The sequence below is a fragment of the Artemia franciscana genome, chromosome 2 (genome assembly GCF_032884065.1).
Source record: "Artemia franciscana chromosome 2, ASM3288406v1, whole genome shotgun sequence".
In the NCBI taxonomy this organism is placed as follows: domain Eukaryota; kingdom Metazoa; phylum Arthropoda; class Branchiopoda; order Anostraca; family Artemiidae; genus Artemia; species Artemia franciscana.
Window position 1 is genome coordinate 14854727 of NC_088864.1, and position 72089 is coordinate 14926815.

A 72089-nucleotide genomic window follows, 5' to 3' on the forward strand; every position below is an offset into this window, starting at 1 on the left:
AACGTTTAGCAATTTTTTTTCTTAACAAAAACTGGACTGATCGTCGAATATCGATCTGGATATCTGGACTGATATCGTATATCTGGTATCGTATATCGTAATATATCGTATATCTGATATCGTATATCGTAATATCGAATATCTGGACTGATATCGTCGAAGTGTCAGGTGCACTTTTCTGCTGCGCTGCCTCTTCACATAGAAATGATTTTAAAACAACACTGGAATTTCGCAGCCGGTTATAAATTGTCAGATGTCTCCCAAGAATGTCAGCTGAGAGTTTCGTATCCCCTCTCTCTTGCAATACTTTTGGCTCATCACTCATCAGGTACCTTTTGTTCAGGGCTTCGACTTTCCCCAAATTTTCGGGGATTTCCCCATAAATCTCTGTGTCAAAGATTTAAACCCGTTCCTGTATATAAGCATAAACAAATCATACCTTGGGCTGTATGTTCCTTTTTTGCATGGTAGTTAAGCAAAAATGTTTACAGCAGCCGAAAAACTGCGTAAAACAGATTTCTGTGTTAAATCAAATAATTTTGAAATAATATTAAACCAGAAGTTTGTTTCAGCGCAGACTTATGGAGGAGGTCAGATTTCCTCATATCTTGTGTGACTTCTTTTTGCTTCTATTTTTCTTGAGAAAGCTAATCCGAAAGGTAAAAGAGCTTAAAGTTAGACTACTCTTAAGCCTTTTTTTTTAAATACTGAAGTACAGTTTGTGCATACAAAGTAGTTCAGCATTCTTTTTGGGGGAAAGGGGGTCATAAATGCTTGAAAACTATTTTTAAGGTCATGATCTGAAGCTTTTTAATGGCGAGGGTTACCGGACAAATGTGTTCTCCGGGGAGAGGGCGTGCCCCACCCTTCCAAAGTATTGCTGGTAAGCATATGAATATCGTAGGACACGCTAAAGATACTTCCGAAGTTCTAACAAGGGGATATCCCTCCACCATCATGCACGTCTTACGCTTATTCTAAATACATTCTTTTAAACAAAGAGGAGCTAGGCGATATTCTCCCCTCCAAATTTATCTTCAGGGGCTCCTTCAAAGAATTAGAACATTTAGCCTAAGAATTCCCTCTTTTAGTTTTTAGGCCTCTCCTTTTCATGTCTAGTAGCTTTCCAGTCTTTCCGGTTCTACGACGCAATTCTAAACTTCCTTTAACAGCTTCAGAAATATATTTTCCCATAAACTCTTGTCCCGCCAAAAATTAAAATCAAAAATGGCGGCAAAAGAAGCCGGTTTCTCCAGTCACGGCGCAACTACGCAGTAAATCCAGCGTGGCTTTTTTTACTATTCTATTCTAAAGAGGCGCTGGCGAATTAGCTCCTCCCCCTTGAATGATTTCTCCCGACTTTCGGGAAAAAAGATCAGTTTAAAGCAAGACTTTGAAATATATCGATCTGGGTATAACGTGATGGTAGAAGAGTTTAATCAGATACGATTAAAATCGGATTTTTGTGAAATCTGCTACACATCTATGTTTTCATTATCACGGGTAGTGAAAGATAAGAGATAACTATTAACTAGCTTAGTTATTTTTTAGTATGGTGAATCGTAAGAACGAGAATATAGTTATGCCTCATTTAGTAAGACATTTGGAAGAGGACTTGATTACCAGATGTTGTGTACCTAGTGGATGCCTTCATAATATTGTACAGGGGGGCGATACCATTTCTTTAGACGATTTAGAAAACACTGTGAAAGTTATTTGCAATAATGAACAATGTGACTTTGGGCAGTATATGCATAATGACTGTTTTATGTCATGGGAAGCCAGCGTTTTAACGTTTTTGAAATCGTGCGGTAGAGCGCGTTCTTGGTCAGAAAAGCAGCGGTTGCAAAATCTTTGGACCAAAAAAGGATACGACCTGGCCTATAAAGCCTGTGGTTGCCAATGTAGTAGAGGTCATATTCGCAAAGATTTAAATTGGAATCCTCCTAAATCCGATGATGCTGCGAAAAAGAAGAAGAAGCAACAGAAAGCTGCAGTCGCACCACCGTCAATGGCGAAAAAGAACGAAATTTTGGCAGCAGTAAGAAATAGAGCAAATAGTTTATCATCGACGGGTTCAACTGGGTCGAGTGCTTCCTCAGGGTCTGGAGACTCCCCTAATCTGGATTCGACATCTCCAAACAATTCCTTTACCACTTCCTTCAGACGACCATCAAAAGGGAAATCAGATTTTGGTGGAATCGAGAAAAGCCGGTAAAACTGATCTCTTGTTTTTTATACGGGCCTAATTAAGCGTAGGTAAATAGTAATTCTGTATTATTGATTACTCCAGAGAAGGGAAAGCTGTAATAATAAAGAATGATGAGATGCAATACGATTCCACATTTAATACTTTGCAAATTTAATGGCACCTCGACAATTGCCCCACCCCCTAATGGGCCCAGATAAAACCATAGCCCACATATACAGCTTCAAAAGAAAACATTATAATAACAATATTCATGCTATATAGGCTAATGCACCCTGCAGAAAAATTATTCATCGTAATTCCAGGGTTTTTTTCAACATTAGGGGGGGGGGGACGACTATCACGATAGTGACCATTGTATTTGGAAATAGTGTTGAATGGGATAGCTTAGGGGACAGGAAGGTAAAATTCTGTTTAGTGACTTTTGGCTATCTCGGAAAGGGGTTAGGTTAGGAAAACGAAACTTTCAGGGATGGGTCTAAAGGCTAAAGTATGTCACGGGAAGGTATTTTGAAGTACCTACCTCCATAAAAATACGTGTTTTATAAAAGTGAAACCTTGCAAAATAGATCTTCTGCTTGAATGAAGTACAACAAATTGTTTTCAGCTTATCAACTTTGCTCAATCCCAATTTATAAGGTTTTAAAGATGTGCAAATACATTTCGTAAATTTTGAAAAAAAAACATTGATATAGCTCAGAATTCTACTCAAATAACAGGAATTGTATTTTCAGAACTAAAGACAGAAAAAGCAACTGGTAACTGAAAATTAAGGTAAAATATTGTTTTGTCAAAATTTCAATAGGTTATAGACCTGTCATGTAGGTTAATTTCAGGGCCCTCTAGAGGGAGAAGGAGTGGAGGTGGGTACTTTAAAATACCTTCCCGGGATATACTTTAGTCTGTAGACCCATCCCCGAAAGTTTCATTTTCTAAACCTAACCCCTTTCCGGGATAGCCAAAAGTCACTAAACTAGAATTTCACAACTTTGTTCAATCCCAGTTTATAAGGTTTTAAAGATGTGCAAATTAAAATTTAGTGAATCAGGCCCTCCCCCCACCCCAATTGATGCCTTAAAGCAGAATTTCCCCTATATGCATAATAAAGCAAGAGTAGGCCAGTAGGATGCCATTAGATTTTTCGGTAAAATTCTAGTTAATTGTTCAACGATTGTTGTCAACCGAAAAAATTGTTTTTTATTTTGTCAAATATGAACCATGCCAAAAAAACAGGCTCATATATTAAAGATGCATGCTACCCTTAAAAATTTGATAAACCTATATTAGCTATTACTTCTAGACTTTGCGTTTCATTCTTTGCCAAATCATAAATTATGCTGATACTGTAAAATGCCCATCCTGAGAAATATTCAGGATCTCTTTGTGAACTATGTAACATTTGCATTGTAACAGATTTTGCAATAAGCATTTATATTTGTCAATAGCTGTAAAACCATGAATTTACACTGACTATGTGATAGCAGTCACGTACACACTGATAGAAGGAGTTATTGTTGCTCATCCACCTCCCTAGACCTTTCAGCTGTGCTGCCATTCAAAAGAAAAGCCATAACTTTAAGAGAGAGCTTGTCTGCTTCCAATATGCTGCCTATAGTAGAATTGCCATCTGGTGAGAAAAAATCACTTCTTTTTTTGCTATTTGATTTTTGCTAATTTAGCGATTTTCACGAATTGTGCTGATTTAGTGTCGTTTTTTTTAGCTTAGTCAACATAAAAAATCACTTGAAATAGTGATAAATCACACTAGGAGCGGCAGTCCTGTGCCTAGGTAATCTCAACTCCCAATATAACTCGAAAGTTTGTAGTTTTTTTAATATGCATAATTTTAAAAGCTATCTAATAGCACCCTGCTACACAGTTGTGGGGTAATTAGGGCTCAGCTCAGTCCAACTGAGCAGAGGCTTATGTGTCAAGACTGACTCCTCCCCCTTCTAAAAAATTACTACGGTTTATAGTATGACCACTGAGATTCAATTGTAATAATTTTTAAAACTGATTATACCCTAAGCTGTGACCCACATCCCTGAAAAATCGGAAACTTGGCACCCATGTCAAGTTATGGCGTATATACGTTCGTTTGGGAAATATTTTTTGCTCCTGTCTCCTTCAAATCTCCAGTTTATAACGATTTTGCTATTATCGTTTACGTCTTCAATAAAATTCACCCAATTTGGCTATTCTTGAAGTTAGCCTTACATCCCTAAAGAAAGGTTGGCTGTGCAAAAAAAATACTGCTTTTAGGCCTGCACGTGTGTACACGAGAAAAAGAAATACATAACCGGAAATCTCGACACCGTCAAAAAAACGGCAGCGGTCATAGCCAGGGGCACCAAAATATGATAAATTAGGGGGAGACAAGAATTTCTCATCAATGCCTGTGATGAAGTTACAAGAAAATGTATTTTTGAAGTCTAGGGGAAACCAATTTTTTTTTCTGCGAAAATTCAAAATGGTATGTCTAAAATTTTTGGGGGCGAATACCGTCTCCTGTGATTGGTGCCACTGGTAATAGCATTTATATTGTAAGCCCTTCAAGGTTCCCACGAAATTGTAATCCCCGTTTATCACCAAAGGGTCCTGTTTCTGTATTCCATTTTACAATAAAAAGGAGTATTGAAGATTTCCAAGTGTTCAAAATACTAATAGTGATACACTGGCCAAGTTCCAAAACAAAATAATATTAATCGATATCGCCTGGATAGCAGACTGACGTCAAAGTTTCAATAATCGGCCAAATTTTGCAAACTTGCTTTACAGTCTTACAAGCGGGAAAGTCCCGGAAAATCCCTTAAAGGATTCGTTTGATGATTCATTTGACTTAAAACATTTTAAAAGGCTGAATTGGTATATGGGTTAATTAGTTTGTATTTCAATGTTAGACATAAGGGTGGTATATGGGGGTTTTGAGGTTTGGTCTCTTGAGAAAATAATTATTATGCAGGATTTCCGGAATATTTCTATTCTGAATTTTAGATGATTTGAATTGGGACAGGTTGTCATGGTTGAACTATAATTTCAATATTTTGAAGGGTGAAATAGCAAGTAGGCAACATATACTCCTTGCTAATGTAAACACAGTAAATTCACAAATTATATATCCACTTAATTGAATTGAAACTACCTAATTTCAATTATGCATATGGATTTTTGTGTTATAGCTGAATAAATAAACTGTAAACTAATAGCCTGTCACTTGGTAAGTGGGAAGCCACGTTTAGGAGTGTTTATGGCGCGGATGTACGTAATTAACATTCATTAGGGGAAGGATAAAAATATGTTTTTAAAGGATGGGATATGCTGTTTATTTCACAACGATGGAGGGGACCTTTTCGAGTCGATCCCGAGTTAACTCCTCCCCGCTTCTTTTCAATATGCCATTTGATATCAGGTAACTTCAACTGGAAAGACTTCACGATAATACCCTCAATTTTGACTCAGTGGGTATTCGGTGTCAAATGTTGAAAATGTCTTATGTACCCTTTAGCCGTAAAATACTCGAAAGTGCATACTGTCTGCCATTTTCCATGGACCAGGGAGGGAAACCCAACCTTGCTAGCTATGTGTGCGACAGTGCCAAAAATTAGCACCATTACTTGTAATTATACTTCTATCTGTATTATCTTTTTAATCAAAACGACGAGTGCATCGTTGAATGTTTAATTCATTTTCAAATATATTATTCCCAGTGACAGCATTCCGTTGGCAGGTTTTGAGCGAATTCTGGCGTTCATAGAACGTTTTTAACTTTCTAAAAGGCCAAAAACACACTCCTACCTATCAACCAGCTATTTCTACCAAGTATTTATAGCCCTAAGTCAAATAGACAAGCACCTACGATGGGTCTACATTGGCGGGGAGCGGGGATATATTTGCTATAACAACAAAAAGTGAACTGTGTAAAAAGTACAGAAGCATAGTGAATAACTGTAAGTTTGGTCTTGAAACCCAACGTACGCCTGCCTTGTCCTGAAATAAACTCATTATCTTGTCTGTACTTGCTCAAAAGGCCAAAACTATCGGGTCCATCGTATTCAGCCGTTCCCCCAAATTTTTGTAATGCATTTACGTCTATCATCTGTGCAAATCTAGCATTTAACTGAAGGTTGCCGACTTACAGAAACCGTATCCATCAAATGGTGCATGTCAAGCGTGGTGAAAGTGTGCTGTGCGGGCGGAACTATGCGGCATATGTTGTACTCCGAAATGTATACCAGGTGGTAGAAAGTGGGTGACCCCTCGTATTTGCCAACGATATTACTACTAAGATACCTTAGCGGAGGTGTTTTTGTTACAGTCGAATCACGAACTTTTTCTGTCTGCAACGTTGTACCTGCGAGGGTTTTATACCTTTAAACGTGGACCCTCGTCGAACTTTTCAGTTCGACTCCCCCCCCCCTTGTCCGCAAAATCAGTGATTTTTGAACGCAAAATATTTTCCTTTATACTAAACTCAAAAAGAACTTTTACGTAGTTTTTATTCCCCTTAAAACTGGCAGAACTGGGTCCAGTTGCAAATCCTATGTATTCGATACGAACATAGTTCGAGCATACGTTGTACTTAATGGTTGCATTGTCGTATGGTATTCTGATCCCCTTCAGATAGTTTATTGTGTAACTTGAAATTTTTCCGAAAACTCCTTCCCTCAAATTGTTTCTTCAATACATCAATATTTTCAAAAAGATAGTTTTCCTGCTTTCTTAACTCAGTACATAAGTTAATGATACAAAAGCTAGTGAAGGAAAGAGACTCCCCCACTCGATCAATTCAGGTCCATCAGTAGGAGTTGCACACACCAGAGTTAGCACTAGTGGAACTTTTTGAGGCCAGGTTCATACTCTTGAGGCAACGGAGACAGAACCGGATGTGATAAATTGCCGACATATACGATAAACACCCTTTGAACCCTTGTTTCGTGGCTGTGTCGACAATTTGTCTGTGATAATGTCTCACTGACTGTCTTCCGTCGGAGACCCCTCTACTTCAAATCAATTAAAAAAAAAACGAAGTTTTTCCGAGGGAAGTAAAGCAATATCTTCAATATGAGCTATCACAAAATTTTCTAATATACCTGCGAAACCAAAATGCCCAATAACAATTCGCTCATGCCGATACGCGTGATATTGATACGTCCGATACCGATACAGCGTTCAGCCCTTTCCCCAGGGACTAAGGATGGTCATATCATCACCAAAACCATAGATAGTTGACCTTTGAACTATTTTGAACAAAATAATGTCTCAAAATTTTGATTAGATAGCTTGAGGGGAAGGGCCTTTAGTGAGGGGGGCTAGTTGCCCTCCAATCTTTTTGGTCACTTAAAAAAGGCACCAGGAAATTGATTTTCGTTCAAATGAGTCATTAAACATCTCTGATGTTCTGGTCATTCGCTAGGCACAGTGAAAAAAAAAAAAAAAAAAAAAAAAAAAAAAAAAAAAAAAAAAAAAAAAAAAAAAAAAAAAAAAAAAAACACCGGTGTATAAGTACCCATGCAAAAAAGTGATTTTCCTTAGTGTTCAAGGTGGATGACTGTAATTGTCCTACGATAGGGTGTCGAACACGCTAATTCCAATGGTTCACTTTTAATTCGGTATCTTTTGAAATCACTGTAAGTTTCTTTTCGCAATAAACTTTTACTTTTAAGATTAACCGAAACAATAGTTACCATTCCGAAGATGGCAATTTTTTTCACTGGGCAGTTTTTAAAAAACGTGTGTTCCAAGTTTTGGTTACTATTGGCTGTGGTTCGCTCTTTACTAGATTGCAGCTACTGCTGCAACCTAGTAGCTACTGCTGCAACCATCATGTACGCATATTCGGCTTCAAGGCCGAATAAAAGGTAGTCTTGTAATGTGCCTGCATGTAAAGAATCTTATAATCAGTAATTTGAATGAATGGCTTTGAGCCAGAATTATCTCATTACAGCTGATCACCTCTTATTATTCTATCTGTATTTGCACCCTTCAGGAACTCTTTTATTTTCATAGTAGGTTTTCCGAGCAAATTTACTCTGTCTTTTTTTTTTTTTTTTTTGTGGGACCATGAATCATCTCGAGGTATTCTTGCACTCAAATATGCTTTTAGATTTGTTCTTTAGAGGGGAGGTGGTGGGCTAAGACGACAGATAGTTCAATTTAACCCATATTCCTTTCCCTTTTTTTGAAGAATCGTTGAAATATTGATGCACACCTGTACAAGGGTGAAGGGTATAGGGAAATATAAGAGCGGCCTCATATATTTTTACATTGATGTTAAAAAAAGTGGGCTAAAATGCTCTTTTGACACCAAAGACCTTTCCATGAAAAAAATCTAGTTATAACTTCCTCTACAGGTAAACCTGGTGGAATTGATTTAGGAGGTTGGTGTTTCGTCAAAACATAGAGAAACTATAAAATCACGGCCATATCCAGGATTTTTTCGGGGGTGGGGTGGGGTAGGCCTACGAACAGCCTTTTCTTCTTTGGGGAGGGGTTTACAAAAAAGATGTATCAGCAGTTTGTTTTATTCATTTTTGTAACGTTTTTACAAGTTGGACAAACACCCTAGGGTGGGGAGTTCAAATCCCTATTCCTGGATACGGCCTTGTATAAAATGCTATTTTGGATCCCAAATTGAGTTGGGTCTAAAGGTGTCCCTGCACACATGTCCAGGGGGGCAATTCATGAAAACCTAGGGGGGTGTACAAGGTTTTTTTTCCAATTTTTTTCTTTAAATAAGAACACCCAAAAATGTTATTTTCAAAATTTAAGGGTATCCAAAATGTAAAGGTAGTAATTACCCCTTTCCTTCCTCCTAATCGATTCACCAGTACATGTCAGATGTAACCTTTCCATACATTTTCTGTCACAATTTATTTCTTAATTCGCAAACATTTGGTTTTCGGTATTTTTAGGGAATTTGTATTAATTTTTCTTTCTTTCTCTTTCAGGAATCTATCCGGTGGCTTGTTTGTACGTCGGCCTGATTTTAGTTCATTCAACGTCCTACCTAAACACAAAATTAATAGTTACCATATTAAGGTATGTTAAAAAGAAAAATAAACGGGCATCGTTTAATTTTCGTTCGGTTTTTTTTTTCTCTTCTAAAGGTGAATGAACGAAGTGAAAACCGGCGGCGGAGAAAGTTGGCATTTACTTTTATTTGTTTTTTTTTCGTCGGTATTATTAGGCGTGTCTTAAAGTTCATGTACTTCCAACAATAGTCCATAAAGCATGCAAGGCTGTTATATCCTTTGTACCTTGCCAGCAGCCTGGTTACAAAAGATAATTTAGGAGGCAATCCCCCTTAAGCAGTTGCTATCTTCTCATTGAAGTTTCTAGAAAAGGGATTTTCCACCGTGGGACTCGTGCCTACGCAGGGGTAATAATTTAAATGTCCTTTAGATGAATTTGGGCCTAAATATGCACATTTTGTCATTTTAGACCCTCCTCCGTTGACATAGCCTATAAGTAGGATATGTGTTAATTATTTTCATTTATCAACAGTGCCCTTTAAGTAAGTAAGAATGACTGCAATATACCCTCAAGGTCCAAACCAGCAGTGCTGATCTCCGTTTCGTGGTCCTTCAGCCAGGAAGTGCAATGAAGGGCTGGGGGCCAGCCATTCTATGCTTTCGCAAACACTTCCTGTTTACCTTCCCCAGATTTCTCCAGGTACCCATTTAGAGCTGGTTCAACTCTGGTTGAGTTTACAGAGTCACGCCACTGATCCCGTCCCAAATTAAATAACTGACTACGATAGGGATCGAATCCGTGCCCCTTGGACAAAGAATTCTCAAACCAGTGCGCCAACCACTAGTCAGTACGGCTTTAACAGTAGCCTTTACTTATCTTGATTAAAATACAATTTCGAAAATTACAAAACGATTATAACGATTAAATTATTTATTTGAAATTTTGTGCCCCTAAATTTCTACGCCTGGGGTATGTGCCCCCTCTGTCCCTACCCTAAAACCGCCTCTGCTTGAGGGACAAGAGAAGTCTAAGTCATAGCTTTCAAAGGTCACTGCTTATGGCTAGACTGCTATTCTCAGATACGCGCTTGATCAACAGTCTGTTTTTGGCACCTCCTGAACTTGTTTAAAATTCGCTGCATGGCTTGAAGAAACTACATCCAAGTACCCAGTTCTGGAATCTAGAATTCTGTGTCTGGGATTACGAATCCTGCCAACTATGAAGCTTCTTTCGTCACGTTTTTTTACTATTTGTGCTTCAAAGTGTGATTTACATACATTATGTGACTAGGCTTCCATGCCTAAAAAGCGCCAGACCAGACATCTGTGTTTAGTTGTGGAAGCTAACTATACCTACATTTAACTCTGCTCTCGGTTTCTGGCACTTTCACAATAATTTTTGTGCTTTTAGGGTGGGGGGGGGGGGTGAGTAGAGTGCCAAAAGTGGGTAGATTTTGTATGAGTAAAATGTAGGAAAAACTGCGTGTACCTGAAAAGCTATGGTGGGCACTGGCCAAAAGGTCCCTTCTTGCAATCTTGAATACAATGATCAGTTGATTTGAGGAAAGAGACACATATTTCGTTTTATTCATATTAGTTGAGGTTTTCTGGCTGTATTGATATTAATGGAGAGTATAAGTATAGTTAAAAGAAAAAGCTCCTCAAAAATCCGATGTTTAATTTTGTGTTATGAATTGTGCCCAAAGGTGCCTTTTCGATAATTGCTTTCAAAGTTTTATTTGTTTTGTTTTACTCGAAACTCATTGAGTGTACTTTTCTCACAAATGTCAATAATGTTGATAAAATATGTTTGCACAATTTTTTTCGGTAGAATGTATTTAAAGAATGCTCACAAAAGAACGTTGTTACTAATAGCTTTTGGCGTTTAGTTGATTTTGGTCACTAACCCGCGCTCAAGTGAAATAGAAACTTGGAAATGTTCCATTCTCGAGGCACTTCACTTTCGCAAGGGTTGAACGTCCTAATCCATATATTCTGCTAATGAAAGAGAAACGATTTTTATTTCTTTTTGAGGTTATTAGCTGTTTTTTTTTCAAATAACTTTTAATTTAGAATATTTTCTGGATATTGCGACGTTTGGGAACTTGTCTCAAAGGAGAGAAGTGCGTGAGCACTGGCACGTACACATTAATTTCTTTTCTGTGGGGAGGAGGAATTCGTCAAACAGTAAAGAAACAGGCGAATAAATAAATATTAAAACAATTGATGGCAAACCCGTAAAATCATGAGATCTTGGGTGCTTGTGCCTGCCTGCACGGATAGGAGTATTGTAAACTTCCATAGGAACTGTTGAGGATTCGTAAAAACAATAAGCTTGAGTTTTTTTGCCCCCACCCACCAAGATTTGGTTATTTTCTTATAAAGTTCTGGGTTATGTGGCTTCATAATCAGAAGCAGGGTTATGGTAACGGGTTAGGTAAAAAAAAAGGTAGGTAAAGGATACGGCATTAGACTTTACAGTCCGTACCGGCGGTGCTGATCTCCGTTTCTTGGCCCTTCAGCCAGGAAGTGCAATGGGGGGTTGGGGGCCAGCCATCCTGTGCTTTCGCACACCCTTCCTGTTTACCTTCCCCAGATTTCTCCAGGTACCCATTTAGAGCTGGGTCGACTCTGGCCAAGCTTACAGAGTCATGCCACTGACCCCCGTCTCAAACTGAAGAATTGGGTACAATGGGATTCGAACCCGTGTCCTCTTAGACAAGGGATCCCGAATCCAGCGCACCGACCCACTCGGCCAGGACGGGTTTGGTTATAATTTACTGGTAAAGGGACGAGAGTTGTTAAAAATCAGTCTGGAGTTGGGTGCATAAGTTTGTATACTTTTGATTAGGTGTTGGCGAAAACAAAAATCTGGCTCTGAGTGTCGATTTACCCCCCTCCCTGACCGAAAAATATTGTAGAAAATATTTAGATACAGAGGGATAAAAAGTAACACTAAGAAAATTGGACATTTCGACTGGCGTCTAAAATTCAGTAGTTGAAGCCCGTAACAAACCTCCAAAATTTGATGAATCGAAGTGAAACGTCAAGAAAACTTAAAGATTCCATGGATAGGAGCTGAATTCGAAAATTCTAAGAATTTACGTCCTTGGGTGCCGAAGTTAATTTACTTTGGATTGGCAGTTCTCGAAAGCAAAAATCTGGCTGCCCTGACGATCTACCCCCACCCCTGACCGAATAGAAAATATTTTGCTGGCTAAAAAGTAACGCTAGAAAATACGATATTTATATTGGCGTATAAAATTCAAGAGTTGAAGTCCATGGCAAACCTTCAAAACTTGAAGAGTCAGAGTGAAACTTGAAGAAGACTCGGACTCTATGGATTGGATCTGAATTTAAAAATTCTTTGAAATTATGTCTTTGGGATCGTATTAATGGTTGTCCATCTTCCAAACTCCGATGAGAAGTGTAATTGACTTGTTTCTTCTCGAGCTCTGATTAGAAGTGTTAATGACCCATTTCTTCCTAAGATCGTTCCTGTTTAAAAGGAATTGTGTTATATGATAGTCAGCTGATTCGGTAGTTCTGCTATTAGATGAGTTGACATTTAAGCAATTTCGCTGCTACCACACTTGAGGCCGCATCTTACATTTTCGAACTTCTGAGATAATTGGCAAAAGCCGTTCTTAATAGGACGATGTGCAGGATAATGTTGAGAGGATTAAAGTGTGATTAAAAATAAATTGCCCGTATGATCATCCCTTTAAGAACAGCTCAGAAATTATTTTCGGCAGTTATGTCAAGAGTATGAAAATGTCTAATTCATGTGATAATTCAGGCATGATAGCCATAATATATGTAATAGTTTGAAACCAATTTGACCAAGCCGGTAAAAGCATCAGTGAAAAAAAAAAAAAAAAAATGCTGGCACTGATTTTAACGCATTTGTGATTTGCTATAAAACGATTTCTAGAATTTTTTCATCTGGACTTTTAGAACTGACTTGTCAAATTGGTTTCTTAGAACGCACATTTAGAGTTGGATAGCAACTAAAAGGTAAACAGGAAGGGAGAGTGTGAATTTAGAGGATGGCTCGCCCCTAATCCCCATTGAACTCCCTGGCTGAGGGGTTATGAAACGGAAGGGTCAGCACCGCCGGTAGAGACTGTAAAGACCAATGCCATGTTATTTATTATTATTGTCTAAGATTGTAAAACCTTCTGACCAACTGAAGCATAAATAGTCAGAACTGAGTCAAATGCTTTGGTGCTGTTTTAGCCTAAAATTACGTTGCTAATAAGGGCTGGGGCTCTTGTCGGAAAAAATGTCAGACCAACAGAATATAAAAAGTTGGACATCTTCCAAGAGCCATTCCGAGGGGGAGGGCAACTGTGGTGATTGCCGAGGGTACCGTGGCTTCTGGGCACGGCGGCTTGCGGGCACCGTCGCTGGTGAATCGCCAACTTTGATCAATTTATAACTGTGAATCGGGCTTTTTGTTTATATTTGAGACGGGAAGGGGGGAGGGCTATTATTCATTTTTTCCCAGATGCCACCAATCCTAGGAACGGCTTTGTGTCTTCCTGAAGTCTAAAGTTGTTTTGATATTCAGCATTGTCATGCTGAAAATTGTATCGTAATATTGGGGCATTTTAGCCGATTAATTTGTTGGTCTCAGTTTTGAATGACCCATGCATGAGCTATATTATAGTACAGTTCATATCAATGACAATATGAACGTTGCTACCACAGCATATATGAGGTCGCGCGGAGTTGTATCTTATCCATAGAAGGATTTCAATACACATCATTAGACTATGCGTTAACCTCCGGTGCTCCCACAGCAATCAGCGCGGAAAGATCTTGGCTTTATTCCGGGATTGAAAACAGAAATTTCTGAAACATCATTTTTATACAATCCTAATAAGAAGGGTTAATGCCAGAATTGCCTCTTACTCCATTGGACTATCTGTCTTGGCTTTTTCTACAATTAGTCATGACTTAATGCCTACAACTATTCGATTTTAATTCAAAAATTAAAATCGAGTGTCTGGTTTGGCGCAGCGCCAATTAATGTCGCGACGATAGCTATTTTTTGCTTCTGAAAATGTTTTCGCAACTGGTGTCTATATATGCTGCGTTTGCGACGCTCTGTATGAATTTTAAAATGAATAGTTTTCAAATTAGGTTTCAAATCGTGAAGGTTGTTATTAAAAATACCATTTCTGAGCGAAAGAAGTCAATTAAGTTAGGAATCTAATACTTTAAACATTTCACCGCTAGCAGGTGCATACTGGCCTAATACTTAGGGGGAAAGGGGTAATTTCCATAAGATGCTCATTTAGGAGTGACTAATTAGAAGCGATTTTAGGAGCGTCTTAGGTTGAAAAACCAGGTTTCAGTCTTGGGAAACATTTGGACGGATCTCAAAGATTCTGCCCTGCCCGACTCCGTTTGTGCAGGTATGTTTTTTTAGTGATAATTATATTTCCGTTTTGAGTTTAGCCTCCCCTAGGTAATGGAATAGGTTGTGATATTTAATATAGTAAGTAAGTAAGTAAGTAGGACAGCACTAGACCCTTAAGGTCCAAACCAGCGGTGCTGGTCTCCGTTTCATGGCCCTTCATCAAGGAAGTGCAATGGGGGGGGAATCATCCTGTGCTTTCACACACCCTTCCTGCTTACCTTCCCTAGATTTCTTCTGTTACCCATTGAGAGTTACTGGTAACAACTGGGATTGAACCCGTGCCCCTTGGACAAAGAATTCTCACACTAGCGCGCCAACCAAATCTGTCATATTTAGTATAGACCTTGTCAAATTACTTTAAAATTTTTTTGTGTTTATACAGCAAAAAGAATTAGCTTTTCAAATAGTTCGTGGTAACGAACTGTAGTAAGGAGCGATCCGGCTCAATAGTAAACCAAATTTTAAAAAAAAATGGGATTTTGGTACTAATAGATACTTCAAAAGAATCGAATTTTTATGCTGATTTAAAATATATAAGTTTCATCATATTTAGTCTTACTTATCAAAAGTTGCGAGCCTGAGAATGTTTGCCTCATTTTGGAAAATAGGGGGAAACACCCCCTAAAAGTCATGTAATGTTAACACCATCACATTCAGCGTACCAGAGAACCCTACTGTAGAATTTTCAAACTCCTATCTACAAAAATGTGGAATTTCGTATTTTTTGCCAGAAGACCGATCACGGGTGCGTGTTTATTTGCTTTTTTTTCTTTCTTTTCCCCAGGGGTGATTGTATCGACCCAGTGGTCCTAGAATGTTGCGAGGGGGCTCATTCTAACGGAAATTAAAAGTTCTAGTGCCCTTTTTAAGTGACCAAAAAACTGGAGGGCAGCTAGACCCCCTCCCACGCTCATTTTTTCCCAAAGTCAACGGGTCAAAATTCTGAGATATTCATTTTGTTCAGCATAGTCGAAAAATGTAATAACTATATCTTTGGGTACGACTGACTACCTCACAGTCCCCAGGGGAGGGGCTACAAGTTACAAACTTTAACCAGTGTTTACATATAGTAATGATTATTGGGAAGTGTACAGAAGTTTTCAGGGTTATTTTTTCTTGGATAGAGAGGGGATTGAGGGGAGGGGGTTACGTGGGAGGATCTTTCCATGGTGGAATTTGTCATGGGAGGAGAAAATATCCATAAAGGGGGTGCAGGATTTTATAATATGATTTAAATCAAAAACAATGAAAAGATAAATATGAAAAAGTTTTTCAACTGAAAGTAAGGAGCAGCATTAAAACAAAACGAACGGAAATTATTTCCGTTCCTAAATACCTGCTCTTTACGCTAAAGCATTTTTATTAATTTAAACTATTTATTCTACGGCCTTTCTGATTCAGGGGTCGTTCTTAAAGAATCGGGACAAAATTTAAGCTTTAGTGTAAAGAGCAAGGTATTAAAGAGGGGGCGAACCTCCTCATATACCTAATAAAAATATACGAATATAGAAGTTCGTTACGAAAGTTAGTTCGGAAGTTATGTATATTTTTAATTAATAAAAACGTTCGTAAAAAATTAAAAGTTCCAGTTGCCTTTTTAAGTAACCAAAAGATTGAAGGGCAACTGAACCTCCTCCCCCATTCCTTTTTTCTCAAAATCGTCTGATCCAAACTAAGAAAAGCCATTTAGCCAAAAAAAAAAGAAAAAAAGAGGCAAATTTCGTTCTAAGTATTCATGTGCGGAGAGCCAAAATAAAAAAAAGGTAAAGGGAAAGGGTCCGGCATTAGACTTTACAGTCCGTACCGGCGGTGCTGATCTCCGTTTCTTGGCCCTTCAGCCAGGAAGTGCAATGGGGGGTTGGGGGCCAGCCATCCTGTGCTTTCGCACACCCTTCCTGTTTACCTTCCCCAGATATCTCCGGGTACCCATTTAGAGCTGGGTCGACTCTGGCTAAGCTTACAGAGTCACGCCACTGACCCCCGTCCCAAACTGAAGAATTGGGTACAACGGGATTCGAACCCGCGTCCTCTCAGACGAAGGATCCCGAATCCTGCGCACCAACCCACTCGGCCAGGACGGCCGAGTGGCCATGTTTTGATCCAAAATCAAAACATGCATTAATTCAAAAACGTTCAGAAATTAAATAAAAAAAACCAAGTTTTTTAACTGAAAGTAAGGAGCGACATTAGGCTTAAAACAAACAGAAATTAATCCGTATATGAAAGGGGCTGTTCCCTCCTCAACCTCCCGCTCTTTACGCCTAAGTTTTTCACTGTTTTAAAAAGTAGTTTTGAGAGAGAGTCAAACTTTAGCGCTACGTAACGGGACGTTGAGGAGGGAACAGCCCCTTTCATATATGGAGTAATTTCTGTTCGTTTTAAGTTTTAATGTCGTTCCTTACTTTCAGTTAAAACAAACTTGTTTTTTTTTCATAACAATTTTGCTACTTTTGTATAATCCAGAACATGCTCGAGAAGTTTGCTTTGTTTGGTTTGAGTAAAACCGGCTTTTCTCTCGCGTTCTGTTATAATTAGCTATATCTTTCGTGAAATAAACTACGATGGAGGTATTTTTAATTACCTATTTAATATATAGAGCTGTTTAGGTTAGGTATTAAATATAATGCGTTCTGGGCGGCCCGGTTTCCATAATTCTTTGTTGTAGTTTCCATAATTTTGTTACTAAAGTATTATATTTCATCATATTTTAGTATATTTTATTATGATTAGCCTAACTTCGCTTCTTGATTGTGTTCTGGATAACACAGAAGTACCATAATTTTTTTTTGTGAAAATGTTTATTTTTTTTCCAATCTTAATAATTTTTATGTTATACGATTAGCATTCTGAAGAAGGTAACAATTAATCTCTTACCGTAATTCTTGCCACGGCTATAACTTCTTTAAAAATTTAAAATATTTGTGCTTTATTTCAAAGTTATTTAGTAAGTAATGATTGTTGGATGAGTCAATGACAGAGATGATTCGAAATATGGTCAATTTAGATAGGATCCCCTTTGACGTAAATCATTCAAAATATTTCAGTGCAACATAAATGGTGGAATGTTGCCAAAATTTTCAGAATCAAAATAGGTTTTTTTATACGAATGTCTTTTTTATAACGGACATAAAATAAAAAACAAGCTTTTCATCTTAGGGGAAATATCCTGAGTAGAGGTATCACTTGTTAATATCCCTGTTAAGGGATCAATACAAAGGGAAACCCCATGGCTGGATTTCAATAAACTACGGATTCTATCCTGAATGTTAATCCGGCTATCAACGTCATTTGCAATTTTCTAAAGGATCTTTGGCAAGAGATCTCCCCCATTCAGTTTTATTTGCTAAAAGCTATTAAGGCACCCCTGATGTATGTATAAAGTAGAGCTGTAAATAAAAGTTGGAAATGCTTAGAAATTGTTCTCGGAAAATAGTTATAACAAGACGAAATGGTGCTTAGCTCTTAAGAGATTTTCAACTTCTAAGCCTAGAATACCTTTAATGACTATGGTAGACCATAGTGTAGTATGAAACTGCTACTGCTACTATAACTTATCACAGCATAAGCTTAATGAGGCCAACACAGCTTTGAACGCTTTCTTCCGCCGAAAATCTGAGAACCCCAAAATCAAAACAAGGCCTCGTAAGATTATCTGAATAAAGGTTGCAAATATGCTAAAATTCCGGCTCAAAATAAACTTTAAAGTATAACACCATCTAGAGATAGTCCTCTGGACCCCTTCCCCCACTGATCCTGGAAGTTTTGAATATTTTTTATATGTAATAAGGTTAAACCTTACAGTTGTGTATGTGGGGAGGCAATTAAGGCATGATCTGTCTCCCAGTATCTGGGCTACTCTTCCTCCTCAATGGAAAAATACTTTCCATTAAGATTTACGCAATAAGAACTTGACCCTCTGACATACGTACCAGACGTAAGGAAAAATATTACATTAGTAGTCTGGACGGTACTTCCGTGTTATATGGTACACACTCGAGAATGTGTATTTGCAAATAAGATAATAACCGGTGTTTGCCCTTCCAAAGAAAATTAGCTTAGGCCCAGTTGAAATATACGTTGTAGGTATATTTTTTAAAAATTAAATATTTAATATATAGAGATGGCATTTTGATTAGTTTATGTAATTAATATAATGCGTTCTGGGTGGCCATCCCCCCACCATAATTCTTTATTGTAGTTTTCATAATTTTGTAACTAAAATATTGTATTTCCATCATATTTCGGTAGCCTACATTGTATGACTAACCAAACTTCATTCTCGAATGTGTATCATATATACTAAAAGCGTCAAAAAAGGAGGATAAGGGAGTATTTCCCTCCTTTAAACACCAAAACATGTTCTATAAAGTGTGAAACTTTTATAATTGTATTTTTCAGATCCCCCCTCGCAAATATGCTGCCGGTGCTTTTGTTTGGCAAGCTTCCTTTTTATTTCATTTTTAACGTGCTCTTTGTTCGTCTAATGATTTTATTGAACGTGTCATTCTTTCGTTTTTACTTCAGTTTAAAATATATTCAGTTTTTTTTTTGTCAATCTACACATCCTGATATTGTCCCTAATAAACGAGTCAGTTCTTCCTGCATAGGTTCCTGTTTTCCTAGAAACGCCGATTATACATTATGTATCGCCACATCTGGTTTCATGGTATAGTCAACAAACAATGAAGTACAGCCTGTTTCTCATGCCAATAGCGAACAAGGTCACTAGATTTTCTCCCTTGGCAACGGACTGATCGTTTCAATTTGTTTTCCAATCGCAATAAATGAAGAATGTGTATTTATGGGTCTGTTGATTGTGGCAAATACCGAATCTTAGTTTTTTTTTAATTCCGACATAATGTTTGACAAAAGAAAAACCAAACAAAATACAAGCAAGGTGTGTTAATGATTCTAAAATTAATGTCACAGCTTATTTTAACGAACACGTTCTAATATGGTTGAAGAAATCAAATTTGAAAAAAAATGTATTTTCAACAAAAGGGGCTATATTGAAACTTAAAGCGAACACTGAATGACTCACATTGGAAGTAAAAACTTAAAAGAAAGATAAAATACTATAAATTTAATTAATATAAATTGAGAAATTCGGCCTAAAACTCTTCTAGAGTGAATACTCAAGTCAGACTTAAAACAAACGTAAGTTACCCATAATATGAGTATATTACTGAGTAATAATTATGAGTAAAATTACTGATTATTATATACTATTATAAGTATTACATATTATTCCTATATATATATATATATATATATATATATATATATATATATATATATATATATATATATATATATATATATATATATATATATATGCAAGTGAAGTGTCGTGAGTGAGGTCAGTTGCACATCCAGAAGGGAGTGGGGGTATAATTTACTTCTGGAAATTTCGCTGTTAAATTTGCATGAATATGCACAGGGAGAAAATTCCCGGAAATTCTAGTTGACGAATCTATCGGAGAAAAGAAGTTTTGAAAAATTTCTAGTAGCCTTTCCCTAAAATCCTGGATCCGACAATGACTAACCTCTCTCCCGGAGCGGCTTTTGTACTTGGTTTTAAATTATTAATATTTGATAATTTAGCGCTATTATGTGGATGATCACGGGCTGAAAGAAATGCAACCTGGTATATGCATATACTATGACTTGCGCTTATAAATTATTGGTTGAAAAGATTCACTGTTTCGACTTGTCTGGGAATTTTTATACGGTCTTGGGATTGTTGCCTGAGTAGGATTCTTGCTATAGCCAGGGCGGATCGGCTAGGTGCGAGTCCCATTAGTTTTTTTGGCGGGGCCACCTCTGTATATCAAGTTTTTAGCAAAATTCAAATCCAGCATATAAATAAGTAAATAAACACACATTCCTGATTCCCTTCTAACTGCATATTTCTTTGGTCTCACGGTCGTATATCTTCTAACCAAACATTTCTCTGTACTTCATTTTCATTTTGATTCGTTCTGACCGTCATTGTCGCATGTCTTGTAATCGCATTTTTTTTTATTCTTCACTTTTGTTTCTTAGTCATTGTTATTCTCGCTGCCACTTATCTTTTAAGCGCATATTTCTATGTTCTTCAATTTCACTTTTGACTTGTTCTAATTTTGGTTTCGCTAACATTTTAGCCACATATCTCTTTGATCTTTATTTTCGTTTCTCATTGCTTCAGACATTTTTTCAGTGCCTTTTACCTTAGTTATTTAAATTGGTCTTGTCACTTTTTATGGTCTATCTTGTCCATTGTCACCCGTCGCACATTTACATTTCTCAGATCGTTCTCTTGATCTTGTCGCTTTTGATGGTCTGTATTGTCCATTGTCGCCCATCGTACATTTACATTTCTCAGGTCGTTCTTTTGATTTTGACTTATTTGATGGTCCAGTTTGTTCATTTTGAGCTTTAGGTTTTGTTCTCTTTTGTTCTTTTTTGTACTCATTTTGTGCTAACGTTAATTTAAGTTTGTGTCCCCTAGATATTATGAAACTACTGAAAATGCCTATCGAAATTTACATAACTGAATATGGGCAAATGAATTTATATAGTTCTAAATTTTTGTTCTGCAAATGCTTCTAAAACGGTTTTAAAATCTATTTTCCTTGGGTGTTCACTTTCAGTCAACATGATTGCTAAACTATTTAGTCTATCCTGATTGATTGTTGATCTCACATAGTTTTTTTTTTTATTGGTTTTACCCTTGAAGATGATCTCTCTCGAGAAGCAACGCTTACTGGCATTGCCAAGAACATTTCACAATTTCGAAAACGATTTTTCCATTTTGATGGCGGTGCGGGGCCCGATTGGGCCCAATCACTCCAATTGCCCCTTTTCCAGCCCTGGCCATAGCACTCTTGTTTCCTCACCGTCTTTATTAATTGTTTAATACTTAGAATAATATTACACAATTTTCAGTAAATACCGAGAAGAAAAATTTGTCATCGGCCACTTAATTAATTTTGTTGGCCACTTAATTAAAATTAATTTTGCCATGAAAAATTGGTCATTGACCAATTAATTTTAATACTTTGCCCAACCAGTGATGGTGGACATGATACTCCCTTTGCTGGAACTTTGGGCATTCTTAGAGTTTCTGGAGCGAAGGGCAGGATAGACGCTGTGTTTCGATCCAGAGAGCTGATTTAGATTACGCCTCTTTCAGTGACCATACCTTATATCAGAGGTTAAGACAAGTCGTGCCACAAGCCAAGAACCTATTACAAGTAGCTTGAGTTAGAATGCCCTTGGTTGGTTTACAGCATCATGGCTCGAGACCTTCCACCTCATTTGGGAACGACTTGTATTTCGTTTGTCCGTATATGGTTGTTTTTTTTCGGAGAAAGGGAGGGGGGGGGTACAAAAAATCTAAAAATACGTAAAAATTTATTTATGTGCACCTTTGTTTCGTTTTACGAGTCAGACAACAATTTTGGGGGGTTGAAAACCCGTAACCCCTCCCCCGGAATTTTTTTCAGACTCGTAAATAAGTATCCGGTATTTATGCATGATCGGAGAAACACTCGATAATTTGGATCGCGAAGATCAAAGGACAATAACAGGTTAGTTTGGAATGCATAGTGATAGAATATAGTGTCTCACCACGGATGTTCAAATTAAGACTTGGGATTTGCCAAGGACTGACAAACAGGCAACTATATTTTTCCAGGATAAGGGGTTGTTGCCCAAAACAAAATGCGTTAATGGACACCATGACTTTATGCTCTCACGAGAAGCAACATCTTTGGAAGTGTAACCCAACCTAACCTTCATTAGCATTGACCAAACTTTACTTCTCGAATGTTTCTCGTATAATACATAAGTACCAAGTATCCTAACAAAATGCATATACATAAATTTTGATGTGTTTTGTAGTTATTTTTGTACTTATGTATTACAGCGACCACACAGTTGTTCTTGATCTGTTGTAAAACCGGTTTCTTTGTGTGCGCTCGCTGATAATTAGCTTAGCCTGAGTGAGATAAACTTCTATACAGGTATCTTTTAATTAAATATTTAACAGAGTTGTTTAGGTTAGGCATTTAATTTAGCGCGTTCTGGGCGGCCTGCTTTCCATAATTCTCTGTTTTAGTTTTCATAATTTTGTTACTAATATATTGTATTTTCATCATATTTTGGCATATTTCATAATGATTAACCTAACTCCACCTTTCAGTGTGGTCTCTGTAATATATAAGTACCTTTTTTGCAACCCCCCCTTCCGAACAAAATCTTTGCCCTTAGCGACGATATATGTATGCTCTTCGAACGCCGCAAAACATAGCGACGTCTAGCTAGCATTTTATCTGAGCTTGCGCTCAGATAAGCTTTTTCAATCGGATAATAGAATTCGGATTATTATCGGCGATGTGATTTTAAAACCTATTGGCAATAATTCTGATATTAATTCAAAACCTCGGATCGACAGTCTTACTACTTAGCGAGATTAAGCTATTCTTCTTCGATTTGAGCAGTATGTTGCTTTAACACAGAGTTCCTGGAAATTCTTCAGAAATTCTTTTCTCAAGATGTCTTGAGAAAACCATACGTTCATTTTGTCTTTCGTCACTGTCAACGCAATCATGCAAGTAAGACTTAGTTTATTTTTGTTAACACTGCTGCCGACCGGATACTGCTAAATTGAACGAGGCTTAAATTGAATTGCCAGGATGCGCTCAGAATTTTCGTTTTTTGGGAACGGGAACTTTAATTTAAAAAGTATGATCATACAACCAAAATAATTGAAAATAAAGAAAACTGCAACTCTAACCGTTGAAAGAAGTAGCCTATTGTGAGCTATTCAATGCAAAGTAAATTTTCTATGTTTATGGGCATTTTGATGCTACGTTGTTTTCAATTCACCTGTTGTTTTGTTTCAATTACAGTTCAATCATTAAGGAGTACTTTCAATTTTCAGAATTTTAGCGAATAAGTTATTTTCGTTGGCCAAGTTTTAAACGCTAGTTTTCAGGGTTGTAAGAATTCTAATTTTGATCGAATATTCGAAGATTCAAAGGTACTTATGTATTAGCCAGTACACACTCAAGAATTTAGATCTACAGGTACTGGGTTGAAGAAAATGAGATGCTTGAGTGTTAGATGAGATATACATATATAATTTGGGCTGTATATATGCACATTAGGGGGGGGGGGGTAAGTGTAGCGGCGCTGGATGCAAAATGTAACCTAACCAAAATGCTAACTAAATATTTATTCAACCATAGCTACAGTGTAGTTTTCCACTGAGTCGAAGCTAACTGTCTCCCTATACAAATAACAATTTACCGGTTACTATCTGATTTTATAGATCCGAACACTCGAGTGCGCACTGGATAACAGATAAGTACCGATCCAAATATCAAGCAAAAAGCCCCCGTATTCAAGACTTATCCCCTGGATTTCATCAGCAATGTCGTCTAAATGAGCCAGTATCATCATTGATCCTAATCAAATTTAAAAAAAAAAGTTTTTTCGACTGAAAGTAAGGAGCAACATTAAAAATTAAAACGAACAGAAATTATTTCGTATATGGGGGGTTCGCCCCTCGTCAATACTCTGCTCTTCACGCTTAAGTTTGAATTTTGTTTGAATTCTTTAAGAATGACCCCTGAATCAAATGGTTTAATTAGAATAAGTAGCTCTTTTGAAAGTATTAAAAAAACTTTAGCGCAAGGAGCGATGTATTGGCGAGGGGCCGAACCCCTTCATATACGTAATAATTTCTGTCCGTGTTAAGTTCTAATGTTGCTCCTTACTTTCATTTGAAAAAAACTTAATTTCTTATCTTTTTTAAATAATTCTTGAAAACCCGGTGCCCCCTTCATGGAAAATTCCCTTCCTCATGAAAAATTCCTGCATGGAAAGATCCTCACCGTAAATGAAATCCCCCCTGAAAACGTCTTTATACTTGCCAATAACCAATACTATATGTAAACAATGGGCAAAGTTCACAACTTGCAGCCCTTCCCCCGGGGACTCTGGGGGATTAAGTCATCCTCAAAGACATTGTTATTAGATTTTTTGACTTTGCTGAACAAAGAAAATTATCTCAAAATGTGATCGGGTGGCTTCGGAAAAAATTAGCGTGGGAGGGGGCATAGTTTCCCTCCAATTTTTTGGTCACTTAAAAAGGTGACTAGAACTTTTACTTTCCGTTTGAGTGAACCCTCTCGCAATATTTTAGGACCGCTGGGTCAATACGATCACCCCTGGGAAAAAAAAACAACAAATAAACACGCATCCGTGATCTTTCTTCGGCAAAAGATACAAAATTCTGCATTTTTGCAGATAGGAGCTTGAAACCTCTACAGTAGGGTTCCCTTATACGCTGAATCTGATGATATGATTTTCATCGAGATTATATGACTTTTAGGGGGTGTTGGTTTCTCCCTATGCTCCTCACTTACAGTTTGTTACCACGAACCGTTTAATATGACATCATACCTAGAGAAGCAATTAAATAATAATAATAATAATGCGTGTGATACATCATCTCTTGTCAAAAGATACACGATCGTGTCACATCATCTTGTATATGAGAGAGAGAGAGAGAAGTTTATCATTAGATAGGCTACAAGACAATACAAAATACAATTTAAAATTGAATCACAATGCACTTGTTCCCCCTCGAAAGGCTCCATGGCCAGGGATACAAGGGGGAAGTTTGTTAATTACCGAAGGCACTAGATTTCAAACTAGCGATTTCAAATTACCCCTTAAAGAGTTCTCTACGATAATCCATCGCGTCTCTAGCTGTGGAGAAAATTTACAAAAAGAAATATTTCAAATACAACACAATTTTTGACAAAAACAAAAAAAACTGCATCTTCATATACAAGATGATAGAACACGATCACATATCTTTTGAAAAGAAACGATGCATCACACGTATTTTTTTGAAAATTGCTTCTCTGGGTAGGATGCAGGTTTAACCCTACCCCCACCCGCTAAAAAATTGGCCGACACTGGATACGGGTCGAATCCAGAATTTCTTTTGGGAGAAGTTTTTTCCGAGAGGTTGGAAGGGTACAAAAATAAAGACTGGAAACGGGCTTCATCCAGGATTTCTTTTCGGGGAGCTTATTTTTTTTCAATGGGGGGATACAAAAAAAAATATTAAAACATCAAAAATTTGTTTATTTACATTTCTTTCTTTTCCTTGTTGATCAGGCCAGGGGACCAGGTTTTCTGTTTATGATTTTCTGCAATGGCAATTCCAATGGTATATCTTGTTTCGGTTTGACGCCATATTTGAGGGCTTTCAGCAATGCTGTATCCAGGGGGTTTGACCTCCCCCCCCAAAAAAAATGTTTCTTTGACTTGTAAAAACGAGACAAAGATGCATATACACAAATTGTTGATGCTTTTTTTTTACTTTTTTGTAACCCCCCCCCCCCCGGAAAAACTTTGTTAGGTTTTATCTTCCCGGAAAGAAATCCTGGATGCGGTCCGTATCTAGAGTCGGATCATTTTTTTAGGGGGGGGGGTCAAATCTGTAACCATCCTCATGGATATGGCCTTGCATCTGGGACATCAAATTTATGAACGATTCTCCTGTTACTATGCTAAGGAGGGGGGATAAAATAAAAATTTATTTTCTGAAATAAAATTAAAGGATTGTCTTAATATCATACATTTTTAATGACTCTTTGTACCTCCAATTGAAGCAAAATTTATTTTAGTTAGAGGATGAAACAAATCATAGCAACGATGAGACTAGAAACTTCATATTAACGAGTTTGGCTGCCAATAAAATGTCACATGTTCATTGTCTGCTTTGTGCCACATCCCTGACTGTCTATGATAGATTCCCTTTAGTGGATGGTACATTCTTCTTATCACCTAGGCAACATACAAAATCCTGTATTAAGGTAAGAATTTAGCTAGTATATTTTAAGAGGATTACCTTAAACTTGTGGTTCTCAAGCTTATTTAGACACTGTACCCCTTTTCACCCACAATACATTTTAGGCACCCCTTCTCAGTTACCCGTGCTGAGTAAACTATAGCTGAAATATAAATAAAATTGCCAGTTCTAGAGTTAAATGGTTGTTTTATTTTATTTTGTTTTTGGTCGGCTGCGTACCTCCTAAAAATTGTTGCATATCCTCTAGTGGTGCGCGTACCACAGATTGAGAACCGCTGTTTAAAAGATCATCCTATGTCGTTATTAGAAACTTTTTAAGTTCGTGTGGCCTAACTATCTGAAATTGGGTGGTTTTTTGTCATTATATATAGATCATAAGCAAGGGATCTGAATAAAAGATAGAAAGCTAAAAGCCGACATCTTATTTCCCAGAGATCTTAGAGAAAAAATTTAACATCTCCCGTTTTGTACCGGAGATAGGGATATTCAGTTTTAATAAAATTTACATTATTAGGAATTGTGTTTGTGTTGTTGTGTTGTGAATTGTGTTTTTCGATTAAACGGTGCAGTTTTCTTTTAAAGGAAATCGCCCCTAGAAAGGCAGCCACTAAACATGTTCTCGCGTACCTGTTAGGAAAAAGCTAAGAATCAGTTCAAAGGAAATGTCGTTTGACTAATTTTGTAGCTTTGGGAGTTCCATGTGGTGACACCTGCTTTTATTGAAAATCTTGCCAACACAAGGGACATAACATTTCATTGTCTTTTCTATCTAATTTCATAGTCAAATTATAGTTTCTCGATAGCTCTCTGGTGGTTAGTCCCCTGGAAGGATTCGCGAATGGGCCCTTTGTCTTTGAGACAATCAGCCGACGCTGAGGTTCACAAAATGATTTTAAGGTGTTGAATCGCCTTAAAGGTATGCAGCGTCAAAATCAAATGTCTTTCAGAAGCTGGAGGTTGGCCTGGCTGTCTTTTCAAAATACATTATGTGCATACCCGCACAACTTGAGGGAGGAAGCAGAGAACGATTCTTCTGTCCTTGTGCTATTTCTAAATGTTGTTGTGCCAAGAATGTGTCATATTTTTATATACAGGAGATAAATAAAACAAACACATAAGTTGGCTTGTTTTCTTCAGTATTGTATGTCTCCTCTGATTATGGCGGAAAAGTTCAAGACCGCTTAAATCCTCAGACCATGACCTTAAACCCACAGACCGTGTAGCCTACGAAAATTTGTGTCTAAAATCCTATTGTTAGATATCTGACCTTTTTCCCCAAAAATCTTTTTATCCAAAGGTTGAACACAGAGTAAAGTGTATCTGTGGAGCTTTTACGAATCCTGCTTGTAGCACATTAGTTGCCTGAACTATAATATAGGAAAGATGAAAACGACGCCAGGCATTCTTCAGTTCGTCAATCTTGCTAGAGTAACCCCCTTCTAAACTAGCCATAATAAAAACAAAACATTTTGGACCTAAAAATCAACTTTAAATTGATCTGACCTTTCCCCTGAAAATATTTTTATTCAAAGGGTTTATCGTAGGAACCTAGGATTTTTTCTTTTCATTTTACGTTCTTTTTTTTGTCATATACAAAATAGGGGGCGATCCCTCTCCTTTATTAAAGACATTGACTACTTGAATGAGGAAACGCTTAAGACTGAATTAGCTAATAATAAAAATTAGTTTAAAACTTTTAGATGTTTTCGTTTTGTTAAGAGGAACGGCCTAGGAAAGGCACTTGGAAAACATAGCTTTGTTTGTTGCATACTCGCAAGAAGCCTTACCTTAATCCTATCAAAGCCTTCTCTTAATCCAAGTTGCAGCGGTAGCTAGCAACCTAGTAAGGGACGATCACGCCCCATAGTAAAAAATGAAATAGTCAATTACTGCTAAAACTTGAATCAGATAGAAAATCCTATCAAGTGTCACCAAGAGTTTTGGCTGATATAGCAATCCTAGTGATTGCACTGGATGAAGGACTATCGGGCATTTCTGATGTGCAAAGCGCTAAAAAATGTAGTTCGCAATTATTTCAAGTTTTACCTAGTAAATATCGAGCTATTCAGTATCGGCAAACTTTGATCATATTCCTACTAAATTTCATGTTTTTTACTCGTATATATTTTACGTTTTACTAGTAGGTACTTGTCTATTATATAAAACACACTCGAGAAGTAAAGTTTGGTTAACGCTAATGAAAAAAACAAAACAAAAAAACAACAACAAAATATGATGAAAATAGAATGCTTTATTAGCAAAATTGTGAAAACTACAACTTGAAAATATGCTCCCAGAACGCAGTGTTACATTTCAAAAATATTGCTTCTCGTAAGAGTACAAAGTCATGGTGTGTCCATTGACGCAGTGTTTTGTTTTGGGCACCCACCCCTTATCCTGGAAAAATATAGTTGCCTGTTCTTCGGTCCTTGGCAAACCCCAAATCTTAATTTGAATATCCATGGTGAGACACTATATTCTACCACTAGTCAAAGCAAACTAACCGGTGTCCTGAAGAATCGCGTTAATAATTAACTAAAATGACTTAGGTCAAGAATCACATTAATAATGAACTTGTCTTTGTCTTTGAGACGGTCAGCTGACGCTGAAGCTCCCAATTTAATAATTCACAAATGACTCACAATTTTGCCGATAAAGTATTCTATTTTCATCATATTTTATTGTCACCAAACTTCACTTCTCGAGTGTGTTTTATATATTAGACAAGTACCTACTAATATTTTCATTAAAATTTTTACTTGTTTGTCTGAAAAACTTTTTAAGGTGTGTCAGTGTATGGTTTACGATATTTTTGAAACTGCGTAGTTGACTGGCTAGCTTCTGTTTTTTTTTATTATACGTCTGGGAATTTGCGAAAAGTATCAAAAGCTAGGGTTAATAGCAGTTGTAAAAAGAGCTTAGCTCTGGTGTTTTGTGAGTCGGCATAAACGATGCGTATTTTGTTTTTATTATTTCCAGGAAGTCTGTTTTCAACACTCATGTAATTTGATAAATATGTGTGTTTGTAAGCACATGTCTCGGCTGTTATAATCTAATTATTACATTTTTGTTTTCTGTTGTTCGGCTTGCCGCGTCACGGAAAAGTGTAGAGATATATACAAGGAACTATATAAACATTTAATTATCCGAAAAAATGGCGGCTCATAAGAGCGTTAAACACTATGTAATTAATTTGTTTTCTATAAATGATGGTGTTCTATTTTGTGCTTAGTTTATCTGCTGATGATGGCCACTGTATATGTGACCGAAATATCCAGCAATTGTTTTGCTGTTATTGTTCCACTGTCAAATAAAAGGATTTGCTCCTACTGAACTATTATTTGCACGTAAAAAATATTGAGTTTCTTTTTCATTGGGAGGAGGGGGGAGGGGTACGACTCCAATGTTTATCCTCATAGGTGTGCGCCTGGTCTGACCTGTGTGTATAGGTGCCTACAATTCTTGGACTTGTGGCAGAACTTTGATAATTTTGTTATTTATATATATATATATATATATATATATATATATATATATATATATATATATATATATATATATATATATATATATATATATATATATATATATATATATATATATATATATATATATATATATATATATATATATATATATATATATATATATATATATATATATATATATATATATATATATATATATATATATGGTGTTTAACCCAGGAAAATGCCACCCTCCTGTGGAAAACATCCCCTGGAAAATATGTCCTGGCTGAAATAAAATTATTTAAAAAAAATTATTGCTCGCCGGAAATTCCCCCAGACAATCCCCCCCCCCTGCAGAAAACTCCGATGTGAAAAATGTCTGTATGTTTCCCAATAATAAATATTAACTGTATGCAATTTACAGATTACGAAATTTCAAAAGGCACTTTAAACTTCTACAATTGGGTTCTCTGGTTGTTTTGTAGATAAGGAGGTAGGCAGGTACCTCAAAGGGTGCACCTCAATACCAAAACATCCTAGCTCTCATTGAGCCATCAGATAAATACTTAATTAGTTCTAAGAGAGAGACAAGGGGAGCATGGAGGTAGAAGTTGATGTATGTTCCCAGGGCCGTAACCAGGATTTTTGTTTGGGGGGTGGGACACAAATGAAACTTTAAATTACGCAACAAAAATGTGAAATTGATATCTACTCCCTTATGATTTTTGGGAATAATTTCTGGTTTACGCTGTTAATAAGAAAGTAAAGAGTAACACTAAACTCCAAAATGAGTAGAATCTATTCCGTATAGGAGGGGGATTACCCCTTCCTTATCCGCACCTCCACCTTATGGTCGCAGGAACTTCGGAGGGTGCTCATTAGATCAGAAATTGACATTTCAAGTCCTTTTTTATAAGTCGAAAATGATTGGAGACCGACCAGCCGCGGTGGAGGAGTATTTTTCCGGGGGCATTTTTTGGAAGGGGGGGGGAACGCCGGCCACCATACTACTGATTAGGTCTGTATATTGTTTGAATTATTATTTTACTCATATTCTATTTACGTTTTGAAACATGCTGAAACAAATTAGATTGAGACGAGATATAGCGGAGATGAGTAAGAGCAAGTTAAGGATTGAAAATTCTTTTTTTTTATCCCATTTGAGACATTGTCTTTATTCCTTTGAATTTTAAACTTCCCCTGCCGTAAATAGGTTTAGTTTGTTCAGCTTATTATTCCCCTGTCAAGCCAGGGGGATGATAATTCCCCTATACAAGCGCATACTGATTGCAAGCCATACATCTTTTGGACATTATAATACAACTTTGCCTAGATGCCCTATCAAATGTCAATTTGATAGATGATTTCTTCAATGTTACATTTTTGTGGGAAATTATCGTCATTAATAATTGAACTTGTGGACCCTCCTTGCTACTGATGTGTATTTATAATGATCAATAGTTTGAGGGGATTTAAACTGAAACCTGTGTATCCAAGGGGCAATGGAAACCATTTTTCTCATCTGTAAAAGACCAAAATATGGAGAAATGGCAAGGTTTTTAAGGATTCAGAAAAGTATACTATACAGTCTACTTTGGAAAAAAGTCATTTTTTTATTATGCCCTGCCAAGTGTTCGCAGTGTGCCCCTCCAAATGCTTGCAGCTCCATCTCCATCAGTGTTTTCAGTGTGCCCCCCTTAGAAATGTGTGCTGACGTCTATGGACTGATAGACCTAGACCGTGTCTGTATATAGGGAAAAGACGAGTATTTCTTCCAGGGTTGGCCCTACAGGCCCAATTAGAAAAAGGTAAATACTAATAAATAAAAAGGAAAAGTTTAAACTCTGAAGATTCCTGAAACACAACCTGATACCTCCTCCCCGCGAAGAAAATAAGCCATATGCCTATACTAGTTTAGTTCCACTTTTTGTCTCTTATCGGTCACCTAAATTCTTACATGCGGATGTATTACGCGTGATCAACATATATTTGTGGTGTTTTGACACGCACCTTTATTTTCTTAAGCAAGATAGGTACATCTAAAAAGTATGTGTCGCGGCCAAATAGTTTTCCTCTTTTTGTTTTATAACGTAAGCTATTGAACGTAAGGCTGTTAAGCGGGAGCTGGCGTCCCTCTGGAAAATTTCCCCTCGCGAAAACTGAGCAGCTACAGAGAAAGTGAATTTTCCGTGGTGGAGAATTTTCCGGGTGGGGAATTTTCTGGGGGGACGCTAAGAACCGTGTAAAACAGTTTTTGATTTCTCGTCTAAAAATAATCATAACTCCCCAGATTCAGAAGCCAGACGTTAACTAGTGTGATAAGAAATCTTAGACAGTGTACCCTCAGCAAATATTGTAGGTCTTTCGTTGGGGTTCTGATAAAAATTATGTTCCACAGTCTGGGTATCACGCTTCTACACAACATTTAAATGTTTCGCTGTTTTAGCAATTTCATAAACCATCTTAAGTGTGTCGCTATCGTATGTTTTTATGGCACTTGGTATCTACCAAGTGACATACAGCGATCGCAAATTCTGTCGGTCTGTCTGTCGGTCCCGGTTTTGCTACTTTAGGCACCTCCAAGTAAGCTAGTACGATGAAATTTGGCAGGCATATCAGGAACCAGACCAGATTAAATTAGAAGTTGTTGTTTCCCCCGATTCGACCATCTGGGGGGGGGGACGGTTAAATCGGAAAAATTTGAAAAAATGAGGTAATTTTAACTTGCAAACTGGCGATCAGATCTCAATGAAATTTGATGTTTGGAAGGATATCGTGTCTCAGAGCTCCTATTATAAATCCCGACCGGATCTGGTGGTATTGGGGGGAGTTGGGGGGGAACCTAAAATCTTGGAAAACGCTTAAAGTGGAGGGATCTGGATGAAACTTGGTGGGGAAAATAAGCACAGGTCCTAGATACGTGATTGACATAATCGGAAAGGATCCGCTCTCTTTGGGGTAGTTGGGGAGGGGGAGGGTTAATGCTGAAAAATTAGGAAAGATGAGGTATTTTTAACTTACGAAAGGGTGATCAGATCTCAATGAAATTTGATATTTAGAAGGATATCGTGTCTCAAAGCTTATATTTTAAATCCCGACCGGATCTGGTGACATTGGGGGGGGGGGGGAAACCTAAAATCTTGGAAAAGCTTGGATCGGGATGAAAGTTGGTGAGAAAAATAAGCCGAAGTCCTAGATACGTGATTGACATAATTGGAACGGATCCGCTCTATTTGGGGGAGTTGGGGGAGGGGGATTAATTCTGAAAAAATAGAAAAAATGACGTATTTTTAACTTATGAAGGAGTGATCGGATCTTCATGAAACTTCATATTTAGGAGGACCTCGTAACTCAGATATTTTATTTTAAATCCCAACCGGATCCAGTGTCATTTGGGGGGGCTGGGGGGACCGAAAATCTTAGAAAATACTTAAAGCGGAGGGATCAGGATGAAACTGGGTGGGAAGAATAAAAACAAGTCCAAGATACGTGACTGACATAACCCGACCGGATCCGCTCTCTTTGGTGGATTGGGGGGGGGGCAATAATTCGGAAAAATTAGAAAAAATGAGGTATTTGTAACTTACGAACGGATGATCAGATCTTAATGAAATTTGATATTTAGAAGGATCTTGTGCTTTAGAGCTCTTTTTTAAATTCCGACCAGATCCTGTGACATTGGGGTGAGTTGGAGGGGGAAACCGGAATTCCTGGAAAACGTGAAAATTGGTGTATCTTTATCTTACGAATAGGTGATCGGATCTTAATGAAACTTGATATATAGATGGATCTTATGTCTCAGATGCTCCATTTTCGACTCGAATTGGATCTGGGGACATGGTGGGTTGAGGGGGGGGGGACAGAAATCTTGGAAAACGCTTTTAGTGGAGAGATCGGGATGAAACTTGATGGGAAGAATAAACACAATTTCTAGATACGTAATTGACATAATTGGAACGAATCCGTTCTCTTTGGAGGAGCTGGGGGGGGGGGGTGTATATTGGAAAAATTAGAAAAATTGAGGTATTTTTAACTTAAGAACAGGTGACTGGATCTTAATGAAATTTTATATTTAGAAGGAACTCATGTCTAAGAGCTTTTATTTCAAATCCAGACCAGACCTGTTGACATTGGGGGTGAGTTGGAGGAGGAAATTCGGAAGTCTCGGAAAACGCTTATAGTGGAGGAATCGGGATGAAGCTTGGTGGGTAGAATAAGCAAATGTCGTAGATACGTGATTGACGTAACCATACTGGATTCGCTCTTTTTGGGGGAGTTAGGGAGTGGGGTTCAGTGCTTTGGCGAGTTTGGTGCTTCTGGACGTGCTAGGACGATGAAAATTGGTAGGCGTGTCAGGGAGCTGCACGAATTGACGTTTTCCCTGATTCGACCATCTGGGGGCTTAAGGGAGAGGAAAAATTAAATGAGGTATTTATAACTTACGAGTGGGTGATCCGATCTTAATAATTTTTGATATTTAGAAGGACATCTTGACTCAGAGCTCTTATGTTAAATCCCGACCGGCTTTATGCCTCTGATTTTCCTTTTAAAGCAATCTATTGATTCTTAGAATTTTGTTAGAGCTCATACCATATGAGCTCTTGGCTCTTCTGGCCTCGTCACAAGTGCCATATGAGCTCTTAACTCTTTTTTTTTTCGAAATTTACCCACTTTGACTGAAATAATCCTAGGCGATTTAGCTTTTTAGGTCCTCGATTAAAGCTATTAAATCTATGCTAGAACGTACCATCGTACGCTGGTAAGAGCTAAGTATTGGGGATTTATTAAATATATAGCTTCAACGCCATCTATTTAAAAACAAAGAGCTCACAAGGAAACTCGTCAGTTTAAGGGATCTAATTGACTAAAATGATCCCATCTGATGGGATTTTTTAGATTCAACTTGGATCTTAAGTTAATTTGTCTTTTGAATTCTTAGCAGGGGTCACCGTTCGTAAAAATGTAGGGGAGGGAGATTTTTTTTTTAATTTCTTTCAATGAAAATACCAAAAAGTTTTTTTTTTTTTAATGTAGGGGGGTAGTTGTCAGTGTTTTATCAACGAAAAAGCAAAAAGGCATTTCTGAAATATAAGGGGGCAATAGCCCTCCTGCTCCCTTTTAATTTAAAACCTGATGCATAGTTTTCAGTCTTTGGCTGCCTATGTAAATAAAATATGAAAATTCATGGACAGAAAAAATTTCACTGACATAGTCCTTGAAAAGATTTTGGATATTCTAGTGTCATGACAGCTGGAAATCAGTGCCACTTTCGAAATCTTGGCTGGAGGGGGCCAGGCTGATTTTAGATACAAATACTTTAAAAGGGTTTATTGATTAAATCCAGATTAAATAGTCGAAATTTCTGTTCCAAACTAAGAAAACTTGGCACGAAGAGCAGGTATAAGTTAAAATTTTTTTATAGTTTGCTTAAAAGGAGCCATAGTAACTGGAAATTATGTCACAGTTCAACTAAGAAGTAAGTTTCTGCATTCTTTCGTTTGATTTCTGAATATCCCCCAGCAGTGGTGTAAATTAAGGAAAGGGCTCGGCAAGATCTTTTTTTTTCAAACCAAGAGGGATGGCGGGCATTTTTTATTTTTTATTGTATCAGTGAAAATGTGAAGAAAGATAGTTTTTCGAAGAAAATCCTCCCCTCACCATTGTATTTATTTTTAGATTATGGGGAGGAGGTAATCGTATCTCTGCCCTTTCAGTATTGAGCCCTTGCCCTTCATGATTTTCATGTAACCCCTAAAGGTCAGCGGCGTCGGTTCATGGAAATCTAGGGAAAATGGAGGGGGCAAAATGTATTTTTCAAACTCTAGGGGTGGGGGTAGTTTTGTTGTTTTATCCAAAAAACTAAAATTTTTAAGGAAATATCCCGAAAGGATATTTTAAATGCACCCCCTCCCATTGACCCCACCGCTAAAGCTTTCATTTTACTCATTAGCCTGATGCAGCGTATTATAAAGAATCTTTTCCCAAAGAATTTAAATTGTATTGGCATCTGCCATGAGTTTATTGAACAAAGGCCTAAAAAATCCATTTGGTTAAGCCTTCATGTTCCAAAAAACTCAATTTCAATTAATCGATTTGCATAATCTGTTTTTTTGTCGGCATTGCCTAGATAATTCGGTTTTGAAAATTCTTATCGAATTTTAAAATGCTATTTAAAGGGCAACAAAAAATTGATTAAAGCATAATTGTTTTATGTATCCTTTCTTTGATCTTGCCGAAAACTTATAATTTTTTTTCTCCTATATTTGGCATGACTGATATTATTCTTCTTTACCATATTTTTCAATCATGCATTGATCAAAAATGAAAAAAATATTAGGAACATCGTACCCTACATTTGACAAGACTGTATTCTGGAACTAATGCTTGATTTGCCTATGTACATAGACAGGGAAGGGGGTCTTTGAAACTGTGTCCCTTTCTCCCAAATATCACAATTTCTATTACGGTTTCTAAAATTTAGATTTTCCAAGTAATTTGTAAAATTTTTTTTGTAACTTAAATACAGTTTTCAAACAGCCAGAACGCCTCTTGTCCACCCGAAGAACTTAGTGTGTCTCCCTTGGGAAATGTTCTCATCTTCCTCCTTCGTTTCCCTGGACTGTGTCTGTATGGGCAAAGGGGTAATAATTCCACTAACATAGATTTGGAAGTGCCGTCTACAGCAAAGTTTTGAGCCCATTACATCCTTTTTGGGATATCAAACGCTCTGCCACAGGGAAATTATTCTGCTCCTCCTCTAAAGGTCAGACCAGCGTGGACAAATGGGCTTTGGACTACTCATCATTGTTATTGCTATCAATGAGTATCCATCCCAATCTCTTATTCAGGCATAAAACCATATTTTATGACACACCACATAACCTTATGACATACGACCACACTATTATATATATATGTACACATATTTATGTGTGTATATATATTCCGTCTTTGTTAATGTTGTGTATGTTATTCTTGCCATTTGTTTCAAATAGTAAGGCCGTGATGCTTAAGCATTTTTTATCTAGTATCATGCTTTTTTTCAGGTTAACTACGAGGGGAAAGATGAATTTTTAGGAGCCCTTTGTATGGCTTGTCTAGAAGGATGGACGGCACGTTTAAAGTGCCGCTGGTGTTCAGTCCCTTGGGATGGATCGATGCTATTACTAGGGACTATGTATGCTTATGATGTCTTTGCTGCTGCACCGTGTTGCTATGAAAGACTTAAGGTAGGGGAAAACACGTTTTATTATCTTTATCGATTAGGCTGCATACTAGGTCATTTCGTTTACATTGGAGGCATGGAGGTACGGAGGTAAAGCCGGAATGATCGTCTTAGACCCTAATGAAGGACTGGAGAGAATGAAGAATTGAAGTCGTATACCCCCGTTCTCTATTTTTTCTTTCACTCCTGCCTCCATCCTATCTACCCTTCTCACTCTTTAGCTCTATCTCTCCATTCCCTCTATTTTAATTGTCTTGTAAAGCTAATTTTGTCGTCTTTTTTTTTGTGGCATAATACTAGTGGTATTGTATGTTAGTCATCATCAATGTATATTTTGGTTTTGTTTGTTTCTATTTTGGTCTTGTCTATCGAGTGGGGAAAAAGTTGATTACGGCATTAATTTTTTTTCTTAATGTATATTTCAGATAAGGTTCGGAAAAGCTCGAAAATTCTTGGCAAAAATCCCAAAAAATAAAGCACCGCAATAGAACATAATAACTTGCAGACAGGGGAATTTCTTCTTGTATCCGTCTTCGGATCATATTGTATATTTTTAGATAAAAATTTTAAATACCATAATCATATAAAAACAAATCATTTTGACACTATCAAGCTCTATTTCAAGCACTATCCCCTTTTCCCCACAAAAAAGTTATTTAATCGTCCTGAAGCTCTGGCTGTTCTGTTACTGTATACTTCTTTTTTCAATGTTTCTTGATTAACAATTTCAAGTTGTCTTTACAAAGCCAGGACAATCAGTTGGGGCGTGGGGGCATGGGCACATGAGACCCTTATGTTTTTGATTTCTGATTGAAAAATTCTTTTTTGGTATTTGCGTTGAAGAATTCGAAAAAAAATCAACGAAATCCCCCTCCCCCTGATCTTGAAAATATATTTTGCGTCCCGATCAAGGAGGCACACTCGTGCCTCTTTAAAGAGGCGAACCACGACAATGTTAAGCGATCTTCGGTTTCAGTGGTCGCAGAGGGATGGGGAGGGATGCATTTCGTAGCCCGAGCTCCAACTAAGAAACCTGCCAAATTTCATCCCCCTCCGACTTTTCCTTCGTGGGGAAAATCTGGACGAAAGTTTCGACCCACCAGCCCCAGCCCCCCTTTAACGTTGTCCGATTGGGCTGAAATTCACAAGTTAAGGTCCCCTAGGGCCCAGGAGCTTATCCACGAAATTTCAGCTCGATCCGATAGCTCCTTCCCACGCATAGCCACTTAATGTTCATATTCTTTTTTTTTCTGCCACGCCTACAGGTCACAGCCGACATCAGATCTGGGTGTACGAAGACTCATTCGACGCGGAATTCTCCGAGTAATTTTGCTTGAAAGTTTCGTCGGAAAATCTTAACCCCCCGATTTTCTAGCTTAGAAAAACCCCATTTCCTTATAAGAGCCCATGTTAAGTTTTTTGTTGTTAAAAGTTACGAATTTCAACATCAAGTACATCAAAATGATCAGCTCGACATGGTGAGACTGATTGAAAGCTTCAAAAAATTCTGTCTTAATCCGTAAAATTTTTATTTGAGAAAAATGACAGAAACTCTTTTTTTCTGCCACGCCTACAGGTCACAGCCGACATCGGATCTGGGTCTACGAAGACTCATTCGACGCGGAATTCTCCGAGTAATTTGCCTGGAAAGTTTCGTCGGAAAATCTTAACCCCCCGATTTTCTAGCTTAGAAAAACCCATTTCCCCATTGAAGGTAAAATTTTCTCTTGTAATAACATCACTTGTTTGAAAAATTCTTACACTAACAGCAGCTTGGCGCAGCGGAAGCGTGCTGGGCTCATAACCCAGAGGTCGGTGGATCGAAACCGCTAGCTGCTAACTTTTTAAAATTTGTAAAATTAGGTAATTTTGTCAGTTTGAATTTATTGATACAGAAAGGGAGAAAATAAAAATGGGAACATGTGATCAGAATTACATACTGGAATGTTCACAAGAATTTATACTAAAGCGGGGGTAAGGCTTGATGGAAGCAAGTTAAAAGAACTATTTAAATTTATTTCCTAATTGAAGCCGTTGGTGAAATTTTCTATTGTAATAACTTGTTTGATAACAAGCATAACAGCAGCTTGGCGCAGCGGAAGCGCGCTGGGCCCATAAACCGGAGGCGGGTGGGTAAAAACCACTAGCTGCTAAATTTTTAATTAAGCTGCTAAACTATTAAAATTATCAAAATTAGATAATTTTGTCAGTTTGAATTTATTGATACAGAAAGCGAGAAAATAAACATTATTATTAAATTACATCCACCATGGATTGTAGAAAAACGTACAGAAATAATATGAAAAAAACTTCGTTTTCTTAAAGAGTTAAAGAGGCTGCGTCCCAAAGTCGAACCTTAAAACGTACAGGAATTAGGAGAGGCAGTTGGGGGGCTGCCGCCCCCAAACCCCCCGCTTTTAAAGACTTTTGTACAGGTTTTTTGTTGTGGGGGGCTGCCGCCCCCTGAACCACCGCTCTTGGCTTCGGAAAGGCCCTCTTTTAATTAACAAAAAATTGAAATAAATGAATAATGGAATAATTTCGAAAAATGTTAAACACAAGAGGACAGGAGAACCATTGCGCCGAAACTAGTAATTAGTAACAATGAAGTTGACCACTCCATTTACATTTTAACATAATTATTGAAACTGTTTCCCAGACACAGAGCACACAAGCTAAGAGCTGGGGGTTTGTTGGTGTACAACAAAAAAGCTGTACAAAAGAGTCTTTAAAAGCGGGGGGTTTGCTAATTCCTGTACGTTTTAAGGTTCGACTTTGGGACGCAGCCTCTTTAACTCTTTAAGAAAACGAAGTTTTTTTCATATTATAGTTTTAATAAATTGACGCTTTTGAGAACAAGTACAAAATACCTCTTAAATTGATTTTCTTTTTTTTGTAATAAATAAATATTGAACAAGTTATGCTTTCGGTTTCTTTTGGACCACATCCTAGAAAATCAAGAGGGAGGGATTTTATATATGTCAAAATGTAAAATTAAATATGTAAAATATATATTTATATAAATGTATATTATATTTAAGAAAATTTTGACAATTTGTCTTTAAAATGGATTTTCTTTTTTTTTACCAAACCTTAAAAAGAGCGCTGAAATTCCCCCATAATCTTGTAATTATTCAGTGGATCTTTTGTCGATATTCTTGTATCACATTAACCTAACTTCACTTCTTGACCGGTAGTGAGTATATCATACAAGTACCGTGATTTGTATATATTTATTTACATCTATTTTTCGGTATTTTTCCTCAGTCCTTAAGCCGTTTCATTAATCAGATGTAAACATATACATATTATTTTTATATAGACTTTTATCTAATGTATTTTAATGCTGGTTTTTATCTTTTCAGAACATTGTATATGATTTTTGGGAAACTATTATATTTTTTTTACCTTTATGAAGGTGGGCGAATTTCGACTGGGAATGCTATGCGTGGTTGACTCAGGCTGAGTTTACCGAGTTTCACGCCTGACACCCATCCCAAACTAAATAATCAATGGCACTAGGAACCTTAGGACACCTTAGGACAAAGTGACTTTGGAATAGAAAAAAAAATAATCAAGAATCGATAAATGCAGGCTATAATCCTTGCGACAAGCGGGATTGATTTTGCGAACCCTTAATCAAGAAATGCATCCTACACGTTGTCCCAGGGTATAAACACAAAAAGGCTATATTCCTTGTGACAAGTGGGATCGATCCTGCGAACCTTTAATCAAGAATTGCATCCTACACGTCCATCCTACATGTCCAAAGTTTATATGGTATAATAATTCTTCTATGATTTGACTCATTTATTTCAAACCGTAAAATTTTGATGGGTAGAGTTTTAATAGGCCTAGTAAAATTTTAATATACAACAGCTTTTTAGTGCAGCCTATAGCAAGTATAAGGATTTATTAAAATATAATTTTTGTAAAGTGGCACCTAGAGATCAATGGGCATCTTCAGTCAATATTTTTGGAAAATTTTACTTTTTTCTTAGATATGATCTTGACCAGGTACGTCAAGACAAACATACTTGCTTGTATGTTTGCTTGTCAAAACATAAAAGCAAGTATGTTTTAAGGGAGGGAGAAATCGGTAAAAACAAGAAGCACAAATGAATTATGTAAAGCTTCCACTCAATTTTACTCACTATTTTTTTTTTACAGCTTTGTCATTTTTTAAAGCGTGTCCTTGCGTTCATTTTTTTGTATGTTGCTCAATAACTTTGTATTTGAATTAATTATTTGATATCAATTATTAAAGAAAAATTATATAAACATATCCCCTCCGAATGCCACAGCATGATATGGAGTAGGGAAAATCAAACAAATCCACAGAAAAAAAAGTAAATAAAAATTAACCTCAGAAATTTAATCAAAAACAATATTAAAATGATTACAAATTATTTGATTATAAACATAATGATTCGATTAATATAAATAGTATAAATGATACTAATACTCTTAAGTAGTAATATTGTAATGTAAATAATAATAACACAAATAAAACTAAATAATTTGGTAATAAATAATGGATTATTTCACTACTGCTACTTCTAAGTGTAGCCCAAGTTTTGTCTAGGTACTTCCGTATTATATGGTACACACTCGAGAATTTTAATCGCGAAGATGAGACAATAACCTGTTTTCAAGATCTTTATACCAGACTACCAGCTTCGGCTTGGTGGAAAACTACATTGTAGCTATATTTTACTTAAATATTTAGTTGGTATTTTGGTTTGGTTAGGTATTTAATATAATGCGTTCTCTCCCCCCATCCCTACCATAATTCTTTGTCATATTTTTCATAATTTTGTTATTAAAGTATTGTATTATCATCATATTCTGTTTTATTTTTCATTAGCATTCACCAAACTTCACTTCTCGAGTGTGTACCATGTAATACGGAAGTACCTTCATCTAATATTAATTTAAGATTTTAGACCTTTTTTTTGCCTGTGAAACCCTTAACCCCTCCCCCCTACTACATCAGTTAGTGCTTTATAAGGATATCAGTCTTCAGAGGTCATTACCTTAGCATGATTACAATAAAACCGATCATAAACAAGAGATAAACATGTTATTATTTTTAAGGAAATGTATTGTTTTATTTTTAATTTTATGATTGAAAACCCCCGAAAGCGAAATATTTGTCCTTGTCAAGGAACAAGAAAAGAAATACAGATTGGCTTCTATTCAAACAATTCTAAACGAGACAGGAATTATCTGGAGCTTAGCCAACTTCGCAATTTTTCAAGAAATCAATTGTATCCAAGGCAGTTAATTTGTTTTAGCAAAGTTTATGCAATATCTTTTTCGGACAACAAAAAGTAGTTTATTTATAATTAACAAATCGATGAGACAACATTCCCATTCTTACGTCAAAAGAGACAGGAATTCTCCCGGGCTATTGGAGGACAAGAACGTATGCGGGAATTTGTTTCCTACTCAGGAATAAATCAAATGGAAGGTTTAGAAAATTATAGGAAAATCGCCGAAATGATAGAAATTCAAGGGCCTCGGGGCTAAAGCCCCCTCTACATATCTGCCAGTTTGATGTCCGCATTGCCTTGTAAATTTCTGTGAAAATATTGCGATAGATGCAGCGCATAGGCATTTTAGCATAAACGCACCTATAAAATATTATTACCCATCACCCTCCATTGAATATTTTTCTCACTTTTGGGTGGTTGAAAAAATATTTGAAGTAGGGTTACAAGGGAAACAGGGGCTTTCGTTTGAGGGGAACAAGATCAGATGTCTCCAAGGCTCCGTTTTTAAGAAATGTCTGGAATTGTCATGAAATGGCTGTCTGAAAAAAAGTAGGGATATGTTTAAATCATCCTTCACACCTGATCATCCTGTATCCAAGATTGGGCCGAGAAATGTCCCAAAGTAAATTATGACAGACCCGTTAAAAAGGAAGAACGTCTGGATATTCCCCCTTAAAAATTTACTTCTATTAAATTATGACATTTATGAAAAACCTGTTAAATGGAAGAACGTCTGGATATTCTCCTTTAAATAGTTATATTAAACTTGTACAGTTATGACAAACTCCTTAAAAGAAAGAACGTTTGGATATTCCCTCTTAAAAATTTACTTCTGTTAGATTATGATAATTATGAAAAACCCGTGAAAAGGAAGAAGGTTGAACGTCTGTATTTTCCCCGTTGAAAATTTACTTTTAGAGCTTTAGACCCTACGCTAGTGCTAGCACTTGTCAGTCTTGAGCGACTGCCCCCTGCAATTTCTAGATTTTCCTAAAAAAAAAATTTATAATGTACCAATTTCTTGTGGTAATTTCTTAGTTCCTCTTCCTGGAACTAAATACCTTTATCGTACCCGAGAATGAGGGTAAAGGTAATACCCTCTTTATAAAATCATTAGATAACAACAAAGGAACATCAGTATTTCGGAAGAAGTACTTGATTTATGGCCCCCTGAGGCTACGCTCTAGTTTTTCTTAGAAATTTGTTTCATCTACGAAGCTTGGCCAGCATGGTGACAAAATTAAAGCAACCAGAACATAGAGCCGAATATTTGGATTTTTACCAAAAAATTAATCTTGTTGAAGGGTTATTTTTGAGTCTCGTCAGGTCTCAACCAAGGACTTGCATTGTCCCTTTTCCGGGAATTGTTTCCTCACTTGACTTCCAGGAAAAGATGAAACCTTAAACATAATTGGCAAGTGCTAGGAAAAACAAAGTCACAATTCTTTGAGACTGGCATTCTTCAATATTTTTGCTTCTCTGACAGGACAAAAGTAGGGAAAAATTACGTTCATTGGATTGACGTCTCAGGTTCGAATAAAGATTAGTGTCCATACAAAAGAGCATGGTGAAACTGACACTAGTGTTGAAAAGAAAAGAAAACGTCATAATCCCCATCTAATGTTTGGTGATCTTGTTTAACCCAAAACTGCTAGGCACTTGTCTTTTCACGTGCTTTAAAATTAGGGAAGGTGAAACAAAGCAAAATTATGTCCCCTTAGGCACACTAGCTTGAATTCAACTAACCTACTTGGCCTGCCAAAATTTTCTCAAGCGAGCCTAGGCCTGCTTTCTGGCTTTTGACATTAAACAATTCTTGACAAAAAAGATGCTATAAATTATCACTTACAGAGAAACTTCTGTTTTAATGCTATTATATTGTAGATTAATCACATCGAATAGTCTATATTCTACTTTTTAATGAAGTTGCCACCCGCTACACTGTCAGTGGCGCTAGCAGATTAATCCTTATTTTCACATGTAAACTCCCTAAGATGTAATTCTTATAATTGTCCTGTTCTCTTTAGAAAAGAGTTAGGAGCCCTTTTGCATAGTTTCTACCCTCCTCCTAACTCCAGTCGTGAGTGGGGTCAATTACGGCCCAGAATCGATTTTATCCACTGTTTTGAAAAAAAAAATCCCTATTGTTTCTACTTTGTATTTGTTTTTTATTACCCTTCTGTTTTTATAGAAAGCGAAAAAGAAAGTTGGGGGTGAGGTGCTATGAATTTGAATACAGATTAGGCAAAATATGTTGCCTAAAATATTTCTTCAGAAAAAAGTACTAAGTTAAATTCCCAGTTCTCAAAATGATTCTAAATCTAAGTTTATATTATTAGCTAGCCTAATACTAATCATGGTTGCAGCGGCAGCTGCAATCTATTAAAGAGCGAACAACAGCCCATAGTACCCAGAAGTTAAAAACGCGTTTAAAAAAACTGCTAGTGGAAAAAATTGCCACCTGACATTGATTCAGGAATGGTAACTATTGTTTTGGTTTGTCTTAAAAGTAAAAGCTTATTGCGGAAAGAAATTTATGGTGATTTTGAAAAAAAGCCTGAAACCCCTTGAAAGTGGCTTCAGATCAAAATGAAAAGTGGAGCACTGAACATCGGTAGCACTGATGTCTCCCGTTTTTTTGTTTTTTTTTTTCTTAGCAGGCATAGCAGATTACCAGAACATCATAGAGAGATGCTTAATAGCTCATTCAAAAGCTATTTCTTATATATACGTGCTTTTTATAAATTCCGCCATATGCAAGTGCCATATGACACTGAAATGACACTTTGTGACATTTCTCAAGGGGTGGTACTAACAGGCTATCAGAACATTGTAGACATATTTTTATAGCTCATATAAAAGATATTGCTCATATCTACGTTCTTCCTAGAAATTCCACCACCTACAAGTTCCAAATGACACTAAAAACGGCACTTTTGGTGCTGCGTCTCAAGCGGAACAGCTGGGGCTATTGGGGTATCAGAACTTATAAGATCACTTTAATGAACTTATAACATGACTTATAAGAGAACTTTAATGGCCCATTTGAAAGTTATTGCTTCTGTATACGTGCTTTTTTTTCAATTTTACCATCTGTAAGTGCGATATAGCACTGAAAACAACCCTTTTGGTGCCATAGCTAGGTTTTTAGAAATTTTACCATGTGTTAGATTTCACAGATTTCAATGTTAACTAGTTTCTGAGAAGAATTTGGAATGAAGTCTTTGTCATGGTTGAAGCATTAACTGCAACCTAGTAAAGAGCGAACCACAACCCATTGTAACTAAAAGTTAAAAAACGTTAAAACGGTCTTTTTTCTTCTTTTTTCCAGGCCTAACGGGTTACTAGAACATCATAGAGAGATGCTTAAGAGCTGATTCATAAGCCATTTCTGATATGTACGTGATTTATATAAATTCCGCCATCTGCAAGTGCCATATGACACGAAAAAGGCACTTTATGCTCTTTCTCAAGAGGTGGGGCTAGCGAGCTACCAGAACATCTTGGATAGATTTTTGATAACTCGTATAAAAAAATATTGCCCCTATCTACGTTACTTGATACCGTTGACTGACACTGAAGCTTGGGATGGTGTACGGAAAACAGATAATAGTGTAAAATGATTAAGTGGTAACCCGTTTATTATATACAATTTATTTGATGGGAAATTAGTGGAAAATATTAAAATATTTTTCATACTTTGAATAGCAACAATTTGGCTAAATTTTGAATTCTGGCGCCCGTACATAAAACTTGGTGGATTGAACTCAATCTGTTTGCCAAAGTATCATCATTGCTATTTTACATGCCAAATTTTTCGGTGAAGCAAGATTTTAAACGTTTGGAAATAATGCCAAGTTCTTAGTTTCAACAGGATTTATTCGATGTCCCAGCTTTTTTCTTTACTGTTAAATGCAGACATTTGGCTAACTGGAGACACTTATTTATATTAGCTTAATAATTATGCGTTCCAATGGTTTTATCTTTCATGGTTGCAGTGGTAGCTGCAACAGAGTAAAGTAGGGACCACGAATCATAGCAACCAAAAATTAAAAACCTGTTTAAAAAAACGGCAGACGAAAAAAAAAACTCAATTTATAGCTAATTCAAGAATGTTAGTTTGAGAACAAATTTAAGAGAATCTCGAAAAATAGCCTGGAACACTAAAAAAATGGACTTAGGGTCGAAACGAATAGTACACCATTGGAATTGCCATGGCCGGAAACCTTATATAGGAAACTTACAGTCCAATGGTTTGAACAGCATTGAAAATCGCAGTTGCAGTACTGTTAAAAAAATTAACAGTTTTGCAATTGGAAATCTTTGGAATGGGGTGAACAACAGGGTAAAAGACCTCTTTTTGGGAAAGACCACTTTTCTGGCATTCCAGAAAAATAGCAATGACTTTTTGGACAACCCCTATTTTACTATAGCATGATGTAATGTGAGGTCAGTAACAAGAACCCTGCCTTCCTTGTAAAATTTTCACCAATAATTTGTCACCATTAATTAAAAATTTGGTCTGTTTCGACAAGCAGTTTAAAAGAAAAAAAAATATATTTTATATATGTTATTTATAGAATAAATATCAAGCAATAAAAGTTACATTTTAGAATCAGAAGAAAGTCAGCTTTCTGCTAATATGTGAATAAAACTGAAACAATAAAATGATATATGCATCAAAATAGAATAATTGGTATTTCCAAAAAGAGGTCTTTGTAGGTAAGTCAATTAACTATTAATTTCAAGTGTTCGACCTTAAACAATTTTAATAATAACCATATTGATGTATAGCTTAGATTTTTATCTTTTCTCTGATATATACGTACAATTCTTCCCAATTCTTCTTTGGTAATAAGATGCGAGGGTTTTGGTTTAACATAATTTTGCTCAATTGGATACTAGTTTTTTACCCTATTCTGGGAATTGCGAACTAGACGGTATTCCAAGTGAACAGTATTCTAAGAACTGCGAACGTGCTTATGGACACAGATTTTGACATCCTCTCCGAAATTAGAGATAATTTTAAGAACTGCGAACGTGCTTCGGAACGTCCACCGAAGTGAGACATATTTTTTTTCTTTCGAATGATCTGTTGTTTTTACGATTTTTATTGTGGCTCTTGTACCATCAGAATAACTATGTGTGAGGGGATGTCATTTGACTAAAAAAAATGTGAAATTAGACTGGATTTATTTAAAAATTTATTGCGCCTCCCCTGTTTTAAAAGTATAATTTCAAACTATTTCACCTTTTTTCTTTGCCTTTAAAGACAAGATGGTTCCAATAATAAAAGCAAAGTATGTTGAAAATATTTTAAAGAAAATAATTTAAATGAAATAGGAACTGCGAAAGGGTGTTAAGATCTGTGAGCCTGAAGCTTACAAACTTTATTTTTACAGACGTTTTTTTCGGGGGGGGGGGTTTATCGTCAGAATGACTATATAAAAGGGGATGCCATCTGATTAAATAAATGCGAAATAGACTTGTTAGTTTAGAAAAAACTCTTATCAAAATAAGAAATACTAAAGCTATAGATAAATTTACTGGTAGATACGGCTGAGCTTTTTTTCTAGCTGCTGGTGTATTTTCTCACAAAAACGCCATCTAGGTTGATTTACTGTTTAAAGAACATGGCTGTCTGATAGTAATTTTCAGCAAAGGATGTTTCTGACCCGATTAGAACTAGGTTTGTTTCTTATGAAATGAATGTATGTTTTTTGTAGCAACCTCTCGTTTTTTCTTTGATTGAGGGGGCTTTTTTAATCGTAGTTGTAAAGGAAACATGATGTCGATAAAAATGGCTGATGGATTATATTGATGTAGACACAAAATGCGTGTGGAGGTGTGGAGAGAGGTGGGGAAGAGTTTTTTTTTACTAATGCTAAGGCAAGTGGTGTCAATTCACAGAAATCAGTGGTGATGGCAAAAAAATATTTTTCAAAATCTGGGGGGGGGGATAGGTTTTTGAGTTTTCCAAAGAAAGTACCTAAAAACAGTAGCATTCAATGAAAATACTGAAAAAGATATTTTATAATCAATGGTGGGAGGCAAAAAAAAAATATTAGGGGTTAATGCTACCCTCTAATTGACTTCACTGGATAAGACTGTGACCCAGTCTCTGTGAGACTTGCACTGCAAACAAAATATATTTCAGGGTTGTCTAGTCCAATCAATTGATTGCCAGATACGAGAAAAGAAACCACAAAATTTTCAAGTTCTAAAAACGGGAACTCTTCTTGTTAAATATCCCTTTGTTTTACTTTATTAATTTTTTTTTGAAAGATTTTAAATACACATTGCAATATAGTAAATAAATCCTTGAAAAATTCTTGGACATGTCCCTTTCGCTGGAGCAAGATAATAAAATGCAGCCCGAATATTTTGAACATCAATTAAGGAAAAGTAATATGCCAGAAGGGGTTTTCTGTGGCTATTAAAATAAGTATTTATTGCCAATTTTAGATCACCTTTACTTCCAAATACGATTGGGCAGACAGTAACGTTTGCCAAAATGTTTTGCAATAGATATTTAGAATGGTGTTTGCATGCCAAATGGTTTTTAAAATTAAGATAAGAGTAAGACAAGTATCTCCAAAATTTTCTGATATTTTCTTTTGGATTATACAAATAAACATAACCAGTTTGCGCCCATGGATTTAAGTACGGAATCGGCACGTACACAAGAATGCATTTCAGAGGGCGTAACTTTTTGGTTCGAGTGGGGACAAACTTAATGTAACAAATGAAAATTTTGCGAAAAACGTCAGAAAATAGGGGAATTTCTTAGTTTAGAATGCCGCATCAAAGGCTCCTTTGTAAACTCGATATTTCTTTTTTCGGAGTAATAGTACAAGTATTCTTTTTTGTAAATTTTAATTTTTTATTTAAAAGTTTTTTAATTTAAAAAATTTAATGTTTTGTATTTTTTTTTTGTAAAATTGTATTCTTGTATAAGTTTTATATTAATAAATTGCTGAACTGTAGATTTTTTTAGCTAATGTTTTTGAACCTTTTTTCCGTAAACTTTTATTCTCTCTGAGCTGAGTTTAGCTCCTCTATCTTTCTATCCCTACTACTCAGAAGGTGCTTGAAATGTTCCCTTGCAGAGGTTCAACTGCGCCATGACCTTTGAAAATTTGATTCCTCGGAAATTGAGTTCTTATTACCTTGATTGATGCTTGCCAAAGCTTAAGGAAGTACTAGGGATTAAATATTTGATATAAATTAAAGATAAATGGGGAATAACGGAGTAGATTCAGATCAGGCAGAGCTCGTATCATGAAAAAAAAAGGTGAAAGATATATATATATATATATATATATATACATATATATATATATATATATATATAAATTTATGAAATATGTACATAAATATGTCATCGAACGGTATATTAATGTGACAAAGGGTTACAATGCCTTCAATGTGCCTTTAAGACAGATCCTAGCCTTGAGGAGGTCTAAGGTCATCCTAATGCCTTTTAGAAATTTTGTTTTTTAATTTCTGTTGACTTTTACTTCTTTAGACTATCTGGTAGGATAGCCTCTAACCGAAACGTGCACACACATTTAATTTAGGGAATGGAGGGGAAGCATATTTGTCAAAATGGTAAAGAAGAGCAAAGTTTTTGGCAGTTTCGGGGAAATTGGGACAACTATTGCGCTTCAAGAGAGGTCAAAGATCCGGCTCCAAGAATATCTGCCTTCATCTGCCCCCTCCCTCCCCTGACTTTTGAACGCAATTTTAGTAAATACTGTAGTTCTAACCATGGCAAAGTTGAAAATTCGTATCAGAGTTGGCAAGTGTTGGAAGGCTGAGCGGAAAAGCGTCTTGTAGCTTATAGTTACATTATAAAAAGGGAACACTTAGAAATAAATACTAATATTGTCGAGGGAATTCCCCGGATTAATTAGAAGATATATTAGAAGGTTTTTTATAGATGGTGATGTATCAAATTTCTTTGCATATTTTTCTTATTTCAACCACGGTTTTTTGTGTTACTATTGAACCGATTTTTTTTTACTAGTCATATTTTGATAAGCCTAAAGTATGTTTCATATCATTTACTATATGACAGTATTGATGCTTTATAATACCAACGACAGTGAAGATCGAATATGACTTCGAATTGATTAAGTGGAAACCTATACAACCATATACATTTCTAAAAAATTATAAAAACGGATTTACTGATTTATTTAGCAGTTCAACGTGGCAACACTGACGAAAATGTAGAATTGCCCTAAAAGCTTCATAACTTCCAAGGATAGTGAAAATCAAATTTGACTCTTCGAATTGGTTAAGTGAAAACCTACACAGCCATATACATCTTTAAAAAAGTAAGAAAAACTGTTTCATTTTTTCATTTAACGGTTCAGCGTGGCAACACTGACAAAAATGTAGAATTATCCTAAAAGCTTCAAAAACATAAAGGACAGTGAAAATCAAATCTGACTGGAAACCTGCAGAACCATATACATCTTTGACCAAATTGGTTTATTTTAAACGAAAAAGGCCTCCATGTGCAAATACGCAGTTTTGGTAGCAAGGGGTGACAGGTTCAGAAAAACAAAATTCGAGGATGAAGAACAAGTTAAAAAGAGATTCCACCAAAGAGCTTGAGAAGATTAGCTTTCCTTTGAAGGTTTTGTTGCCTTTGAAATTCGACAGATTGTAAATGTTTGAATTTTTACGGACGAAAGGCGTTGTAAAATTTAACTAATTCTGGTAATATATTTTGACGGCTTAGCATGGCAGGGTTGATGGAAAGGTTGTAATACCCGAAAACAACTGAAAATAAAAGGAAAGTGCGGTTATCAAGCAAAAGTAAACCCAAGATTGGTACGGGGGTAAAAATGCTCTTACGTTTTTGCCTTTAATGCTTTAGTATAGAAAATAAATATATAAATAAATACTTTTAAGCTGTAATAGCACACAGCTAGGAATGAACAGCACACGACAAGAAAATACAACAGACAAGAAAATACAATTTTCTATATTAAATAGAAAATTATAAAAATGAGCTATTAAAATTTTATGTAGTATTTTCAAGAATTCTCATTAAAGTGTTTCACTAAGTACGGAACAAAGGACGATAGATATGGTTTCAAGGCCTATCGGGGTGGAAAACAAAGGAATTGGCATGACGAACAGGATTGCCAATTCCTAATATAAAGTGCTGAAGTGCTATAGTTCCTAAAATGCTACAATTGCCCCAATTTGTGTGCTATGTAGCGATTTTCGGTGCTGTAGTAAAAAAATTTACTGTAATAATGCTAAAATAGTGCCAAAATAACATTTTGGTGCTATTTTAGCAACTCTGAGCATCTGCTACACATAATTAAATAGTGCTAAAAAAGCACTTTCGTCCTACAGGTGGCAACCCTGATGATGAAGTGCGAACTCTTCTGCGTGTTTTTGGCTGACTGGTTTGCGATTCTTAAAAATCCGGTAAAATTTTGCGATGGGCGTCAGAGTGGGCAAATTTTGCGAAGGGGATCGGATTTTAGGCAAAATTTTGCACTGGGTATCTGAGTTTGGGCAAAATTTCGCGATGGCCATCAGAGTTTGGGCAAAATTTCTTGATGGGCATCAGAGTTTGGGCAAAATTTTGCGATGAGCATCCGAATTTGGTCAAAATCTTGCGATGGGCATTAGAGTATTTGCAAAACGATCTTAGTTTCATTTTCTTTTTCAGTGTAATAACTGCAGCGTTCAAGTCATCACCATGGAACAACAGAGATGTGCATCCTTCAGCGCCTTCAGTCGAAACCTCACCTGCCCCCATTGTCGGACCATCGATCGTCACTTCATTAAGCCCCTCCCGACAATTTACATTGCATCCATTGGAGAGAAATAATGTTGATGATAAAATTAGTTTTAATTTGGTAGCTGAACTTGAAAGGTCCGTTTGGACGTTTAGGAACTTTTCTTTCTAAAAAAAATTTTTTGGTGACCTGAAGCTAATGTGAGAATTTCTTGCCTGGTGATTTTTTTTTATAGAATTTAGTAGCATAGTTGTTCTATAAATATTTGGGAAATGTAGCACTTAAGCGAAAAAGTTCAGGAAAGCATTTAACATTTCTCCGATTTCAGGTTGCGTTTTTGATACTGAGAGATTAGTTGTTCGGATTGCCAGGATAAGTCGTTTGTAATTGTTCCGTAAAGGACTCTCTAAGTGCTCCTAAAACTTATATTCACTGATGCTTCTGTGCGTTTTTAGCTTTTGGGGGGAAAATGCATTTTTCAATTCTTGTGTTAGATGTAAGCTATTAGGTGCATTCTCAGGACATGTTACTCCTTGAACCTTATTTGAAATTTATAATTTTCAAAAAAGTGGTATGTAACGTAGTATAACTTTTACGGGGAAGAGAAATTTTTTTTTGTAGTTCAGAGCTTCTCAAAACACGGATATGCTGATGCTTCAGCTTATTGTTAGTTATTGGGGAAAAAAATTAGGCGGGTTTCGGTAACAAAAGGCGGTATGCTATGCAGTATGAATATGTGGAAGCAAAAACTTAAAATTAGTGTTTTTTACTGTTGTTTGTGCACAGAAAGTTTGTATCTGGCCAGACATGTACGTAAAATTGACTGTATTGGAGGAGGGCATAAAAAAATGTACAGTATACATCATTTCTAATAGTAAAATAAACACAGAATTTACTGACTATCTAAGAAGCGTGAAAAACAATTGGGAAAGTTTGGAATTTTGGAGGTGGGTGGGGGGCACCGGGCTCGCCTTGCGTAATCCTCTATCTCTGGCCTTCAGATAAGACGAGCAGTTTTATGCTATCAAAATCTACAAAAAAACTTCCAATTATCTGAGGCCCAAATAAAAATAGGAAAGTAGATTGGATCAATCGATTGAGTGTATTTAAATTTATATAGGGCTCAAATAAATTAATAGGGTTAACTACTAAATGGACTGAAATTAATTGATAGGGCTACAATCATGGCTTTGATAAAAATGTCACATAAAACCCTTTAAATTACTGCTGCCGCGCTCTCCCATAATGGAATCAAAATCCCCTGCCAAATAATGCTGTTTTAGGCGATCTCCGTGCGTCATTCGTGGATTGCAAACGCGAGGGATAAGATGGGAACGAGACGGAAAAGACGCTTTTGTCAGTAGTATGGTTTCGGCCACCTACGAGACATCTAACTTGGTCGGGTTTTTTAATGTAATGGCCAAGGTTCGGAGCCTGGGTAGTATGGTGCTATGCGATTTCCTGTAAGAAAAAACCTGTTTTCACCTATGGGTGAATCGAAACCGGGTAAAACTTTTGTTCAGAGACTTTACTTGTTATCAGTTTCCGCCGTCTGTATGATAAATGATATCTAAAATATATTTTAATCTGGATATCTTTGTCTTGAATTTCAGTATTTAATATTAATACTCAAATTAAATAAATTTAATTTAAGCTAAGCAAATTTAAAATAAAATTTTTTTTTATTTAAATGTATAAAATAGCAATATTTATTAAATAATCCTATATCTTAAATATCATTGGTATGGGAATTTCAGCCCTGCTATTTTTTTGGCTAATTTGCATAAAGCTTAGTGGTATGTTGAAGGTAGCTTTTTTTTTTTTTTTTAAGCTTAGTTTCCACCTTTTTGGACTTTTCACACCTTAAATTGGGATTTCAGTTTCTCTACATGGGATTTGAATTTTAGAATCAAGTTTTTGAGATAGTTTGCTCTAGCGTAATCGCAACTAAGCGGCTTTTTTAGACTAGAAAAAACAACACTAGAACTACATATACCCATTTAATTATGATTTAATCGATCTATCAATTTATAATTGTTCAATCCCTATTTCGATCTATCTATTCGGTCATAATATAAATGATAGTCATTTCAATTGCATATGAACTGGATGCTTTAAATGGATGTTCCAAAAATTTTTCTCCAGAATTACCGAATTTAATTATAGGGACAATCGATGCTTTAACCTCTAAGATACGTAATCTCGAGACAGGTTCATATCCAGCATTTTTTTTTTTTTTTTCGGGGGGGGGGGTGGGGTACAAAGAAAGCTTAAAAACGCATCAAAAACCTGTTTATATTCATTTTTGCTACGTTTTTACGAGTTAGACAAACATTTCGATGGGGGGGGGGGTCAAACCCCTAATTCCCCCTGGATACGACCTTGTCTCCCGATAACCCCTTAAAGAAATTTTGGGGATATGTAAACCTTTAACATTTGGGATAAGCAATCTTATTAAAAATTATCCTACAGGTTATCCCAATTTATGGGAATACGTGATTCTTTACCTTTTAGGAATCCGTTGATTATTATTTAAATTAAGTTTTAAATAATTAACTTGGTTAAGTGATAGTTAGATAGGGCAGTATTTAATTAGTTAAATTTGATTCGTTGTAGGGCGATGAAAAAAGACCTTGAGGGTTATTAAAAGAAGGAAAGGATGGTACTACAAAAAAAAGAATCTTAAGGTCACTTTTGTTGTATTAAACCAGAGCATCAATATATATTTGCAGTATGGGGTGATGATTATGGAAAAAAGTAAATTTATATCATGGATCGCTTAACAACGTAATTGAAAAAAGATAGAGAAATGCATTTTGGGGTGTCTCAGTTCAAGGCTAACAAATCCTTCCCATTTGAAGTTGCCCAAGCAAAATCGCATTCAAGGCATCAATATGTGTTTGCCCTATGGGGTGATGATTATGGAAAAAACAAGTAGTTTTATGTCTGTGGTCCCTTAACGACATTTAAAAAATATGGAGAAATGTATTTCAAGACAAGGAAAACGCACCTCTTAGTTCATGACTAACCAATCCTCCTCATTTGAAATTACTTAATCTCCCGTAGCCCATCTTAGCCCAAGCAAAGATGCAGTCAAATCATCAATATGTGTTTGCCGTGTGGGGGTGATCTCGGGTCACTTAACAACTTCTTTTAAACTTCATTTGATAAATGGATTTTGGGAGCCTTAGTTCAAGATTAACCAATCCTCCTCATCTGAAATCACCTAATAACCCAATGAAAAAACGCATCTCGTAAACTCCCTTTGGCATGTGAAGCTATTATCTCTTTTACCATTTTTCTAGTAAGATGATGATTGACTTCATAATGAATTGCCGACCTATAACTTGGCAATAAGCCAACTTGATTGGCAATTGACCAAATATATGCCAAAAAAGATATAACACAGACGTGGACGACAAATCCATCCCTAGGTATATTGTAATTTATTACTTGAATTTTTGTCGGGTAACGAGGATGTGATTAAACAAGGTTTGAGGGGGGGGGTCAGGGATGAAGGATTCTCCCTATCGAAACGTTAAAAATCATATGAAAATGCAGTTTTTAAATGTTTAACGGCTGGTAACGCCTAGTTTCATACCCCCCCCCCTTCCGAAAAAAATTGCTGCGTCCCTTTGGACGTGGGGATTTTAACTAGAATGTTAGTGCAATTTCCCCTTTTAGTAGGATCGATGAACTTCAATACAACAGGATTAATAGGGTAAAACTTGCTTAAAACAAGATTAAAATGTGATAGAAGAATTGTCTATCAAAATTATGATAAAAGTTTTAAACGAAGGTCATGTTTGCTCAAAACGAGTGCAATAGAACTGATAAAGAAATTATTTATTGTTGACAAATAAACCCTATTTCTGGAAAAAAGTCTTATATTCAAACCACAACTTTATGAATTTACAATTCGTAGTATTTGTGCAAGTTATTTTTTTTTAAAACAAACAATACAATTATTTGAACATCAGTAGGGATAATCAATAGATATTAATATGTTTCTGAATTTATTGATAACGATCGAAATTCCCGAATTTTGTAGAAGGCTTTAACAATGGGATTTCTAAATGACCTGGGGAGGGTCTTGTCTCGTAAAAACTAGATCAAAATATGCCTCAACAAACTTTCCAGAATGGTGTTTCAGTTTTTACTTCCGCCCCTGCTTGCAAGAGAGCCATTGCTTACTGCCCCCTTTCCTTAGCTACGTACATGGTATACTGTTTAAAATTAATATTCAAGGTTTATTCCGCTCTTTTTAAATTAATCTATAATAATTCTGCCTTCTGGTTGAATGAAAGACGTTCCATTTCGCTCTTCCGTACTATAAGTTGTTTCTGATATTCCCATGCGCAACTCCCTTTTTGTCCTGACGACTGTAGTTTAATTTTTATTCATATTTTTTAATAACGTTCTCGGAATAATGAAAGAACGCTATCCAATTTGTCAGCAAAAAAAACAAACAGTAAGCTATTCACGTGTGCATCATTGCACGTTTTTTGTTTCATTGCCACAAACAAAATCTAAGAAAACATTGATTGCTCATCTTATTGAAATATCTGCACTTTATCTGCCATCTAAAAAGATTAATTACATATCAATAGATGGCTTTGTATTTGAAAAGACAATTTTGTTTGGGCGGCCGTTCAGGGGAGAGGGGACTATACGTCCTTAACACAATTAAAAAAGATGGATAAACATATAGCTCATATTTAAATTCATCAACTCAATAAAGCATACAACGACAGTATGTATCATTATAAATATTAGTGACTAGATAACCTTTACCTATTATAGCCTTTTCTCAGAGAATATTACGGCTTGTAAGAGCTTGTTATAATAAAAATCTGTATATATTTTTGCAAAAGAGTAGGATTAGCAGGAAAAAAGTTAAAAATGCAAGAGAAAAGGCATAATTAATGAAAAAGCCAGTATAATTAATGAAAACCATAATTAATGGTAAAGAAATAAATGTGCTGAAACCCTACCTGAGAATTTTCTATGCCTTATATATTTAAACTTGTTCCCTCTGCCACCATCAAAATTAATTTGTTCCTAATTGTATTCAATAACTCTGTCAATTTATATTTTTTATTAGGTTCAACATGAAAATATAAAATTGTGGTTATAAGTCTCCCTTATAATAAAAACTATACTTAAATCTTCACTCTGGTTGATCAATAACAAAAATCAAGTTTGAAAGTTGTACGTAACCCATACGTAACCCCTCTCACTAATTTACGCAGGGCATTCATCGCGAGCAATGTAGTCGTTTAAAATGTGTTCTCGGACAAGTAAAGGAACGCAGGGTAAAATTTAATAAAGAAGTCGAAACCTAAATTGGCACAAAAGGAAAAAGAGATTTGCAAAATTATCTTGTTTTGTCAAGGATGTCATCTGATTTTACTATACAACATGGGACGAGGCAGGAAAATTGAGTACATAGTGAATAATATTGATAATGACCAGCCTCCCCAAATTAGACCAATTCTGATTAAAGCGTGTGACTCGTGAGACCGGGATGTCAAAATTGAAAAGACGAATTTGGGACAAAAAAAAATACCTTTCCTTCCTAAGAGTACCTGACCCGATCGGTGTCAATTAATTTGACTGGTATCTTTAAACTTCTTCATTTAAGGGATGAATGGGGAGGAGCTATATAACAATTCGAATACTCATAAGCCTTTCATCAAGTAGCTTTTAAGCTGTTTATCGCGTTCTTTTCCCCAGTGGTGGGGGGGACTGCAGTGTATACTCTGTCACTATTATTTTAATCTCTTTTCAAGGAACAATGCTATGTCATATGTTCTTCCATTTTCTCTTTTGTTGTTGTGGAAGAAATGCCTTGCCTTGAAAACATGAGGGTGTTCTATTTTGAGTTTAAATAAGGGAGACATTTTCTGAAAATTTGCTGAATCTTTAGTTCCCTAGGTAAGAGTCTATTACCCTAGTATCATAGCCCAAATAACTTCAACGTCTCCTACCATAGGGTTTCATATCTTACAATTTTTTTTTCGGATTGAAGATAAAAACTTTTTGGGACCCCTAATCCTCTCTTCCAACGCAAAATTTTCATGGTGCCCCTAGATTTTTATCCCTATAGATTAAAAGAAAATATCCTTTTGGGGGTACTCTCCTTGAGAAATGTCTTTTTGGGTATCATCACGCAAAGAATTGAAAAAACAATTAATTTACCCCCCGCCTGGATTTTGAAAAATGAATTTTGTCCCCATCCCAAGTTTTGTGAAATAATATGGTTTTATTTTATTTAATAATTATTTTACGTTTTGGCAGGACTTAACAAAAAATATTCGTCCATTGATTTTCGATAAAGAGTAAATGATCTTCTTCGAAATTGTCTAAGAATTGTTGATAACATCCTTAACGATGCATAAAGATAGAAAATGTCTGCCTAAATAGGGCTATAAAAAGGGCTAACAGCCTAAAAAGGCTATTAAAACAGCTCTTTCAAGAGTAAAAGGTTGTTTTAAAAGATTTTCTCAAATTTTCTGGAACATGTATTTAAATTGTCCCCTTCCTACATTTATGATGTGAGTCCTTCCTACTTTTATGTGCCCCTTCCCACTTATAGGCACACTCATGGAATCATCATTATTTGGAAGTTCTTTGGAAAAAAAGCGAGTGATGAGAGAATTTTGAGCGAGAGTTCTTTCCATTTGAATTGTCAGAAAAGCATATTTTCGTGTCTCTTATTCAAAAAACATATTCATTGGTAAAATCAAAGTTTTCTTGGGCCTCCCCCTCCCTTTATGGGGGAGGAGCGTTATTATTTGCATTTGTAAGTAGGTTTTTTTTTTTTTACCCCATAATGCATTGTATCCCTGTAAGCCATTCGTCGGAATAGTTAAAAAAAACAAGACTTTATGATATGAAAACTATTTTTACCATCTATGGTTTACCATTAGCAAATTTATTTGTATAAAAAGCTATCAATTAGTTATAGTTTTAAAAGGGGAGTCGGGGAGAGAGTGAAAGGGGAAGAGGGTAGAGAAGACCTGGTTTAGGATTAATATTTGCTTTATAAACATAATTAGCTGAGGGTTTAGTTATTTTATTATCCAACTTATTTTCTGTCTTCTATTCAAGAAATGTAATTTTTTACATAACAATTTTTCTAGGGCTTTTTCTCACTTTCTGGGGGAGGAAGGTTATTATTCACATATTTATGTAGTTTTTTTCTTTTTCTTCCAAAATGCATTTATATCTCTGTAGCTTAATAGTTTATAAAATAGATCTTATGATATCACAATTATCATTACCACCTTTGAACAACTTCTTCTTTGTATAATATGCTGTGAATTGCCTAAAGTATAAAAGTGAGGGGTAGTCAGGGAGAATGTAGGGGAGACCTGGATTATAATAGTATTAGCTTTATAAATATAATTAACAGAGAATTTCTGGTACTTTATTACCAGGAATAATAACTGTTAACGTGTATGTAAAAGATTTCTTAAAATTCTAATTTGATTTCAGGTTTAAGAATCCAGAAGGTGCTATGTGACTTTATTGTATCAAATCTCAAAATGACAAAAAATACCAGCACGTTCAGTATATTCATTCAATCCTCTTTCGTGTATCCTATTTGGCTTTTAACACGTTTAGAAGTTTTCTTCTCAAAATGCATTTTATCCCTTTTTTCCACACGGAAATAGTTATACAACTTAGCTCTTAGTATGGAAATTTACTATGGTATCTTATATCCTTATTTGTAACAACACCTTGTAATTAATTACTGTGGAAAAACCTGATTTCATATTTTTTTTTTTCTTACTGTTCTGTAAAAGAAAATCGTAGACCATGCCTTTTGAATTTATGTAGGTGATTTATTTATATTTTAGAACTTTATCATTGGTGGAATATTCAAGTACAACTTAGTATGCCCTAACAAATTTCTATTGTAAAACAGTGTTTTGAAATAATAATTATGTGTGCATTTTGTATGTTTTTGTTCGGTAACTGAAAGCTTGTGACTGTTACATGTCATTTCGACTTTCGGATTACTTTTTAAGTACTATGTTTAAAAGGGCTTTAAACACTGCGCTTGTAACACTAAGCCTATACAGTACAAAGTCAAAATGCTTTGTATATATTTTATTTTTTCCATATGTATTTGATAGTGTGACCTAGTTGCTTTGCGTGTACGTTTCGTTGCTAGCCGAAACTGACAATTAATTCTCCAATTTTTTATCAAAAAATGTATGTGTAAATCGCTGTCTATAAATCAAGTGGCTATGTATACCACCCAGAGCTGAATTATCCCATCCGAATTGAGGAAAAAATTACTGGTGAAAAATGAGCAAAAATTACCAGCAGTGATAAAGAATCGCCAGGCATGTCATTTTTATTTCAAATCCCAAAAAGGTTTTTGCCAAAAACTTGAAGTGGTTAATTTCGCTTTTTGGTTTATTACGTTCACATGGCTGTTTCCAGGGGAATTTTCGGACAAGATTTGCCTCGAAAAAAAAAACGCATTTAAAACTTGAAAAAAAGAGGTAACATTTTAAAACTGATATTTCCAATGAAACAGATTGAATTAAATAATGTGAGCTATAAAGCATGCCTGCTAAAAAATTACCAAGTGTCATTTTGTTTTTCAAATCTCAAACCAGTTTTTCCCAAAAGCTTGGAAAGTGGTATGTTTCGCTTTTTGTTTTATTGTTTTCACATGGCTGTTTCCACTGTAATTTTCGGGCAAGTTTTTGCCTCAAAACAAAAAAGGGCAATTCAAATTTGTAAAAAAGGCACAAATCACAAAACTGAGCCTTCCAATAAAACAGATCGATTGAAGGGCAATATCCAGTTCCCCTTAAATAGAGTGCGCGACGATATGATATAGGTTGGATATTGTGAGCTATTAAGCACGTCTGTTAAAAAATACAAGTGTCTTCTTTTTTCAATTCTCAAACCGGTTTTTCCCAAAAGCTTGAAAAGTGGTATATTTCACTTTTTGTTTTATTCTATTCACATGCCTGTCTCCAGGGGAATTACTGGACGATTTCTGCCTCGAAGCTCTTAAAAAGTAATATATATCACTTTCCAAAATTAATTTCCAATCTATGAAGATGAATACCCCTTCTCCTTCAATGTAGCGTGTGACGATATGATATAGGTTGAATATTTTGAGCTGTTAAGCATTTATAATGATTGAATGTATTCCTGATCCGCCAAAAACTTGTCTATAAGCCAAATTACGAGTTCAAAAATTAAAACTAAAATTTTAAGACAGCATTTCTACACTTTGCCATTGAAGCTTTTGCCTTTTAAAACTATTAAGTTCTAAATGTCGGGCGATTACACTTTTTTCGAAGCTACTGAACAATTTTTGGGCCAAAAAAATTTGTAATTTGGCTGATTTGCATACAAGTTAGCGGTATTAATGAAAGTACCTTTTTAGCTTAGCTTCCACCTTTTGGGACTTTTAAGACCTTGAAAGGGATTTCAGTTCCTCTACGTGGGATTTTGATTTTTAGAATCGAGTGTTAGAGATAGTTTGCTTTACTTCAAATGCCTTTTAGTATATTTTATCTGCTTAGTTTCAAATAGGTTTGGGATTGTACCTGGCTTTAAGTTCTTTTCTGCCATTCAAAAAAATGTATAGGTATATTTTTGGTTTGACTCGTCTGAACGATTCGTGGAATTAGTACAAATTAAAGACGCTAAAAATCAAATAACCTACTGGTTGAAATTTCTAATGTCTCAGTGCTAATCAGTTCTTTCTTTCCTCACATGACCCGAGAAACCTCCCGTATAAACCTCCCGAATACCAAATTTAACTAATACTGTGTAAAGCTTGAACCTCTTTCCGTTACTAGTTATACTTTTCTTCATGAAATCCAAAATAATATCTCACTTATTTGAAATGTTGTCTACCAGTACTGAAGATGTTATCAGAGTTTTACGCCAAATATTTTTGAGTTATAATCCATCAAACTTTCTATTGAAACCATATTATGCCACAAACTTTTGCAAAGCTTTCCTTTTCTTTCTGTAAATTAAGATTTTATCTTTTAAGTCCTCTCTGTTTCGGCAAAATACATCAAACTGCAAGGGAGATGGCTTAATTACCTTTCTTCTATGCCTATAATTCAATCAAGCTTGAATTCAATTAAGAACATACCCCCTCCCCCACCCCACCACTTAGATTAATTGGATATTCCTTTTGTTTTTAACGTTTTAAGAGTTCTTTCTTCAAGTTTGTCTCTTATCTCCTCCAAGAACAGATTTAATCATCATTTGTCTTTTTTACTGTCATAGTGCGTCGATGGTTCGATTTGCATAGGCTTTTTTTTACCCCCCCCCTTCAACCACCATTTGATAAATTTCCTTTTGCCATCTACGGTCCAAGCTTTTTACCATGTAACTATTGTCATGGTTGCCAGTTATTTCAAGTCGTCGGGCAACAGAAAGCAGACCAGCTTGTTTAATCGACCAAGAACACAGACATAGATTATAAGATGATGGTTAAGAATACACCTTTGACTTTCAAAGGGGGGAGGGGCATTTGCTTGTTCTGCAATTTGATTAAGAACAAAACTTGGTACCCTACGCTTAATAAGATATTCCTCTTGTCTGTTATGTTTTAAGAGTTTATGCTTTTTTTCGTATCTTGACAAGGGAAACATCCAAGAGGATACTTAATCATGTAATATCATCATTTTTGTTGCTCTTCATTAATCCGGCAACTTTCAAAAAAAAAAAAAAAAAAAAATACAACCCATGTTTAACTGAAGTCAAAGATGATTTTTGAACATGTGCGCCCAAAATAATTGGTAAAAGGCCAGGTTTTCCATCAACATTGATTATGTGTAGAATATATAATTCTTGTTTTTTCTTCGATATCTACAAGAAAAGGAATATGTATATAGGGCAGAGCTTATTACTCATCCCCCTTTGCATAAGTATAATCACCAACTGTAACCAGTTTTGTATAAACCAGCTGCTATTTGGATTGTATGAGCCAGTTTTTAGGTAAATTATTTAACATACTACCGGTGATCCGTGGAGCGCCACCCCGTCAACAGATGACATTTTATTTATTATTGTCCCTTCTTAAAACCGAACCAGTTGATTTAGGCCTGATTTACATTTTGCTTTGTTTTGAAATAGTGAACGGATTTTTGGGTAATTCTTGTTTTTATGTATTTATGAATAAATTCTGTTTGAGCTTAAATTTCTTCTTTAGTTTTGTCGTAATCCTCCAGGTATTCATTTAATAGAAATGTTTGGATTGGGACATAAATAGGGGAGAACAAAAGCCGTCTCAGCAATTCGAAAAATTGGTTTCAAATTGGTTTCACGAAAAAAAATAGACATGAAGTATTTGTGGGAAGGGGGTCAATTCCTTACTGGAGGGAAACATGTCTGCCATGTTTTTTATATTATAATTCTTGTTTTTTTACCATGCCTAAAGCAGTGTGTAAGGTTAGCGATATAGGTATGTATTTGGAATGTGACATTTGACCTAGATTATGCATATGACCTTGAAACACTAGGGGACAACACAAAAGACAATTAAGGTGATCGTGTTGTACGGGGTAGAAGTTTTAAGCACTAAAAACTAAAGAATATACTTGTCGTTTTGGAGAATATACAAAGCGTTAAAGATTATTTTATGATTCGTGTTCATACTAAGGTTCTAGATGTTGACTTCTGTTGACTTAAGAGCTTTAGTAGATTAAGGATAAGAGGGATCTAAGAATTGCGCTATCGGATTACGAAGATTTGTCGTTCGGACATATTATCATAAGGAGCCACAATTTTCCGGAATGTTTTTTCTTTTTCTTACTAAATAATCAATAACTAAAAACTAATAAAAAAGCTAAAAAACTAAAAAAACTAAAAAAAAGGCAAAAACTACAAAAAAACTAAAAACTAATAAAAAAAATAAAAAAGCTAAAAAACTAAAAAAACTAAAAAAAGGTAAAAAACTAAAAAAACTAAAAACTAAAAAAAAACTAAAAAAGGTAAAAACTAAAAGAACTAAAAAAGAAAAAAATAAATGACGACACTCAAAGAGAAAGCGACCAGGACAAAAGGAATGTTCGATTAGCAATCAACAAAGCACCGGGACACAGGGAGTATAAATGACGACCAGGACACAAGTAAAAAAAAAAATTAACAAAACTAAAAAGAAGGTAAAAACTACAAAAAAACTAAAAAGAAAAAAAAAACTAAAAACTAATAAAAAAACTAAAAAATCTAAAAACCTAAATAAACTAAAAAAGAAAAAAAAAGGAAAAAAATAAAGGAGAAAAACAAAACTAAAAAACGAATGTATATACAGACCGGTACACCGGGATACAAATGACGACCGGGACACAGGGAATATAAATAACGACCGGGACACAGGGACACAACTACAACGGGGACACCGGGGGAAACAGGGGGATATAAATGACGACCGGGACAAAAAAACTAAAAAGAAATAAAAACTAAAAACTAATAAAAAAAACTAAAAAATCTAAAAATCTAAATAAGCTAAAAAAGAAAAAAAAAGGAAAAAAATAAAGGAGAAAAACAAAACTAAAAAACGAATGTATATACAGACCGGGACACCGGGATACAAATGATGACCGGGACCCGGGACACAGGGAATATAAATGACGACCGGGACACAGGGACACAACTACAACGGGGACACCGGGGGAAACAGGGGGATAACCTGACAATCTATTTATATGCAAAGACAATGGGACAGCAAAGAATGTTGTATATTCGCAAGTTTTACGTAGTTAAAACCATATATATATATATATATATCTATATTCACAGGTGGGACATAGGGACACAACTACAATGGCGCGTAACTATTATGGCGCGTAACGACTTACGCGCGCGGGGGGGCTTGGGGGGGGCGCGAAGCGCCCCCACCAACTAGGTGTTGGGGTGGCGCGAAGCGCCACCCCAACAGCTAGTCTATATATATAAAAATAAGTTGTCTGTCTGTGGATGGATGGATGGATGTGTCAGGTGACGTCACCTGAAAAAACTGGATTAGGTGACGTCAAAACTGAAAAAACTAAAAAAAGGCAAAAACTACAAAAAAAAACTAAAAACTAATAAAAAAAATAAAAAAGCTAAAAAACTAAAAAAACTATAAAGGTAAAAACCAATAAAAAACTAAAAAAAAAACTGAAAAAACTAAAAAAAGGCAAAAACTACAAAAAAAAACTAAAAACTAATAAAAAAAGTAAAAAAGCTAAAAAACTAAAAAAACTAAAAAAACTTAAAAAAGGTAAAAAACTAAAAAAAATAAAAAATAAAAAAAAACTAAAAAAAAGGAAAAAACTGAAAAATAAGCTAAAATAAAGGTAAAAACCAATAAAAAACTAAAAAAAAGGAAAAAACTAATAAATGACGACACTCAAAGAGAAAGCGACCAGGACAAAAGGAATGTTCGATTAGCAATCAACAAAGCACCGGGACACAGGGAGTATAAATGACGACCAGGACATAAGTAAAAAAAAAAAAACTATCTATATATATAAAAATAAGTTGTCTGTGGATCTGTGGATCGTGGATCAGGTGACGTCACCTGAAAAAACTGGATCAGGTGACGTCAAAACTGAAAAAACTAAAAAAAGGCAAAAACTACAAAAAAAACTAAAAACTAATAAAAAAAATAAAAAAGCTAAAAAACTAAAAAAACTAAAAAAAGGCAAAAACTACAAAAAAAACTAAAAACTAATAAAAAAGCTAAAAAACTAAAAAAACTAAAAAAAAGGCAAAAACTACAAAAAAACTAAAAACTAATAAAAAAAATAAAAAAGCTAAAAAACTAAAAAAACTAAAAAAAGGTAAAAAACTAAAAAATAAATAACGACCGGGACACAGGGACACAACTACAACGGGGACACCGGGGGAAACAGGGGGATATAAATGACGACCGGGACAAAAAAACTAAAAAGAAATAAAAACTAAAAACTAATAAAAAAAACTAAAAAATCTAAAAATCTAAATAAGCTAAAAAAGAAAAAAAAAGGAAAAAAATAAAGGAGAAAAACAAAACTAAAAAACGAATGTATATACAGACCGGGACACCGGGATACAAATGATGACCGGGACCCGGGACACAGGGAATATAAATGACGACCGGGACACAGGGACACAACTACAACGGGGACACCGGGGGAAACAGGGGGATAACCTGACAATCTATTTATATGCAAAGACAATGGGACAGCAAAGAATGTTGTATATTCGCAAGTTTTACGTAGTTAAAACCATATATATATATATATATCTATATTCACAGGTGGGACATAGGGACACAACTACAATGGCGCGTAACTATTATGGCGCGTAACGACTTACGCGCGCGGGGGGGCTTGGGGGGGGCGCGAAGCGCCCCCACCAACTAGGTGTTGGGGTGGCGCGAAGCGCCACCCCAACAGCTAGTATATATATATAATTAAGTCAGATAATGAGATCAGCCTGGGACAAGATTTTAGAAAATGGCCTAGCGATGAGTTTCGACGAGTACATGCTAGAAAAAGCTTCCAATCCGTCTAATTTTATTTAGAGGGGGGAGGGGGGTCCGACTGACACCAAGGCCGATCAGCCATATATATATATCTATATATATAAAAATAAGTTGTCTGTCTGTGGATCAGGTGACGTCATGTTTCTGTGTCGACTGACGTCATGAAGTTAGTTGTCGTCATTTTTGCTATGACGGTGACGTCATTAAAGATATTTAAGACATATATTCACGTAGAAATCTATTAATGTTTAAGTTCAAAATGACTGATGAACTTACAATGGCAAAAGCCGATGAAGATGCTCAAAGAGTCTATGCCAAAAAACTTGCTGCTGATAGAGAAAGTCGGAAAAGAAACCGTGCCGAGGAACTACCAGAGCAACGCGAAAGCAGACTTGCTGCTAAAAGAGAAAGTGAAAAAAGAAGGCGTGCCGAGGAATCACAAGAACAGCAAGAAATCAGGCTTGCTGCTGATAGAGAAAGTAAGAAAAGAAAGCGTGCCGAGGAATCACAAGAACAGCAAGAAATCAGGCTTGCTGCTGATAGAGAAAGTAAGAAAAGAAAGCGTGCCGAGGAATCAGAGCAACCTGAAAGTTATCGCCTGGCATTCAGGTACAGCCCAGTCGATGATTATAGCTTGAGTAGATGTGTTCAAATCGGGACAATGTCTAAAATTTGTCCCTATTGCAAGGCCTTGAAATTCAATGATGAAACAATGGGAATGTGTTGCGCCTCAGGAAAAGTTAAACTTCCTCTATTGGCTGCACCACCAGAGCCATTGAAGACTTTCCTTACTGGAACTACGTCAGAATCTAAGCGTTTTTTGTCAAAAATCAGAAAATACAACTCATGTTTCCAAATGACGTCGTTTGGAGCCCAAATCGAAAATCCAGATCAATTTATGTCTACTTTCAAAGTAAAAGGGCAAATTTATCATAGAGCAGGGTCCCTTCTACCATTCTCAGGCGAGAATCATAAATTTTTACAATTGTACTTCATCAGTGATAGAAATTCTGAATTGAATGCACGTTGCGAAATTTCTCCCAAGGTTGAAAGGACAATCGATTCCCATTTGCAACATCCTTTCCACGAAAATAATAATTTAGTGCGTCTGTTCAAAACAGCCATCGATTTGATGCCTACTGATTCGCATAAAATTGTTATTTCCGCTGACAAAACGCCTCCTGGCCAACATGTGCGTAGATACAATGCTCCAACTATCGACGAAGTGGCAATCGTTATGGTCGGTGATCAGTTTTTACCTCGAGATATTATTCTTCATAAGCGAAGCGCTCAGTTGTTAAGAATTGCTGAAACTCACCGATGCTACGATGCCCTACAATATCCTATCATTTTTTGGGATGGAGCCGACGGCTATCACTTTAATATTAAATTGATGAATCCAGCCACTAACAAAGAAATGAATAATAAATGCAGTGCAATGCATTATTATTCCTATAGACTAATGATTCGGCAGGATGAAGAAAATTATATTTTAAAATGCAGTGAATTGTTTCACCAATTTGTCGTTGATATGTATGCTAAAATTGAATCAGAACGTTTGCTATATATCCGCCTGAATCAGACCAAGCTCCGCTCTGAACAATACATTCATTTGCGAGATGCAGTTATAAATGAGGTAATACCACAAACGTTGGAAGATTAACAATTTTACCTTCGTCATATGCTGGCAGTCCCCGTCATATGCATGAATATGCTCAAGATGCTATTGCGTATGTTCGTCTCTATGGTCGTCCAGATTTATTTATTACATTTACATGTAATCAATCTTGGGACGAGATACTGCAGCTTTTACTTCAAGGCCAATCGGCGGTTCATAGGCATGACATTACGGCCCGTGTCTTCCGGCAAAAGTTGAAATCACTGATAAACTACATAGTAAAACTTGAAGTGTTTGGGTCAGTGCGATGCTGGATGTACTCAGTGGAATGGCAAAACCGAGGGTTGCCACACGCACATATACTAATCTGGCTACATAAAAAAATATTTCGAACGAAATTGATGATGTGATTTCCGCTGAAATACCTGATAAAAATGTCGATAAGGGGTTACATGATATTATTGTAAAAAATATGATACATGGACCTTGCGGTGCACTGAACGAAAATTCACCATGCATGGCCAAAGGAAGGTGCACAAAGCAATATCCTCGACTTTTAGTATCAAAGACAATTACTGGCAATGATGGTTACCCACAATATAGAAGAAGATCTACTGAAGATGGCGGTAAAACAGCAATAATAAAGAAGCGTAACGGTACCACCATCGAAGTAGATAACCAGTGGGTTGTTCCATATTCCCCATTATTATCAAAAACATTTAATGCACACATAAACGTTGAATACTGTAACTCCGTAAAGGCAATCAAATACATATGTAAATACGTCAACAAAGGCAGTGACATGGCAGTTTTTGGCTTGCAGCCCGAAATCAAAGATTTCGACGAAATCGTACAATATCAGGCTGGAAGATACATAAGCAGTAATGAAGCTGTTTGGCGAATTCTTTCATTTCCGATACATGAACGTAGTCCAGCTGTTGTTCACTTAGCGGTACATTTAGAGAATGGTCAACGTGTTTATTTCACGGAAACCAACGTGCAACAAAGAGCCCTGAATCCACCGGATACAACATTAACAGCTTTTTTTCGCTTTGCAAAAATGATTCTTTTGCAAAAAAACTGCCTTATACTGAAGTGCCTTCGTATTACACTTGGAATACTAAAAATAAAGTATTTGAATGTCGAAAACAGGGTAAGTCAGTCGACGGCCAACCTACCATCTTCAAAGATACCACGATAGGAAGACTACACCGTTCACCCCAATCAACATGAATGCTTCTTTCTACGCCTGCTTTTGGTGAATGTACCCGGTCCGACATCCTTTGAGTATTTGAGAACTGTAAACGGTACTATACATGACACTTACCGTAGTGCATGCCAAGCTCTGAATTTATTGGAGAATGACCAACACTGGGATATCTGCATCAATGACGCGTGCGAAACGTCAACCCCAAGTCAAATTCGTGCATTGTTTGGCATCATTTTAACAACTTGCTCTCCATCAGCTCCTACAGAGTTATGGGAAAAATATAAGTAAAAAATGTCCGAAGATATACTCCATCGAAAACAGTTAGAGACGTCAGATATGACTTTTGATTTTACATCAGAAATTTATAACTACACTTTAGTTATTATAGAAGATTTGTGCGTATGTATGGCAAACAAACCTCTTCAGGATTTGGGAATGCCTTCACCTAACCGTATCGCTGCTGTTTCGACATGTGTAGAATTGGATCGTGAACAAAGTTACAGTACGAGTGATCTATTGTCGTATGTACAAAATAACATTTCCAAGTTAACGTCGGAACAAAAAGACATTTATGATACGATAATGCATTGTGTCGATAACAACGTTGGAGAAATTTTCTTTTTGGATGCGCCAGGAGGTACTGGTAAACGTTTGTGATAAAACTGATTCTGGCATCAATTCGATCAAAAAATGATATAGCGTTGGCAATTACGTCGTCCGGAATAGCCGCAACATTGCTGCCTGGTGGAAGAACTGCTCATTCCGCTTTGAAATTGCCTCTGAATTTGCATTCTACAGAAACTCCCACGTGCAATATTTCCAAATCATCTGGGATGGGTAAAGTATTGCAGCAATGCAAACTTATTATTTGGGATGAGTGCACAATGGCACACAAAAAATCGCTCGAGGCTCTGGATCAATGCTTGAAAGATTTGAGAGGGAAGTCGAAACCCTTTGGCAGCACATTAATATTGCTTGCGGGAGATTTCAGGCAAACATTACCTATAATACCTAGATCAACTCCTGCAGACGAAATGAATGCTTGCCTGAAAAATTCTAATTTATGGGCACACGTAAAAATATTAAAATTAACTACAAATATGCGTGTCCGATTGCAAAACGATGACTCTGGTCAAACATTTTCAGATCAATTGCTGGCAATTGGAAACGGAAAGCTCCCAGTAGACTCAATTTCAGGACGTATACAACTACCTGCTGATTTCTGTAATTTAGTGACGTCCAAAAATGAATTGATTGAAAAAGTATTTCCGAATATTCTAAAAAATTATAAAAATAATAAATCGCTAAGTGAAAGAGCGATTCTCGCACCCAAAAATATAGACGTCCACGAAATCAACAATATTGTTTTGACCAAGATTCGAGACCAGGCAGTCCTTTACAAGTCAGTCGACACAGTTTTGGAACCAAATGAAGCGGTTAATTATCCATCTGAATTTTTAAATTCCATAGATCTTTCAGGGTTTCCACCACACGTGCTACAACTAAAAATAGGCGTACCAATAATACTTTTAATAAATAACAACTCACCAAAGCTTTGCAATGGCACGCGACTTGCCGTAAAAAAACAATGGAAAACCTAATAGAGGCCACAATCTTGACAGGGCCTTTTGAGGGTGAGGCTGTTCTTATTCCTCGCATTCCCATGATTCCAACGGATCTGCCTTTTCAATTTAAAAGATTGCAATTCCCAATTCGATTAACATTTGCAATCACCATTAACAAAGCTCAAGGTCAATCATTAGAAAAATGTGGTATAGATCTTAATACTGATTGTTTTTCCCATGGACAATTGTACGTTGCATGTTCGAGGGTCGGTAAACCTGACAATCTATTTATATGTAGCGACAATTTGACTGCGAAGAATGTTGTATATTCGCAAGTTTTACGCAGTTAATTTTTATTGTATCTATCTATCTATCTATCTATATAAAAACGAGTTGTGTGTATGCATGTGTGTTTGTTTGTAAAAAGAGCGTTTGCATATGACGTCATTATTAGTACATAAGGCTTTGTAAATGCACAGACAATGGGAAAGCCAAGAATGTTGTATATTCGCAAGTTTTACGTAGTTTGAAACACATATATAAATCTATCTATATTCACAGGTGGGACACAGGGACACAACTACAATGGCACGTAACTAATAATGCGCGTAACGACTTACGCGTAACTCTAGTAGAAAAAAGGATTGTGGGAAGAAGACCACTTGAGGTGAATGTTTCAAAGAAGGTATCACAATCATTATTATTGCTAACATTTAGTAAATTACAATTCAAGTCCCCAAAAACTATTGCCTTCTTTTGTGGTAAATTAATAAAACTAGAAAAATCATCAAACAGATTACAAAAGAAAGGGGTCAGAAATGAGGCGGGTTTATAAAATAATGAAAAAATAAAAGAATTCTCGTCTACACTTATGTCTATGATTATTGAATAAATACATCTATTATTTATAGGTTGCGATAATAAGGATTCCCAGTCTAATAGCCTGGTGAATTTCAGACT

The 72089-nt window shown here is 36.0% G+C and overlaps 1 protein-coding gene and 1 non-coding gene across 3 annotated transcripts; both read left to right on the forward strand.

Annotated features, from left to right (window-relative positions):
* The first annotated feature begins 1377 nt into the window (after nucleotides 1-1377).
* Nucleotides 1378-56696, forward strand: LOC136037693 (headcase protein-like). Of its 2 annotated transcripts, XR_010620019.1 has the most exons (6): nucleotides 1378-2214; nucleotides 9157-9247; nucleotides 26302-26490; nucleotides 37003-38096; nucleotides 40012-40851; nucleotides 40954-41521. XR_010620019.1 is itself a non-coding variant. In XM_065720449.1 (5 exons), the coding sequence occupies exons 1-5, from the start codon at nucleotides 1553-1555 to the stop codon at nucleotides 52317-52319; spliced, it is 1287 nt and encodes a 428-aa protein (XP_065576521.1). In that variant the 5' UTR covers nucleotides 1378-1552; the 3' UTR covers nucleotides 52320-56696. The 2 variants fall into 2 exon arrangements, 1 of the variants encoding a protein (XP_065576521.1); XM_065720449.1 differs by lacking the exons at nucleotides 40012-40851; nucleotides 40954-41521 and adding an exon at nucleotides 52158-56696 and having other exon boundaries at nucleotides 37003-37185.
* On the forward strand, nucleotides 38949-39020 carry Trnam-cau (transfer RNA methionine (anticodon CAU)). Its single transcript has one exon. It is a non-coding gene; the product is annotated as a tRNA-Met (tRNA).
* Nucleotides 56697-72089: the final 15393 nt, after the last annotated feature.

Bases quoted from the DNA above. Each gene is read 5' to 3' on its own strand.
- LOC136037693 (XM_065720449.1), top strand. From the start codon at position 1,553: ATGGTGAATCGTAAGAACGAGAATATAGTTATGCCTCATTTAGTAAGA. The intron at 26,491-37,002 runs GTAAGAATTTAG...GCTTTTTTTCAG, and splicing joins ATACAAAATCCTGTATTAAG to GTTAACTACGAGGGGAAAGA. The intron at 37,186-52,157 runs GTAGGGGAAAAC...TTTCTTTTTCAG, and splicing joins GTTGCTATGAAAGACTTAAG to TGTAATAACTGCAGCGTTCA.